Source organism: Crotalus tigris, unplaced genomic scaffold, assembly GCF_016545835.1.
Source record: "Crotalus tigris isolate CLP2741 ecotype Arizona unplaced genomic scaffold, ASM1654583v1 scf7180000018848.268983, whole genome shotgun sequence".
Classification (NCBI taxonomy): Eukaryota; Metazoa; Chordata; class Lepidosauria; order Squamata; family Viperidae; genus Crotalus; species Crotalus tigris.
In genome coordinates this window covers 124,606-196,694 of record NW_024097235.1, presented here as the reverse complement: position 1 = coordinate 196,694, position 72,089 = coordinate 124,606, and the positions used below count along the sequence as shown (strand labels likewise).

Here is a 72,089-nt window from a genome sequence, read left to right as displayed (position 1 = left end):
CAGATGTGGACAAAGAAGATCAGTGGGTAGACCATCCCAGTTTGGTGAGAAAGGAAGACATTCTTTATAGAATTCTCGAAGAGAGAGAGAAAATAGAGCAATCTGTGGTTCCACAGTGTTTCAGAGTTTCCTGGAAGTCTGCTCAAACCAAATCAATCTTTATTTGGTCACAGACCAGTAGATAAAACATAAAAGTCACAATTAATCAAGATAAAAAGGACAAGGACAATTGTTCTAAAATATCTGAAAAGGATTAAGTTAATGCTATGGCGTACTGTACAAACTATAGAAGAGTACGTAGCTGTGATCAAGGGAATAAAATCAGATTGATCTGATAATAACCATCCTGAGATAAAAGAAATCTGGACAGCCAGGATATTTAGTAAAAAGTAGAAATCATAATTACATAGAACTAGAATTACTAGAATTACACAGAATTGTAGGGCTGGAAGGGACCTTGGAGGTAGTCTAATCCAACTTCCTGACCTTATTTCTGGTGAATACTACATAGAGAGGGCAATAGGGAACATGTTCCATCAATTCAATTTTTCCTTCATTGCGTGGTCAGAATCTCTGTTTGAAGGGAATTGGGGGGGGTGTAATCTTCCTTTACTAATGGCTTTTAGGAGGACATTGAATCTGGATAAGGATGAATTTTGGAATCCTTATGCGACTGAGGATATCTAGTTGGTTGGAGAAGATGGGCTTGAGAGTCTCAAGAACAGGGGTGGGCAATTATGGCAACCAGCATGGCTGACTCAGTAATTCTGGGAATTGAAGTCCACAGGTCATAAAATTGCCAAAGTTGCTCAGCCCTGCTCAAGAAAGTGTTTTTGGGTAGATATGGAAAGTCTGCTTGCAGCTCTAAATCAATGGCCCACTTCTTTGAGCTCAGCTAGTGCACTTTCTTAGCCAACCAATATAAGATCTAATGTAGGAACTGGGTTTGTCTAGTCAAGTGAAAAGAAGGACTAGGGGGCGACATGATAGCAGTGTTCCAATATTTGAGGGGCTGCCACAAAGAAGAGAAGCTCAACCTATTCTCCAAAACACCAGAAGGCAAGTCAAGAAACAATGGATGGAAAATAATTAAGGAGAAATGTCCCAAAAATGCTTTTTCAAGAGGCAACTGGATTTTCAAGGAATCAAGGATCAAAGCAACCTAGAACTAAGGAGAAATTTCCTAACAGTGAGAACTATCAACCAGTGAAACCTCTTGCCTTCAGAAGTTGTGAGACAGTTACTTGTCTGGAATGGTAGAGGTCTCCTGCCTGAGCAGGGGGTTGGACTAGAAGACCTCCAAGATCCCTTCAATTCTGTTATTCCGTTATTCTGGCTGGCCATGAAAACCATAAAGCTGCAATTTCACTTATATTGGGAGGCTTGCCCCTGGAAATCCATTTTCAGGTCAGCAAGAGCAAGAAAAAAATTCGAATGAGCTTTAGAAGTAGGTTCTTGTGATCAGACCTGACAATGATGCGCAGACTTATTCTTAGCTTTAGTCAGTTAGCAAAATCTATAGGGAAACAAGACGAGAAAGAATTCCTTGGATCTCTAATGCACTTTTTAGCATAGAGTTGGCATTTGGTTATTTATTCTTTCTATCCAGGAATCAACCTCCCTTGCTAGCTACGCCAAACACAAGATGTAACTCTGCAGGTTTTATCTCCGAGACATCATCTTACGTCCTTCAAAGATGGCTGCTGGACCATAGAAAGCCGCTTTGACTCCTCAGTGTATTTATATGTTAGGGTGCAGGTATATACATAGGTTGTATATAGCATGTTTATATGTGTGTTATGTATGTGTACACTTTTGAGAGCAAACCACAGGATTTCATTTTTAATGTGTGCCAGTGTGCCCACAGTAAAAAAATGACAATAAATGTTATCTTATCAGACTTTCAAAATACTTCGTCATCTTGACCACCTCCATCCCATCACCACTGCAAAATGTGGCAACTGTCTAATAATTTGCCCATCTTTCTTCCTGCTGTTTGGCTAGATAGATATGAGCAGAAGAAAAGCCAACATTTTGCCCTTAAGCAAAAACAGAAGATAGCCATAAATACAGAAATGTGTAGTGGGAGGCTGGAATGTGTCTTACATAAAATAGAGATGATCAAAACCAGGCTAGGTTTAGAGGGATGTAAATCACAAGGTGCAGAAATCTACACCAACTATTTCAATGGGGTAGTGTTCTAGTCTAGCAGTTTACCTTTTTTTCATTCATTAAAAAAAAAGCACTTGTCAACACATATCTGTTGCCTCTCCTGGCATATGGAGCCTCTTTTGATACAATTTGTAAAAGAAATGGTCCAAGAACCGTATTATGATTCTGCTGCAACTGTTCTTCAACCCACTTCAGCTCCAAACTGAATGCATTTGTCCTCCCTAAGAATATCTTTGATCTACATTTCTGTTTTAAAGGAAGAAAGAAAAACAGCGTCACAGCTGATACACAATTTCCAGCAATTTGCTTTCTTCTGATAGACTGTGTTATATGTGATTTTTTTTTTTTTTTGAAAAAAGAAAGACTGTGAACCATTGATGTGAGCAGTCATATTGCAGTGAAATGCAATGGAAATGTAACTTATTTATATCACTGGACCAGAGGGCTATTAAACTAGAGAGAGGTTTTTGACAGATTTTATACAGGTAGTAGTCTTCAATTTACGACCACAATTTCCATTGCTAAGCAAGGTGGCTGTTAAGTGAACCACGCCCAATTTTAGGACCTTTTTGCCCCTGTTAAGTGAATCACCACAGTTATTAAGTGAATCATGTGGTTGTTAAGCAAATTCAGCTTCCCCCGTTGACTTCGCTTGTCAGAAACTGGCTGGGAAAGTCACAAATGGGATTCTGCAATCATCACAAATATGAACCAGTTGCCAAGCATCCAAAATTTGATCATGTTACCCTGGGGATGATGCAACCATCATATGTCATTTTTTTTTAAATAGTTGTAAGTAAAAAGATGTTGAGAGTTTGGAAAACGTTCAGAGAAGAGCAACTAAGATGATCAAAGGCCTGGAGACCAAAATGCATGAAGAACGGCTGCAGGACTTGGGTTTGGCTAGTCTAAAGAAAAGAAGAAATAGGGGAGACATGATAGCAGTGTTCCAGTATCTGAGGAGCTGCCACAAGGCAGAGGGGGCCAGGTTGTTCACCAGAGGGCAGGAGAAGAAATAATGGTTGGAAGCTAATCAAAGAGAGAAGCAACCTGGAATTAAGGAGAAACTTCCTGACAGTGAGGACAATAAACCAAGGGAACAGCTTGCCTCCAGAAATCGTGGGCGCTCCATCACTGGAGGTTTTTAAGAAGAGACTGGACATTCACCTGTCTGATATGGTATAGGTTCTCCTCGTTGAGCAGGGGGCTGGACTAGAAGACCTCCAAGGTCCCTTCCAGCTCTACTCTACTCTACTCTACTCTGCTCTACTCTACTCTATCCTATTCTATTCTGGACTACCTATATTACAACACTGCACTCTGTGGCTCCATTCCCCTTCATGGCTGGCTGAGAAACTCTGGAAGCTGAAGTCCGCACATCTTCAAAGGGCTGAGTTTGAAAACCACTGGGCTAAAGTGCCTTTGTCAATTATCTGCCTAATTACCAAGCAATTATCACACTGAACCCCTAGTTCAAGATGTATCTGCAGCAGCCTGCTTGGGATTCAGTTCACTTGTCTTTTTTCACCTTCGTGCCAGGCAAAGCCTTCAGCTCTCCTTTTTTTTTTCTTTTTTTTCCACATTAATGTCAGTGGGATTAAATACATCTGTGGCATGCCAAAAGCCTCTCCTAAGGGACAGCTCCAAAGCTTTAGGCTGGACAACACAGGAGTAGAGTCCACAAAACACTCCCTGAGACCAGCTGCAGGCTAAAAATGGATGCTCGGTCACTATGAAGGAGCAGTCCGATGTCAACATGATCTGTGCGAGCAAAACAGCTGCCCCTTGTGCAAGGGTCAAACTAGGCAGAATGGTGCACAGGTAATTTTTGGGTTTTAGCCCTCTGGTGTTATGATTAAACTGGGACCTTAAAAGAAGCCCATTATCTGATGGTTTGTCTAAATTGACTCCACTGGTTTTAATGGAGTCTCTGTCTGTCTATCATCTATCTATATCTATCATCTATCTACTATATATCTATCTATCATCTATCATCTATCTATATCTATCATCTATTTATATCTATCTAGCATCCATCTATCTAGCATCCATCTATCTAGCATCTATCTATCTATTTATCTAGCATCTATCTATTTATCTAGCATCTATCTATCTATCTATCTATCTATCTATCTTTTATCTATCTATCTATCTATCTTTTATCTATCTATCTATCTATCTATCTTTTATCTATCTATCTATCTATCTATCTATCTATCTATCTATCTTTTATCTATCTATCTATCTATCTATCTATCTATCATCTATCTTTTATCTAGCATCTATCTATCTATCATCTATATCTATTTATCTATCTTTTATCTATCTATCTATTTATCTATCTTCTATCTATCTATCTATCTTTTATCTATCTATCTATCTATCATCTATATCTATCTATTTATCTATCTTTTATGTATCTATCTATCTATCTATCTATCTATCTGTCTGTCTATCTATTTATCTATCTTTTATCTAGCATTTATCTATCTATCTATCTATCTTTTATCTATCTATCTATCTATCTTTTATCTATCTATCTATCTATCTATCTATCTATCTATCTATCTATCTATCTATCTATCTATCTATCTATGCGGCTGGCTGGGGAACTCTGGGAGTTCACCCATGTTCAAGCTGCCATCTGAGAAACCTTAGTCTAGTAGCTTCGTGGTCCCCACGCAGAGGAGAGAATTACAGGGCCACATTAAAAACAGCAAGCAAGAAACAGAAACTAAGATGGGGAGAGATTTGCCCTCTAAACTTGAAATGCTCAGTCAGCACCCCCAAGAGGAGTGAAAAATAAATGGACTCTAAAGTTGGGGCAGAACGCTCTTCCATCCTTGACCTTCCGCTTCTCTAAAACTGGGAAATAGAGGGGGTAAAAGATCCTGCTATTGCATCCCTGGAGAAAAGCGCCATCTGCAAGCTTTCCTTTATGGAAGTTTGCTTCATCAGCTCTTCCCCCAGAAAAGCAGAGGACTAATGGCCTGACTCCCAGGAGGGGGATCTTTCCCCCTTCAGCCGTCAGAAATAGGCTTAGAGAGATCTGGGCACCCTTAGTGAATGTTAAATAACTTTGCTCTGCAGCAGACCTGCCTTCTTTTGATTGCTATTAGCACAGAGGGCTTTTTAGAAAGCTGGCCTTTTGCAGCTCCAGAATTTGTAGTGTGCATGTCGAATGCACAGAGAAAAAGACAAGGTGAATTTTGGCTGTCCTGCAGCAATGCGCATATTCCTGGCTCTTTGTGCAATCTTTAGGATTTGGGAAGGGGGGCATGAGAGGTGGAAGGAAGTGATTCCGATGAAACAAATAACAAATTGCGCACAAGGCAGGCAGGGAAAGAGATCAATGTCAGGCTGGAGATGAGGTTTCCCATGGGGCCACCTTGCTTGTCCCAGACCTCTTTAATGAAACTGCCCTGCAAAAGTAAAAAGATTTTTTTTAAAAAACTGTCCTCGTTTCCTCTTCCTCCACCTTTGGCCCTTCTTCAAAAGAGGAAAGGGAATTTGCTTTCAGAATTTCTTTGACAGAAGTAAAGTAAAGCTCTCACTTGGAATTCCTGTACTTAGTCACGTGATTACAAGGTACACGCGTGCATCTTTTCTCCAGCCATCTGATCTGGGAATATAATAAATTATCCCTGTTTCAGAAGTATCTATGGGCTGAAAAAGGTAAGATGCATGCAATTGAGTGACCACAAGTATGTAATTTATCCAACAAATGAGTGGATCAGGGAAATGTTGTAGACCTAGTATATGTGGACTTCAGTAAGGCAGGGGTCCCCAATCCCTGGGCTGTGGCCCGTTTGGAAGCAGGATGCGCAAGCAGCAGGCAAGTGAGGAGGATACACAACTTCACTTGAGTGAGCCGGGGGCTCACACACTTGCACACTCACCTGCTGCACACATGGAACCATCCTCTCTTTCCCTCCTACCCTTGCCACTGGCCAGCAAAGCCAGAAAAGTCGGGGACCCTGCAGTAAGGCATTTGAGCACAATCTACTTTTGACAAGATAGAACAGTGGTGGCAAACCTATGGCACGGGTGCCAGAGGTGGCACTCAGAGCCCTCTCTGTGGGCACGTGCGCCGTCACCCCAGTCCTAGGCCTTCAGCTGGGTTTTATAAAACCTTTTCGCTTTAGGCCTCCGCCGCTGTGCAAAAATAAAAAAAAGGTTCAATCAATCAGTCAATTTCAACTTTTTGCGGGGGAAAAAAAAGATCTTGCAAAGTTGGAACTGATTGATTGAACTTTTTAGTCCCACCCAGTCTGCCGTTACCACCGCAGCCACACCCACCCAATAGGCCACGCCCACCCAATGAGCCACGCTCACCCGGCACTCAACGATGCATAAGTGGGTTTTGGGTTGCAGTTTGGGCACTCAGTCTCTAAAAGGTTCACCATCACTGAGATAGAACAATGTGGGATAGACAGCAGCAGCATCTCCATCAGATGGATTTACAATTGACTGACCAGCTGCACTCCACGTGCAGCCCTCAATGGAACTACAGCTACATGGAGGGAAGCATAAAGTGGGGTGCCCCAAAGTTCTGATTTGGACCCAGTACTCTTCAACATCTTCGTAAGTGATCTAAATGAGGGTGGAGAAGGAGAACTCATCGAACTTTCAGATGATGCTAAGCTGGGGGGAATAACTGATACTACAGATCATAGACTCAGGATTCAGAAGAACCTTGACAGATTTGAGCACTGGGGCCTGTCAAAAAGAGGTGATTCAGGGGTGAGAAAAGTACAGTCTTGTACTTGGGCAGGAAAAATCAGATGCACAGGTATAGAACAGGGGATATCTGGCTCCACAGGAGCAACTGTCAGAGGGATCTGGGTCTCCTACTGGAAAACCACTTAGGTATGAGCCGGCAGAGTGGCGCAGCTGCCAACCTGAGTGAGTCCTTTGGGATTGGGCGGCATATAAATATTTGAAAATAAATAAATAAATAAATAAATAAACCAACCAACCTAGAAGTCAGGAGAAATTTTCTGACAGTGAGAACTGTTTACCAACGGAAGAGCTGGCCTCTTAGAGTTTTGGGTGCTCCAACACTGGAGGTTTTCAAGAACAGATTGGGCAAACATTTAACCAGGATGATGTAAGTTCTCCTGCTTTGATCAGAACTGGAAGACCTCTAAAGTCCCTCCCTGCCCTAGGATTATGTGTCCTGTGTTTGAACTGACGCTTTTCTTTGCACGTGTGACATATAGGCAGGCACAGCTCCCATCCCAGCCTTGTGGAGAACATCTTGACATTTTTGACCCTACCCTGCAGACACTCTGGACATCCAGCGGGGTTGGAGAGGGAGTGGGGAGGGGAAGCGGGAGAGGAATTGGAGGGAGACAGGGAGAGCGAGAGGGGAGGGGGAGAGGAAGTGGAGGAGGAAGTGGAGAAAAAGAGGAGAGAGGGAGAGGGGGAAAGGGAGAGGGGAGAGGGGAGAGGGAGAGGAAGAAGAGGGCGAGAGGGTGTGGAGGGGGAAACGGAGCAGGAGAGGGAGAGGTAGGGGGAGAGGAAGTGGAGGAGGAAGTGGAGAAAAAGAGGAGAGAGGGAGAGGGGGAAAGGGAGAGGGGAGAGGGGAGAGGGAGAGGAAGAAGAGGGCGAGAGGGTGTGGAGGGGGAAACGGAGCAGGAGATGGGAGAGGTAGGGGAGAGGAAGGGGAGGAGGAAGTGGAGGAAAAAGAGGGAGAGAGGGAGAGGGGGAAAGGGAGAGGGGAGAGGGGAGAGGGCGAGGAAGAAGAGGTCGAGAGGGTGTGGAGGGGAACGGAGCAGGAGAGGGAGAGGTTAGGGGAGAGGAAGGGGAGGGAGGAAGTGGAAGGAAAACGAAGGAGAGAGGGAGAGGGGAAAGGGAGAGGGAGAGGGGAGAGGGAGAGGAAGAAGAGTGCGAGGAGAGGGCGGGTGTGGAGGGGAAACGGAGCACGAGAGGGAGAGGTAGGGGAGAGGGAAGTGGAGAGGAAGTGGAGAAAAAGAGGAGAGGAGGAGAGGGGAAAGGTGAAAGGGAGAGGGGGACGAGGGAGAGGGAGAGGAAGAGAGGGCTGAGAGGGGTGGCTGGGGCAACGGAGCAAGAGAGGGCGAGGTAGGGAAGGGAAAGGGGAGGAGGAATTAGAGAAAAGAGGAGAGAGAGGGAGAGGGGGAAAGGGAGAGGGAGAAGGAGAGGGAGAGGAGAGGAAGAAAGAGGGTGCGAGGGGTGTGGAGGGGGAACGGAGCAGGAGAGGGCGAGGTAGGGGGAGAGGAAGTGGAGGAGGAAGTAGAGAGAAGAAGGAAGAGAGGAGAGGGGGAAAGGGAGAGGGGAGAGGGGAGAGGGAGAGGAAGAAGAGGGCGAGAGGGTGTGGAGGGGGAAACGGAGCAGGAGAGGGAGAGGTAGGGGGAGAGGAAGTGGAGGAGGAAGTGGAGAAAAAGAGGAGAGAGGGAGAGGGGGAAAGGGAGAGGGGAGAGGGGAGAGGGAGAGGAAGAAGAGGGCGAGAGGGTGTGGAGGGGGAAACGGAGCAAGAGAGGGAGAGGTAGGGGAGAGGAAGGGGAGGAGGAAGTAGAGAAAAAGAGGAGAGAGGGAGAGGGGGAAAGGGAGAGGGGAGAAGGAGAGGGTAGAGGGAGAGGAAGAAGAGGGCGAGAGGGTGTGGAGGGGGAAACGGAGCAGGAGAGGGAGAGGTAGGGGGAGAGGAAGGGGAGGAGGAAGTGGAGAAGAAGAGGAGAGAGGGAGAGGGAGCAGGAGAGGAACAGGGAGAGGGAGAGAAGGGAGAGGGAGAGGGAAAAGAACTGAAATAAATTCTCAAGTTCCTGTGGAAGGAGAAAGAAAAACCGAAGCTTCCTTTTCAAAGGAAGAAGAAATGGCCAACTCAGATGTTGGCAACTGGCAGCAACCGGCCTCATCTCTCTGACGAATGTAAGCCTCCTGCAGCAAAAGGAGATTTACTTAGAACAAAATACACACTGCCAGTTAGCGGCTCCCTTTATAGCACAACATTAAAACAGTGCAATGCAGTTCTCATCAGCCCAAGACACGCACGCACGCACGCACGGGTGTATATTTAGGAGCGTTTGTCGGAGACAAAGTGCCACTTTAAATACTTTCAAGCAGGGGCACGTTTGGGAAGCGTCTTCTGGTGGGAACTGAAGCTTCTTCTTTCCACTCTGCTAGCCATGCAGAAAGACAAAGGCCTGCCCTGCAGGGGAGGAAACCTTTCCAGCTTCATTTTGGCTTCGTTCCCAACAAGGCAGGTATGAGTTCACCCACCTCAATTTGAAGTCCTAATTATCCGTTTCTCCTCCCTTTTCCATTTATAGGACTTGTTTCCTTTTGTTCTTGCATGTCTGTTCTTAAAAAAAACAGGTCAAACGGGGGATGTTTTAAACAACCCAAACTCTGTGGATGATACACCGTCATCAGATCCCGAACGCCCAATAAAGCTCAGGACTTGATTATCCTGCTAAAATCTAGCAGCCCCAGTCTTGGCTAAACAGATCCGAGTTCAGATCTGGCTTACGCTGCCGCGAGTCCTCCACTCGCCACCACAGCTGAGCCCTTGCTAAGCAAGACAGGTGTTAAATGAGTTTTGCCCCGTTTTATGACCTTTCTTGCCAAGGTTGTTCAGTGAATCTCTGCAGTTGTTAAGCGAATTGGACTTTGCTTGTCAGAAGATCCTAAAAGGGGATCACACGGCCCTGCAGCCGTCGTAAGTACATGCCAGTGGCCAAGCATCTGAATTTGGGTCCTCTGACCATGGGGATGCTGCAACGGTCATAAGTGTGAAAAACGTAGTCCAGACCAGGAAACCAAATTTATGAATACAAAAAACTACTTTTATTATAAGGTCACAGTAACACAATCTTGTATGCCCTCCCTCCTACACCAGCCTTTCTCCTAAAGAGAACTAGAGAAGATCAAATCTGAGACCAGCTGCCAACTTAGCAGCCCTTAAATTTTGATAGGGCGAGTTCTTTATCTACCCCACTAAAATTTTGCTCTTCATTCCCACTCCTGAACACCCCGGGACGCTGCAACCGTCATGAATTGTCACTCAGTTGCTGAGTGTCCAAATTCTGATCATGTGATCATGGGGATGTTGCACTGGACAAACAAACTCTTATAAGTTGAGGACTTTCTGTACGGGGGAGTTGAGAAAATCATTGGTGAGCAGTTAGTGGCAAACCACTGTTTTTTGTCTTTTAAACCTGTTAAAACTTTTTTCCTGGTTTTAATCCCCTCTGAACGGGGCCTGAGCAGTTGAAAGGGAAGGCTAGAAATCTTTACATAAATCCTTTATCAACCATATCCCAAACCACAAAGGATTGCTCAGCCTTGGACTGTTTTCACGGGGGAAAAACCCAATCAAGTTAATTGTGGTTTTCTCTTTTGTTTTCATTCTGCAAAATCTCAAAAAGAAAAGAAAAACACCCGCTCCATTTCATCCATCCCAACGTGGTTGGAAAGACCGAAAGAGTAATGAGCCTCAAGAGAAGACGCGAGAGCTGCAGAAGTGTGTTTCATCTGACCACAAAGCCAATAAGCCACAGAGTAAATTGGTTAATTTATAGTAGGTTTGGCTGTACGTGACTGGAGAGGAAAAGGTTTTGATTTATTAAATCTGGCTAATCAGAGACAGACTGCACTGCTACAGTTTCCCCCAAAATGGTAACATTATCTTACAGTATAATGAAGTTGACAGCGTCCCCGGATAATGGCTTATAGACGCTACATCAGTGGCGGCGAACCTACGGCACGGGTGCCAGAGGCAGCACTCAGAGCCCTCTCTGTGGGCACGCGTGCCATCGCCCCAGTCCTAGGTCTTCAGCTGGGTTTTATAAAATCTTTTTGCTTTAGGCCTCCGCTACAGTGCACCAAAAAAAAAGGTTCAATCAATCAGTCAATTTCAACTTCTTGCAGGAAAAAAAAAGATCTTGCAAAGTTGAAATTGATTGATTGAACTTTTTAATCCCACCCAGTCTGCTGTTACCACCACAGCCATGCCCACCCAATGGGCCACACCCACTCAATGGGCCACACCCACCCAATGGGCCACACCTAGCCAATGTGCGATACCCACCTGGCACCCGACGATGCATAAGTGGGTTTTGGGTTGCAGTTTGGGCACTCGGTCTCTAAAAGGTTCACCATCACTGCCCTACATGAAGATAAGCTGTTTAGCATCATTTCTTCTCTGAGTGAGCAAAAATGCTATTTTTCTTGTTTAGATTTTTGCTCTTCCCTGCATGTAGAACTGTTTCCCTAGCTGGGAATCTCTCATGTCAGCTGGAAGGCAGCAGGTAAAGGAACACCATAAAGGCCAATCAGGTTGAATGAGAATGATGAGCACCTTACAGGTAATCCTTGACTTGCAACCCCAATGGAGCCTGGAATTTTCCGTCTTTAAGTTGCGACGGTCATAAGTCGAGATACCACATGATCAGATTTGATTTGACGACCATTTTTATGATGGTCATAAAGCAGGTCACCATGATTGTAAAGATCTCTGGAGCAAAGAAAATAGCCCGGGAGGAGAGAGGAAGCTGGTCTAGATAAAACAAAAATATAGACATGGTCCAACCTGGCCAAACCCACACACAATGAATCTTAGTTTCAGGCCTATAAGGTTGACCAGATCAAGAAACCAAGGCCATATAAATCTGAAACTATTTCTGTTGGAACAAATATAGCAACAGAATTCTCCGTGTCTTAATGTGCATCCTTCTCCCTCACTTTATCTTTGTGTGAACTAGGAAAAGCATGTCTGAGACATTTATTCCCATTACTTTCTTGCCCTGGGCTCCATGCTCTTTTATCTGACCGTTGCCTTGGTAATAGGTTTTCCTCCTTTGCTTCAAGGCCATTGTGTGTTGCTCTGCTCCCCTCACACACACACACAAGAATTCTACTTGAGTTTATTCACACACAAACACACACACACCCAAAACAGGCCCTCGGAAAGCAACCCCATTGTGCAAGTTCGGATTCTGAGTTCAGCACGGCAAGAGTCACTGGGTAAACCGAGCCCAACGGGCACACACAAGGTCCAGGAAAACAATCCACAAGTCCAAAGGGCCAGGATACACGGCACAAACACACAAGGCACCGAACTGGACACGTTGCTCCAGCAATGCTCAAGTTCTCGGGCAGGATTAAGTACGTGGACCTTCACGAGGGGTGAGGTTGTCTCCTCGCAAGTAGTTAGCCAACCGACATTGTGCCTATCTCCTCTCTGCCCTACATGTGCTTGGATCGGGAGGAAGTGTGAAGTCCACCACCTCCTCCTGGTCACTAACAGGCGGAAGCTGCTCCCAGCCCTCGCCTGGAGCCTCCTGGCCAACTCGCTGCAGCTGCGGCTCGCCTGGCTCAGCCTGTCGTGTGTCTGATTGACCCGGCTGAGGCTGCACCGTCAGGCTAGCATTCTCCAACCCCCGATCCGGGCCATTGTTCAGGCCCTGCGCTTTCCTCTGCCGACTTGGCTAAGCCCTCTACATCTAGCTCAGTGGTTCTCAACCTTTTTAATGCCGCGACCCCCCCAACCAGTCGTAAGTCGAGGACTAAACCGGTCGTAAGTCGAGGACTAAACCGGTCGTAAGTCAAGGATTACCCAACCGGTTGTAAGTCGAGGAATTTCCCTGCCCGGGAGCACCGTGCATGCATGGTGCCGCCCCCTGTGCCTGCCGAGGCGTAGCTGGCAAGCGGCAGAGACAGAGCAGGCCGACCACCAGCTGGGCCACCAGCTGGCCCAGCCCAAGGGAGGTAAAGCACCCGCCGGAAAAGGGGAAAAAAATGGCGGACAGCCTTGCTTGGCGACCCCCGTGAAATGGTTGATCGACCCCAAATGGGGTTACGACCCATAGGTTGAGAACCGCTGATCTAGCTTGTCATTAGCATACACATGTGTCTGTCTGCATGTGTGTGTGTGTGTGTGTGTGTGTGTGTGCGTATATCTGCTATAAATAAATTTTTATTTTATTATTTCATTATATTTTTTTTATTTTTAGCTCTTTCGTTGTTTTAATTTTGGACTGCCAATTTTTATACACCTTGATCAGATCTTTCGTTTGGACCTTGTCTGAACGCTCTTGGCAAATGGTCTTGTTTTTCCTAACGTGGGTCTCTGACCGCAGGAGAGCTATCCCAAGGGTCTGTCCTGAGCCATGGTGGTGCAGTGGTCAGAATGCAGTACTGCAAACTAATTCTGCTGACTGCCGACTGCCAGCAATTCAGCAGTTTGATTCTCACCCGCTCAAGATCAACTCAGCCTTCCATCCTTCCGAGGTTGGTAAAATGAGGACCCGGATTGTTGGAGTTTGCTGACTCTGTAAACCGCTTAGAGAGGGCTGTGGAGCCCCGTGAAGCGGTATAAAAGTCTAAGTGCTATTGCTATTGCTACACTGTTGTGGCCATTCCAAATTCACTGAGAGGGAAGCAATTATGCTGCAAATTGGAAGCCCTTTTGGAAAGCATAAATGGCACCAGCACATTGCTCAGGTTATTTCAGCAGCATCTCTGCAAAGACCAATAAAATATGGGGAATCCAAGGGGCAGCCAACTATAAAAATTGCCCCCAAGTTTTTTTTTTTCCCCTCTATGGAAGGAAAGGTGATTTTAAGTCCCTGGTCAATCTCCAGCCCAAATGGCTTTTTTTTTTTTTTTTTTTTGCTTTGCCGTGACATATCTTAATCTAATGGCTAAAACTGTAATACAAAAGCTGACGAACCTCCAATAGAGATAGATCTTACACAGCTCTTATGTCGGAGCAGAGGCAGTTAGAAAAACAAAGGAAGGATGACTTACTTTGCTGAGTAGCCGTTGCTCTGCTCCGGGCTGTAAAGGTCTCCATCTACTTCGGCCGTTCTTAGTGTCTCGACGCATCTCCAATGTTTGCGACCCCAGGTCACGTTCAGCTGCCAGGAGGAGATTCAACAAAGTCATTGTCACAACCAGTTTTGAAAATGTCCCCAAAACTGGCAGTTAAAATTACAGGAAGAGTTAGCACAAGAAAATATTATTTATTCTTGGTTCCAATATAGGCAATTATTAGATAGATGGAAGATGGACTGTAAGGTGGGTTTTTACAGAGAAGATGAAAATCTTATTAAGCAAGTGAAGGATCAAAGACAAACCCACATTAAGAGGATCTATGGGGTTTTAGTTGAATTGGATTCAGAAACGGAACTAATTAAAGATTGTATGATTAGATGGGCGCAGAATTTTGGTGAGCCAGTTCCATTGGACACCTGGGAAATTATTTGGGTGAGAAATGTCAAATTTACACAAGCACAGAACTTAAGGGAGAATTTTTATAAAATGTTTTATAGATGGCACCTTGATCCACAAAAAATGTCTTTTATGTACCCTGACTTACAACCTAAATGTTGGAGATGTGGTTGTATGGATGCTACTTATTATCATATTTGGTGGTCGTGCAGAGAGATAAAAGCATTCTGGATTAAGATATGGTGGAATATCCAGAGAATTTTTAAAAGGAGGGTAAAATTTACTCCACAATTATTTTTGTTAGGTATAGTTACTGATTGTGACACAAAGGAGGTTATATTGATGTTAAACTTGATAACAGCTGCGAGGCTGTTAGTAGGACAATATTGGAAGAAGGAATCTTTGCCTACATTGCAGGAATGGTTTCTTAAAGTGTCTCATTTGGCGGAAATGGCAAAGATTTCGGCTTTCTTAAAGGGACAAACGCAAGAGAAATTTTTTGCTGTTTGGGATAAATGGATAAAATTCATACAATTTAAATTTGATATAAAAAATATTATATAGTTTTTTCATAATTTTTAACTTTATATATATATATATATATATATATATATATATATATTCTATTTTATATTCTTTTTTTATAATTTTTTTTAACTTTTTCTTTAATTAAGCCTATATTCTGCTCTGGGAGGTCCTGGGGGGGGAAGGGGGGGTTTGGGTAGGGGTGGGGGAAGGGGGGTTTTGTTGGGTAATGTTTGTTTTTTATTTGTATATGTTGTTTTTTGTTTTTGTATTGTTTCTTATTTTTTGTAAAATTTATAAAACTCTTTAATAAAAAAAAAAAAAAAGAAAGAAAATGTCCCCTCGGTGGCCGGGAAGAAACAGACCAAGCTAGTGTTTGGGAGTTGAGGTTATTGCTAAAACAAGGCTGAATTCACAACAATGTACTACATGCCAATCTCAGGTTCATAAAGCACAAGTGCTGTGTTTGTAGGAAATATGTTCTACCCAATTAAACCATGGCATAATTTATTTATAAATTAAATTTGTTTGCCGTCCATCTCGCCTCGGGGGGACTTTGGGCAGCTTACAATATTAATCGGACAGCTTAGTCGACAGAACTTACCCAAAGCAGGGCTGGGCTCTTGCTATTTGGAATTATAAACCTCTCAATCCCTTTCTAGCCTAATCCACCCTGATACACAATCTTAGCCTTCATCCCTCCTTACTGTCATAAAATAATGATTCAGAAAGCTGCTGATGCTCAGATTGAACTCACGTAACGCCCTCCAATGAAACTCAAATATTTAATTTTAATTTCAATTAAATGTCTCCTGGATGGAAACTTTGGCTGAAATCTCTCAGGTTCTGAAGGAGAATACAGGTAGTCCCTTAGCTTACAATGGTGTGTTTAGTGACTGTTCAGTTACAATGGCACTGAAAAAAGTAACTTATGACCGTTTTTCATAGTTACGACCTTTGATCATATGATCGAAATTCAGACGCTTGGCAACTGGTTCGTATTTATGGTCTTTACTATGTGCCAGGATCATGTAATCCCCTTTTGAACGATGGGGGACATGATAGCAGTATTCCAGTATCTCAGGGGCTGCCCCAGAGAAGAGGGGGTCAAGCTATTCTCCAAAGTGCCTGAAGGCAGGACAAGAAGCAACGGATGGAAACTAATCAAGGAGAGACGCAACCTAGAACTAAGGAGAAACTTCCTGACAATTAGAACAATTAATCAGTGGAACAACCTGCTTCCAGAAGCTGTGAATGCTCCAATACTGGAAGGTTTTAAGAAGAAATTGGACAGCCATTTGTCTGAAATGGTATAGGGTTTCCTTCCTGAGCAGGGGGTTGGACTAGATGATCTCCAAGGTCCCTTCCAACTTTATTATTATTGTTGTTGTTGTTGTTGTTTGACAAGCAAAGTCAATGGGGAAGCCAGATTGACAACAACCAGGTTACTAACTTATCATTCTGCAGTGATTCACTTAACAGCCGTGGCAAGGAAAGTCATAAAACAGGGCAACACTCACAACAAATGTCTTACTTAAAAACAGAAAAATTGAGCTCAATTTTGGCTGTAAGTCGAGGACTATTTGTAGTGTAGCCCACCAGGAAGGCTAATAGAGGCAAGAAAGCTATTATGTTCATCGGCGGATTCCAGAGCCCATCATCGCCTAGAGCCCAACAGGACTGACTCTGCTCATCCATCTGGAGGAAAAGCAGCTGGCTCCAGACTGCAGGAATTCCGTTCTCAGGCTCACATGGATCACCCAAGACAGGAGTCCTGGTTTTATTTACTAATTTAATGTATAAGTCAAATGGCAGTTAATGGGCAGCAAATTCAGTGGAACACATAAAACGGATTAATACGTTCAGCTGGAGAGAACTGATGGCCTTGTTATCTCAAGCAGAAATCAGCTGGATGGAAGAGAAATGGATTCCCACCCAGGCTTTGCTTCCTTTTGTGCCCCAAAACCAGAAAATGACAAACGAACTAGCACGACTATTATTATTAGACTCAGTTGCACAGTCAGCCAGATGTTTAGAATGGATCGGACATTTGTGTCCACCTATTGAATCCTTCCCAAGGATTTGGGATAGGCAGATGATGTTGTTTAATAGCATTAAAGGTATTGTCAAAATTATCGCAATTGTCTTATTATTACTTAACCAATCTTGTTTGTATCTATCTATCCATCCATTCATTCTTCTATATCTGTCTCTCTATATCCATCATCTCATCTCCATCATCTCCATTTCTATCCATCTCTCCATCTCTCCATCTATTCATATCTCCATCTATTCATCTCTCTCTCTCTCTCTCTCTCTCTCTCTCTCTCTCTTACACACATACACACACACACAGAGAGAGAGGGAGAGAGAGGGGGGGGAGAGAGAGAGAGAGAGGGAGAGAGAGAGAGAGAGAGAGAGAGAGGGAGAGAGAGAGTGTGTGTCAGTCCAGTTTTCTAAGCCAGTACTACACCAAGTTGGTTTTCTACTAACTGGAGTCTACGTTCTGATCATCCTTGAGAAACTGTCCCCATTTTGTCATACTTTAAATTTCCATTTCAGAACAAGACGGCTCCAGCAAGGATGAATAATTGAGTAAGAAGGTATTTTTAAAAAAAAAATGGAAAAAGATATTCTGCATGGCTACTGTTATGGGGAACAGATTCTCTGAAGAATGTCCTACTGAGATTTTATAAATCATTTTAGACAACCAGGGCTCTGGCTCAGTGCAAATTCACCACAAATTGGGGCAGCAAACTTTCTCCCCAGCAGTTAAAGCAGGACTGCACGCACAAAAGAAAAGTACAAATCATCCTCCAGTTACAACCACAATAGAGCCCAAAGTTTACGTTGCTAAGTGAAACATCCATTAAGTAAGATTTGTCCCATTTTACAATCATTATGCCACAGTTTGTTAAGTGAATCACTGCAGTTGTGATGTTAGTAACACAATTGTTAACTGAATCCGGCTTCCTCCGTTGCCTTTGCTTGTCAGAAGGTCTCAAAAGTGGATCACACGATTCCCTGGGACACACTGTAACCGTCATAAATATGAATCATTTGAACTTTAATCACGTGATTGTGGGAATGCTGCTAAGGTCGTAAGTGTGAAAAACGGCCATCAGTCGCTTTTTTCAGTGCCCTTGTAACTCTGAACGATCACTAAATGAACTGTTGTAAATCGAGGACTACCTGTACCAGGTGAATTAGAATAGAACCACACAAAAATTAACCCCCAAATCCCCTGAACAGCCTAAGCCCGTGATGGCGAACCTACGGCACAGGTGCCAGAGGCGGCACTCAGAGCCCTCTCTATGGGCACGCGCGCCGTCGCCCCAGTCCTAGGCCTTCAGCTGGGTTTTATAAAAACCTTTTCGCTTTAGGCCTCCGCCGCCGTGTACAAAAAAAAAAAAGGTTCAATCAATCAATCAATTTCAACTTCTCGTGGGGAAAAAAACAGATCTTGCAAAGTTGGAATGGATTGATTGAACTTTTTAGTCCCGCCGTTATCACCACAGCCACGCCCACCCAATGGGCCACACCCACCCAATGGGCCACGCCCACCTGGCACCTGACGATACGCAAGTGGGTTTTGGGTTGCCGTTTGGGCGCTGGGTCTCTAAAAGGTTCGCCATCACTGCCCTAAGCGGACCAAGTTCACCCAATGAAGATTTGGCTCTTTCATTAGCCACAGAACAGGAAAAAGTGAAAGGAGGGGGGGGATGCTCTGCCTGAGCCCCCATCTTGAGAAGAACCATCTGACCACAGTATGTTTCTGGGAATTGAAATCCACAAGTCTTAAAGTGGCCAAGTTTGAGGACCCCTGTCTCAAGGCAAGGGCTGGCTTAGGAGGGTCCATTAAAATGGGACTTACCCCCAGAGCTGACCAAGAGCTTCTGTTTCCATTCCAGCTGATCCAGCCCCATCGGGGTACTCTTAGAGAGTGGGAGGGAATGACATCGGTCCAAAAAAAGTTTGAACGGAGGAGGAGACGCTGGAGACGGGCGGAGAGGGTGAGACCGTGCCTGCGGAAGGGAGAGAGACGGGAAGTGGTGTCAGGACAAAATGATTGCAAAGTTGTTGGTGTTTTTTTTTTTAACAAAAAGTGAAGGAAGTGCTCCAAAGGCCAAGATATCGTCATTTCACTCATGTACAACAAGAAAGCACACAATATTAAAATGCCATATGTAACATCTTCGTCAGTAGAGGTGGAATTTGCTCACGTTCAAAGATAGCACGATCTGTTATGCAGTTCAAGTGCTTTTAATTAAGAAAGGATTGGCCCAAACAAGAAAGTAATGACAATGACCAGGAACAAACATACACTCGTCTTTTTTTCTTTTTTCTTTCTTCCTTTCTTCCCTTCTTTCCTCCCTCCCTTTCTTTGCCCTTCCTTCCTTCCTCTTTCCCTTCCTTCCTCTTTCCTTTCCCTCCCTCCCTCCCTCCCTCCCTTCCTCTTTCCTTTCCTTTCCTTTCCTTTCCTTTCCTTCCCTCCCTTCCTTCCTTCCTTCCTTCCTTCCTTCCTTCCTTCCTTCCTTCCTTCCTTCCTTCCTTCCTTCCTCCATTTTACATTGTTAGGTTCCAGTCTTTAAGTCAATTGTAGGAGAAGAGTCTTTGGCAGCCTCAAATCAGAAGATTTTAAGACCAATACATTTTTTTAAAAAGACATATGATTTTGTAGGCTGCAGCATGCTTCAGCAAATGCATCGAACCCTACACCAAACTGGCCCGTCTATGCCAGGGCTTTTCAACCAGTGGTATGGGTACCACCTGTGGTACATTGGCACCTGGCAGGTGGTACACGACCATCCTAGAAAAGTGGTAGCGGAGGGAGGAGGGGAATGAGCTGAACCGGTGGCAGCATCACACAAGCCTGAGCAAGAGACGGCTGGAGCTGCAGGGCTGTCAGGGCTCAGTGGAAACGCCAGAATCCGTGCCAGGTTCCAGCTGGAGCTCGGCGCTACTCCTGGCGCTTCCGCTGAGCCCAGAAGAAGCGCCAATCAGCTGGAATGTTGCAGCATCTCCAGGGTCTTGTGATTTACATTCAGATGCTTGGCAACTGATTCATATTTATGATGGTCACAGTGTCCCAGGGTCATGTGAAGTGACCAAAACCTGCTGCAACCACCCAGCAAATGGGGGGAATAAAAACCAAACAGCCCCCCACCCCACCTCCACTGCCAATCCTCAACAGAAAGGCTCACAACAATGAAAACCTCGGACAGGAGGAAGAGCGCGTCAGGTGGGCAGGCAGGTGTCTTGCTCGGCTGTGCCTTGGGGGGCACTTTTTTCAGTGCCATTGTAACTTCGAACAGTCACTAAGCGAACTGTTGTAAGTTGAAACTACCTGTACTTTATCACATTTTTCCTTTTTTTTTTTTGGTCATCAAGTTTTTGACCCCTTGCTAGGCGACGGGTGGTACTCGGATGTTGCCATATCCTAAAAGTGATACAATGGGTGAAAAGGTTGAAAAGCCCTGGTCTATGCAACAGATGAAGTGAAATATAGCTCACAAAAGCTAATGCCTTTTAATGCAACGTGTTAGTTTGAAAAAATGCTGCCAGTCCCCTCTTGATTTTTGACCACCTTTTCAGGTAGCCTCAGCATGATGGCACAAGAAACACAAACATGAATCAAAAATGTCAGTTGCTTCACAAGAGTTCACCATTCTAGGCTCAAAATTTCATGGGATTTGAGTGACGGCACCAAGGTCTTCTTAAGCTTTTGTGCTTCCCTCTTTTCTTCCACTTATTGAATTTGGAGCTTCTGTAGATGCAACATTGTTGTGTTCATCTCCAAGGAAGCCAATGAATGGCAATATGGAGATGGTTCTGCTATGTTTGAATCTTCTCTCTCCACAATTTCCAAGACATAACCATGTCTTTAAAACTAGGGTCTTCAAACTTGGCCCTTTGATGACTTGTGGACTTCAACTCCCAGAATTCCTCAGCCAGGCACATGTGCCTGGCTAAGGAATTCTGGGAGTTGAAGTCCACAAGTCATCAAAGGGTCAAGTTTGAAGACCCCTGCTTTAAAACTTCTCCATCTCTCAGAAACACAATAGGAAATACTGCAAGCTTGATGGTTTTCTAGCAGATGATTCATCACCCAACTAGGTAACATCACCAGTGCTATTTTGCTAATAATCAGTGCTAGCACATCTCTAGGACCAAAAAAGCAAAAAGGCAACCCAATTTCTACCAAACGTCAGTGAGGAGCAGTTTCACTAATCTTTCATTTTCTTTTGAATGGCTTGATTTCCTAATTCTGCTGAGCTATTTGAGCCCAGGCAGTAGAAGAGAGCTTTTAGATGGAAATTTCGCTGATGGCTTCAGTTGCAACTATACTGTCTTGGGCTACCACCTCCAGGTTCCACTGCTTCGCATTCTGCATCCAAGCTTTCTTCTGTCTCTCTCTTTTCTTTCTTTTTTTTAATTACAAAGTTTTATTGAATATACAGTTAAAAACAAAAAAGACACTTTGGACATAATACAATTAAAGATTAAAAAGACACATTGGACATGATAAACTTCCCTGATTCGAACGATACTATTAATATTGCCTTACATTATATTATTACATTGTAACAAAGTGAGCATTCTTTCAATGATGTGCATTATAATTAAATCACTTTTAATTCTATCTGATATAAAAAGTACTAGTAAAAAAATTTCTAAATTATCAACTTCTTCATTGACATTCATCCCAGCATGTCTCTTTAAATCTAACCATTTATACACTTCATTCCAAATTTCAAAATAGTCTGATTCAGTTTTATTTTTGAGCTCTAATGTTAACCTATCCATTTCGGCACAGGATAGGATTTTGTTTAGTACTTCTTCTTCGGAGGGGGTTTCTTTTCCTTTCTGAGGATAAGTTAGTCTCACTACAGTTAGAATGTGCAGTACTAAATATAAAGATCCTTTGCTGAATTTATCCTTAGTGATCCCTAATAAAAAAGTTTCTGGTTTTAATTTAATTTTTAATGATAATATCTGTTCCAACCAATTTTTTATCAAATGCCCAAATTTTTGAGCTTTTGGACATTCCCACCACATGTGATAGTAAGTTCCTGGTGATTTTCTACATTGCCAACATAATGGTGAGGATTGTTTTGTCCATTTCTTCTGTCTCTCTCATCAACCCCTCGTCTCTAGGCTGCAAAAGTCACGTGGCAACTGGACAGTTGCTCCTCTTCAACAACATTTCCCCAAATGGAACATTGTCAGATTTATCTGCAGCCAATGGCCCTGGGCAACATCATCAGTGTCAGCAGAAGCAAATGTGATCAGAAGACTTAAGGAGCAATCTTAGGTCACCTCCGAATTCAAGGTCCGGGCTCTAGTGGGTTGACCTTCACTGGGATTACAAAACCCAGCTCAAATTACTCACTTTGAGAAACCCAGAACTGGAATGAGTGGAGAACAGTACTTCTTTTAATTTTCCATCCCTCCTGCTGTATTGAGATCATGTCACAATCCTTACCCTCAAGCAGATGCCGCATTTTTTGACGGGTGAGGAACACAGCATACAGAACATGAAAGAAAGGCTATCGCCTATGGCAACAAAATTGGAAATTCTTTATTTAGCTATTTCTTTCCTGGGAGGCAAACATTTTTTTTTTTACAGAAAATGTGAGATTGTGGTAGTAAGTGTAGTAGTATGTAGTAAATCACAAAGCCAAGGGGATTGGGCAGGAGGTTCACTTGTTCCTTGATTCAGAAGAGACTGGGGTGAGGGTCAAACAAGTCAAAATGTAAACCACAAAACCAGGGTCAAAGTCTTTTACACATTTCTGCCATTTTGAAAAAGGAAATACTCAAAACATATTCTTTTACCCTAAAAGAAGCTTAATGGGTTGTTGTTGTTGTTTAGAAAATGATAAAGGTCTAACAACAAAATGAACTTGCTAGAGGAAATAAAGAGATAACAGCAACCAAGCTTTATGAAGAAACTCAATTAAGAGATTTGTCCCTCCACACTATTTCCCAACAGGGGGGAGAAATCAATCAATCAATCAATCAATCAGCTGTTTTCAATTATTGCCAAGAAAGACACCATTCACTATTAGATTATAAAGGAAGCAACTCACAATGGATACAGAGAGACAGCAAACATCTTACTTTGAGTTTAGTGCAAAAAATACAAAAGATTTTGTCATCTGTTTTGTTCTCTCTCATGGAGAGAAATGATGGTTAGGTAGAAATTCATAAACAGTGATCCAACAACTGTTCTATGGACCACAACTGGATGGAACCAAGGGAAGAGCTGGCACCTGGATCTGACAAAAGCTGGGAAGTATGGAAATTGTTGAATAGACTGTGCAGGGATACAACAAGATTGAGATACACTCTGAACAAATGGGGCTATCCAGTGGTTTTTGCCCTTTGCGATTGTGGTGACATGCAGACAACAACACATATATATACCTGACCTTTGTGTCCTGATCAATGTACACTTGAAGACCTCATGTCAGCGTGACAGAACACAATTAACGTTGCTCCTTTCTGAGCAAGATTTGTTTAACTTGTACACATTTCAATCTTGGTTTTTATATTTTAAATGTTATGTCATATAGCATGCCTTATTTTAATTGTGATGCTTCTGACACGAATAACCAAGCAATTAGAGTCGTATAATGAGGGCCACTTGTATGTTGGACCAATAGGGTTACTTGGGATCTTGTCTGTGGAATTGGCTCCAAGGTAAAACACAGATTCAGTTTGGAACTGAACTGCCCTTTAGCGATATTGGCAAGTAGCAAGAAATGACATGGGCAAGGAAATGAGTAAGATGGGCCAGTGGTGGGATTCAAATATGTGAACAACCAGTTCTCTGTGTAGATGTTGCTTCTGGAAGTCCATTCTGGGCCTGGGCAACAAAAACTAGCTACTGGTTCTGCCGAAGTGGTGCGAACCGACTGAATCCCACCACCTTAATGTTGTGTGGAGGGTTCCTACAAAGTGGGCTTCCAGCCTGTCGTCCAGACATCCCAAAAGAGCAATGCTACTGTGTAGAAGAGAGTGATACGCTAGAGATAGACCCTAGCACAGAATTCCTTTCAACATAACATCAGGTTGGAAAGAACTGTGAGTGGGAGTTTGGAGTCCTAGTGAACAATGACTTAAATATGAGCTAATAGTGTGTGGCGGCAGCCAAAAAAGCCAATGCAATCCTAAGCTGCATTAATAATCAGATCACGTGAAGTTCTAATAGTTCTAATACCACTTTAAAAAGCCTTAGTCAGACCACACCTGGAATACTGCATCCAGTTTTGGTCACCACTGTATAAAAAAGATATTCAGAGTCTGGAAAGAGTGCAGAGAAGAGCAACAAAGATGATCAGGGGGCTGGAGGATAAAACATATGAAGAACAGTGAAAGGAATTGGGTATGTCTACTCTAGTGAAAAGAAGGACTAGGGGAGACATGATAGCAATGTTCCAATATCCAAGGGGCTCCTATAAAGACAAGGGGGTCAAATTATTTCCCAAAGCACCAAAAGGCAAGACAAGAAATAATGAATGGAAACTAACCAAGAAGACAAGTAACCTAGAACGAAGGAGAAATTTCCTAACGGTGAGAGTAATCCACCAATGGAACAGGTTACCTTCAGAAGTTGTGGGTGCTCCATCACTGGAGGCTTTTAAGAAGAGACTGGACAGCCATTTGTCTGATATGGTACCTGCTCAAGGAGGGGTTGGACTAGAAGACCGCCAAGGTCCCTTCCAAGTCTATTATTCTATGTTCTATAATGAATAACAAGGGGACAAGTCTCCTTTGAAACATTCCTTTCTTCTCCCAAAAGTCTAGTGCATCACTCAGAGGAATTAGTCAGGTTTTATTTATTTATCTGCCATAGAGCCTATTTATGAAATATTACAGCAGCCTTGAGAATGTATTAACTTTTCACCAGTGAAAGAGTGTGCATAAAACACACAAACCAGGCAAATTGTTTCCTCACTGCCAGAAATCCTAGATTGAACTTAAAGACTTTTGATTCTTTGTGTGGCGAGCCAGATCCCCATTCACCTCTTCAGAGAAATATTTTCCACCGTACTACAGAGAATTGAATAATGCAATCAACTGTTCGGCTGACTAATGGAAGGCAGCACTACATAAAATTGCTTTGTATCCAGCTCTCTTACATAATCGTACAGACACAGGCCAGACATGGCCTCAAGCTATTAACAAGGCTGACTGAAGTGTAGTGGTTGGATGAATTCAATCCCTGAGATAAATCATGGCTTAACAAAAATAATCCAAATGTGGGATTCATCGGCCACGGCTAAAGCAATCATAATGGAGCACCTTGTGTGGGCTTTTCCCCGGTTTGAACCTAACCATGGAAAAACATGTTTCTTTTGTCATGTTCCCATAACATTGCCTTCATCTCATCTCCAGACCAACAATGGGACAGACTTCGCTCTCCTCAATCGTTCCAGTATTAAAGTCACTTTTTGCCTCATATCTGATGCTGTCAAAGACAATTTCAAAGTGGAGAAAATTTGTTAGGTTTGGCTGTTGGGGGAAGTCACGGACTGCAAGAACCAAGGAAGGATAATGAGCAACAATGAAATTTTATGACACCCAGAAAAATACGGCATACTCCATTTCATCCTCCAGGGAAAGATTGAAGGCAAACGAGATCCAGGCAGAAGAAGAACATCGTGGCTTCAAAATCTAAGGCAGGGATTTTCAACCTTTTCACCCATTGTACCACTTTTAGAATATGGCAATATCCGAGTACCACCAGTCGCCTAGCAAGGTGTCAAAAACTTGATGACCAAAAAAAAGGGAAAAAAATGATAAACTACAGGTAGTCCTCGACTTACAACAGTTCGCTTAGTAACTGTTTGAACTTACAATGGCACTGAAAAAAGTGCCCCCCAAGCCACAGCTGAGCAAGACACCTGCTTGCCCGCCCGGCGGCGCTCTTCCTCCTGTCCGAGGTTTTCATTGTTGTGAGCATTTCTGTTGAGGATTGGCAGTGGAGGTGGGATGGGGGGGGTATTTGGTTTTTATTCCCCCCGTCTGCTGGGTGGTTGCAGCAGGTTTTGGTCACTTCACATGACCCTGGGACACTGTGACCGTCATAAATATGAATCAGTTGCCAAGCATCTGAATGTAAATCACAAGACCCTGGAGAGGCTGCAACATTCTAGCTGATCGGCGCTTCTTCTGGGCTCAGCAGAAGCACCAGGATCAGTGCTGCTTTCCAGCTGATCAGTGCTTCTTCAGGGCTCAGCAGAAGCACCAGGATCAGTGCCGAGCTCCAGCTGGAGCCTGTCGCTGATCCTGGCACTTCCACTGAGCCCTGACAGCCCTGCAGCTCCAGCCATCTCTCGCTCAGGCTTGTGCGGTGCTGCCACCGGTTCAGCTCATTCCCCTCCCCCGCTATCACTTTTCTAGGATGGTCGTATACCACCTGCCAGATGCCAATGTACCACAGGTGGTACCCGTACTACTGGTTGAAAAGCCCTGATCTAAGGGACTGGTTTGGACAAAACTCAGCAGCACTTTTTCATGCAGCTGCTGATAAAAACAGGATCGCCAACATGATCGCCAATGTCCGATAACGGATATGGCAGGAGGAGGAGGAGGAGGAGGAGAAGGAGGAGGAGGAAGAGGAGAAGAAGAAGAAGAAGAAGAAGAAGAAGAAGAAGAAGAAGAAGAAGAAGAAGAAGAAGAAGAAGAAGAAGAAGAAGAAGAAGAAGAAGAAGAAGAAGAAGAAGAAGAAGAAGAAGAAGAGGAAGAAGAAGAAGCAGCTTCCTTCTAACTCATTGTTTCCCAGCTTTAGCAACTTGAAGATGAGTGGATGGGGAATTCTGGGAGTTGAAGTCCACATATCTTCCAGTTGGGCAAACTCAGTTCTAACTTAAGGATGAGTGAAGAACACTTAGCCAAGGGGTGAGACAAGGATGACCAATTTCAAAAATAAATTCCACATATTATGGACCAGGACTTCATTGACAGACCAGGACCATCATCATCGCCACCAAAATAGGGAAGTTCAAATATCAGTGTATGGAAATTCTCAATCATCCAGGTCATGGTTGTCCCAAAGGTGATTTTCCAAAAAGGCAACTGGATTTTCTTGGCTTTTTTCTTGAAAACATTCTGAAAAAGCTTCTTGGATGAGAAGCAAAATGTTTTCAAGGAAAAAAGTAAGAGTCCTGTTGCCTTTTGAAGAAGCCCCTTTGGGAGAACTGTGACCTGGATGATTGAGAATCACCATAGACAGTTGTTAAGTAAAGTCATTAAGCTGAGTTCTATGGAGAGCCTCAGTCATCCAAGTCACGGGTGTCCCAAATGTTCTTTTCCAGAAAGCGTGGACTTTCTTGGTTTTTCCCTTGAAAACATTTCACTTCTCATCCAAGAAGCTTCTTCAGTTCTGAAGAAGTTTCTTGAATGGGAAGCAAAATGTTTTCAAGAAAAAAAAACCAAGAAAGTCCACTTGCCTTTTGGAATGGAATGGAATGGAATGGAATGGAATGGAATGGAATAGAATAGAATAGAATAGAATAGAATAGAATAGAATAGAATAGAATAGAATAGAATAGAATAGAATAGAACCTTGGAGGTCTTCTAGTCCAACTCCCTGCTCAGATGAGAAACCCTATACCATTTCAGACAAATGGCTATCTAATCTCTTCTTTAAAACTTCTAGTGTTGGAGCATTAACAACTCCTGGAGGCAGGTTGTTCCACTGATTAATTGTTCTAACTGTCAGGAAATTTCTCCTTAGTTCTAGGCTGCTTCTCTTCTTGATTAGTTTCCATCCGTTGCTTCTTGTCCTGCCCTCAGGCGCTTTGGAGAATAGCTTGACTCCCTCTTCTTTGTAGCAACCCCTGAGATACTGGAACACTGCTATCATGTCCCCCCTCGTCCTTCTCTTTGTTAAACTAGACACACCCAATTCCAGCAACCATTCCTTGTATGTTTTAGCCTCCAGTCTCCTAATCATCTTTGTTGCTCTTCTCTGTACTCTTTCTAGAGTCTCAACATCTTTTTTACATCGCGGTGACCAAAACTGGATGCCGGATTCAAAGGGTGGCCTTTCCAAGGCCTTGTAAAGTGGTATTAATACTTCACGTGATCCTGATTCTATCCCTCTGTTAATGCAGCCTAGCACTATGTTGGCCTCTTTGGCAGCTGCAACACACGGCCGACCCCTATTGTCCACTAGGACTCCGAGGTCCCTCTCACAGTTACTACTATTGAGCAAGGTATCACCTATATACTATACCTTGCCTAAATATAGAACCTTACATTTTAGAAAAGCACCTTTGGGTCAAATATCAACAGCAGAGACTAAAATGAAGAAGAGACAGTCCCTGAAGGACCTCTTTGCCATTAAAACTTTTCTCTCAGTTAGGTCAGCAAGGGTTACATTTCTTGGGCTGAAAATTAGGGGCAGCATCCTAATACACCAAAAAGAAGGGAGGGGAATCTGCTTCTTCAATTCCTTAAAAAAAATCCACATTTAACAGTCCACCTGCAGAGGGCACTTCAAGACCATGGTGAAAGAAAGAAGTCCAGCAACCGGTGGACCACTTGTTGCTATTATGGGATGCAGGAAAAAGCAAAGCCAGAAAAATCTCCGCATTGCTGAACATAAACAACGGCGCTAGGCTTTCATTTTTTTTAAAGTCTGTATTAACAATAGGAGGACTAAAACGCCGTCTGCTAGTGCAGACAAGAATTTTAGCACTTCACTTATGCTGGCTGGTGGCTGTGCCTGAAGATGGTTCCTTGAGTTATTTTTTCCAAGCCTTCTTGAAAAAGAAAAATGGAAAATATATTTACTTTTAAGAGTTTCAGACCACACTATAAAGTCAAATTAACTACAGGGAGCCTTCGACTTAACAACTGTTCATTGAGTGACCGTTCAGAGTTAAAACGGCACTGAAAAGAAGTGGCTTATGACCGTTTTTCACAACCGTTACAGCATCCCCCATAATCAAAATTCAGACGCTTGGCAACTGACTCACATTTACGACGGTTGCCATGTCCCCCAGGCTCATTTGATTCCCTTTTGCGATCTTCTGACAAGCAAAGTCAAGGGGGAGTCCGATTCACTTAATAACTGCTGTGAGTTGCTTAACAACTGCGCCAAGGTTGGTCATAAAATGAGGCAAAATTCACTTCACAATTGTCTCGCTTAGCAACAGCAGAAATTTTGGTCATTAAGTTGAGGACTACCTGCATTAGAAAACCTATGGAGTGCAGAAAGAAACCTGCCATAAATACTGGAACCAGGACGCAAAGGGAAAAACATCATTAAAAGATATAAATCTGTGAGTTTGAAGAAACCAATTCAAGAAATACACCGGTGTGAATCCCTCTCCATTATCACTGCTTTATATCAAAGAGCACCAGAACAGCTGCAGCTGGGGAATTCTGGGAATTGAAGTCCAGATGCCCTGCAGTTGCCACAGTTGTGAAACTGCACTGCAAGTAGTCCTTGACTTACGACAACAGTTGGGACCAGAATGTCCCCTGCTAAGCAAAGCGGTTGTTAAGTCAGACATGCCCGATGTTACGACCATTTTTGCAATGGCTGTTAAAGGAATTGCTCAATTTGGTAAATCATGTGGCCGTTAGGCAACTCTGACTTCCTCCATTGACTTTGCCTGTCAGAACGTGGTTGGGAAGATCGTCAACGGCGATCGCGTGACCCTGGGACACGACAACCCTTGTAAATACATGCCAGTTGCCAGTCACCTGGAGTTTGATCACGTGACTGTGGGGGATGCTGTGACAGTTGCTAGCTCCAAAGCACCAGAGGGCAAGACAAGCAACAATGGTTGGAAACTGATCAAAGAGAGAAGCAACCTGGAATTAAGGAGAAACTTCCTGACGGTGAGGACAATTAACCAGTGGAACAGCTTGCCACCAGAAGTTCTGGTTGCTCCATCCCTGGAGGTTTGTAAGAAGAGGCTAGACAGTCACTTTTCTGAGATGGTACAGGTTCTCCTGCTTGAGCAGGGGGCTGGACTAGAAGACCTCCAAGGTCCCTTCCAGTTCTATTCTATTCTATTCTATTCTATTCTATTCTATTCTATTCTATTCTATTCTAATCAAAGAAAGACCCAATCTAGAACTAAGAAGACATGTCCTAACAGAACAATTAATCCGTGGAATGGCTTCCCTTCAGACGTTGTGGGTGCTCCATCACTGGAGATTTTTAAGAAGAGTTTAGACAGTCACTTGTCTGAGTTGGTATAGGTTCTCCTGCTTGAGCAGGGGGGCTGGACTAGAAGACCTCCAAGGTCCCTTCCAGCTCTATTCTATTCATTTCCAGTGCCGTTGTAATTTTCACTCACTAAACAAATGGTTGTAAACTGAAGGCTGCCTCTAGAGCAGTGGTTCTCAACCTGTGGGTCGGGACCCCATTTGGGGTCAAACGACCATTTCACGGGGGTCACCAAACCACACAGTCCGCCATTTTTCCCCCTTTTCCCTAGCTGTCCTACTCCCTCTTATTGGTGGCCACACCCACTTGGGGGTCACCACAACATGGGGAACTGTATTATGGGGTCACGGCATTAGAAAGGTTGAGAACCACTGCTCTAGAGCTTCATTGAACAGTTAGTAGTTAGAAGTGATCATCAGACCGAACAGGATCTTACCTTTCCATTGTTTAACTCATTGAAGGAGACAATTGTACATAAGCTCATCTGGATAGGGTAATAAACATTCCCACACTTAAAAGGTTCGGATTCTCGGGATTTCCACGGCTGCCGTAGCAGAAAGGTGCTCCCATTCGCTCTAAGAGAGGAACGTTCTGGATCTAGGACCTGCTGACTATGGCATGAGCAGGCTAGGGGGGTGCAGGGGTTGCGAACATCCTCCAAAATACTTCCTAAACTCCGAGTTTCTGCAGAGGGACCTGCTGAAACACCAACACTTGGCAGAGTCCTTGAACACCCCGGATTATCTCCTTGCACATTGGCAAAGTGATGGTCTTCTCCTAGAGCCCTCTTGGGCATCTGGTTATCTATTAATCCCTCCCCCAAATCTGGAGTGTCTGCTACACTTGTGAAGGCATTAAAATCCTCGGCAGAAGTGCACACAACTTTGATGTCCATTTCACTGTCACACCATTCCTCACAGTTCAAAGAAGAATCCTTTTCCAGGCCTGCAATGTCCATCTCGGCCTTTGTCAGATCTTGAGACTTTAACTCCTCTGTATCCAAGCTCTGGGAATCTGCTGAAACCGCAACGGAGTACCGGGTAGCCTCCTGCTCCCAAGGAGGCAAAATCCAGGGATCTCCTGGAGCAGAACCTGGGCCCTCCTCACTTAATTTGTTAGGAGGGATCTTCTGGGTCTGTAGCAGTTCCGTATCTAAGCCATGTCCATTGAGAACCAGGCAATTACTTGGACATTCTGAGTGGGGAATACTTTTCCAAGGAGGTGGACAAGGTTTTTCATTGCTAGGATCCTTCAAGACTTCATGAGACATCTCAGCATTGGTATCTCCTTGGGCTGGAGCTTGACCAGCTGAGGTTTTGGAACTAGGGCGATCCCACATCTCAGAATCGGGTGACAGTCCAGTTAATGAGAAACTATTAACATTATCATTGACAATGATCAAAGGCTGCCTTCGATGAGATCGTTCCAGCCTTTGCCGTGCACAGTTGGAGATTTGCTGTGGTTCTTCCTGAGAAAATGTCTTGGAAGATCCCCGCCATTTCCTAGCCACCCCAGCCACGCTGTTAAAAAACCTAAGGACACCACCAAAATGACTTCCCTTTCCTCCATGGCCAGGCTTTTTAGGCTGGCCAACGCTGCCTTTGCATCCTGCCGCAAAAGCAAGATAAGAAGGAGGACTTTCCATTGCATTTTTCCAACTCTGAAGATCAGGTTCTGCAGTAGGGTTCTCCAACTTGGAACAGTCCTTGCCTGTCAATGAAACCCCTTTTAGATATCCCCAGACCTCAGAACTTCTTCCTTTCTTAGTCTCAGGAGCTACCGGAGCATCTCTTGTTTGAAAATGTCCTTCAGCATCCCTAGACTCTGGAGTTTTTTCAGACTCGAGGGCCACATTTTTCTGAGCCAACATGTTATAACAATAATCATCAGCATTGCTACTACTGACTCCCAGTTCCACCCCCCTGTGCCATTTGCTCTCACTGGGTTCAATATCCAGCATGCAGCTATTTAGTTCAATATCCTCAAATGAAGAATCCAAGTCCTCAATGAAGCCAGCATAGGAGTGACGGTAAGGCCGTTGGCCGTCACTGAGCTTCCTAATCCTATGGAGCGCTTTTTGTTCAAGATCTTCTTGAGTTTCCACTGAGATGATGATGGCCTTTGCTTTGGATGTATTTCTGGATAGACCAGAAGATCGTAGCTTCTTATAGGATCTTACCCTTTCCATGAAAGACATCTTACGATTCTGCTCCGTGACCTCCACGTGATCTCCAAGGAATATCATGGATTGGGGCCGTTTGGGATTCATGGAGGGTCCTTTCTTGCGGCCAACAAAATTCCAAATCCAACTGGCCCTGGCCTTCTTCTTATTCTTGCCCATATCCTCTTGGCCAGGATCACCGGGGGCACTTGGATTGGGACACTTCTGTGCGGTGCATGTTTCCTTTCGGTTGGCTTGAAAAGTCTTGGTTCCATATCCATTTGGAACTGGGGTAGAGCAATCATGTTGGCAATGATCAATAAGTTCCATACTTCTGATGGTAACACCCAGGTCCAAATGTCAGGCCTCCATGGTCACAAAATGTGCCTCGTTTGCAGAATCTGAGAAGGAAACAGAAAAAAATCCAGTTAAGATTTTTAACCTCGAAATATAATATATATAATATATATAACATAATATATATAAAAAAAACAAAAGTTCCATGTCCGAAAATAAAGTCTAATGGCTGTGAAAGTTGGACCATAAGAAAAGCTGAGCGCCAAAGAATGGAGGCCTTTGAACTATGGTGCTGGAGAAGACTCCTGCGAGTCCCTTGGACTGCAAGGCAATCAAACCGGTCAGTCCTGCAGATCAACCCTGACTGCTCTCTAGAAGGCCAGATCCTGAAGTTGAAACTCAAGTACTTTGGCCACTTAATGAGAAGGAAGGACTCCCTGAAGAAGAGCCTCATGCTGGGAAAGATGGAGGGCAATAGAAGAAGGGGACGACAGAGAAGGAGGGGGCTGGACGGAGTCACTGAAGCAGCAGGCGTGAGCTTCAATGGACTCCAGAAGATGGTAGAGGACAGGAAGACCTGGAGGAACGTTGTCCATGGGGTCACGATGGGTCGGACACGACTTTGCAACTAACAACAACAACAAAGCTGACTCCTTACTTCACCAACAGCCAATTGGATTCGTGAACCAAAATTCATGCGATCCTGAGCAAACACATCACCCCCATTACTTCCTTCCTGAATTAATATTTCCAGATACTGGCTTAAGGAATCAGGACATTCTTCCATCCATCTAAACAAGCAGAATTCGATGGAAAGAAAAAAGAACCAGTCTGATGCATCTTATATCAGGCAGAGAAAGTCATGATTTTTGATATCACTATATTACACTAAGGGCTACACTTTTCCTTAGCAGATAGCAGCTGCTAAATCTAAAGCTCAGAGTTCTCATTTCCGGCACAAATGATCTGGCTCAAATTACCATAATTTTTGATACATTATGCAAAGACTACGCTCTCTGGAGAAGGCTCTAAGGCTAGGAGAGTTGGAATGAAAAAAGGACAACCAACAGCAAGTTGGAAGGACTCATTACAGCTGGACTAGAAGCACCACTGGAAGATCTGAAGAACCAGACTGATTGGTTAAAAGGGACAGTTGTTATGGAGAAAGTCCATCTATAGCAGGGGTAGGCAACCTTGGCTCTTTTATGACTTGTGGACTTCAACTCCCAGAACTCCTGAGCCAGCCATGCTGAGGGGAAAGGGAGAGGTTTCCAAGCTGAGCCATGCTGGCTCAGGAATTCTGGGAGTTGAAATCCACAAGTCATAAAAGAGCCAAGGTTGCCTACCCCTGATCTATACAGAATTACTGAAAACTGGCACCGATTTAATGGTACTCATAATCAATCAATCAATCATATGGAGGAAGAAGAAATAAATATCTTCTGCTACTTCCAAGCTCTGAAATAGTCAGCTGACTAACAGCTCTATTTCCTTCATTTTGGGGGGCACTGTCTTGTCCCTTCAACCTTAAACTACTCAATGTGTGCCAGACTAGCTGAGTTGGTCTTGGAGGTTTCATTCCCTAATTTGTCCAAAGCTAATGTGCGCCTATATATTATTTTAAATCAGGGCATCTACTGGGCAAAAGCTGAGAATAATATACTTTTACCTCAAGGTTAATCACTGATCCAAATCAAAACATAATAGAACAAAACAGAATATGGATAAAAATGTCACCGAGATGCATAAAAAATTTAAAAAATAATAATAATCAAGAATGCAATATTTCATGGCCTGTTTTCACACAGCCACAGTACCCCTAATACAGGTAGTCCTCGACTCACAACCCCAACTGAGCCCAAAATTTCTGTTATTAAGTGAAATATTTGTTAAGTGAATTCTGCCCCCTTTTACGACCTTTCTTGCCACAGTTGTTAAGTGAATCACTCCAGTTAATAAGTTAGTAGCACGGTTGTTAAGTGAATCTGGCTTCCCCCATTGCCTTTGTTTGTCAGAAGGTCTCAAAAAAGTGCTCACATGACTTTGGAAGTGAAGCTTCTATCCCTCATTATTTATCTGGCCCCCTTGAACTGATAAAGCTCTACTGTGAAAAAGATCTTCCTGAAGCCGCATGGCCCAGACATCTGCTTCCTCCTTTTTTATTTTTCTACTTTTGGGTGACAATGTAGAGCAGTGGAAATGAGGCTTGGAGAGGGGGGGGGATGCTTTCTTTTCTTTTCTCTCAAGGGGATGTTTGAGGCTCTCCGTTTAAAGAATGTCTGGGTTTCTCTCAAAGGTTGCCAGTTGTTTGTTCCTCCTTCCTCCCCTCCCTCTCGCCTTCCTGGAGGGGGAACGGATATGAAGGCATTGAAACTCAGGCAGAATTTCCTTGACTGACTGGGGGGGGGGGGCCTTTGGGAAAACAAGCTTTCCCCTAGTTCGGTCTTGAGCTTTTACTCCCTCGGCAAAACAATGGTCCAGATGGCCAGCCTGTCCTTTTCCTGCTCCGCAGCAGAAGAGACAGATGGGAGCAGTTGTTTCAGGAATGCCATTTCATGTTCTCTGAGTCCTGGAAGACAATGAGTGTGTCCTGCAGCACGGCCAGCTAAATCTGGGGTTAACTCTGGGCAAGATCACCAGCGCTGTGGCAGATGATATGGGAAGCTGCAGCCAACAAGGTTGACGCGTCAACCCTTCCTATGGGTTGATGCTTCAACCATCTTTGCAGTGGCTGATGGCTCCTATTTTCTTTGGGGGGGAGTTCCCCCCGTTCGTTCAAAAGAGCCAGTGGTCAAGGCACCAGCCTAAAACCCAAGAGACTGTGAGTTTAGTCCCACCTTAGACATCCAGAGCCTTTTAGGATTCTCCAAAATTGGCGTTGAGAATCGCCTCAATCTCCTGATTTACACAATTTCACAATGGGCAAAGTCAATCACACCAGGCATCTCGGCCATTAAGGCAGCTTGAAATAGTTACTACAGGCAACAGCAGAGGCTGGGAGGTAGACATTCTACATGATGCATCCCACCCAAGACCTCTTCATAAGCCCACCAAATGGAAGTGAAGAATGACAGCTAAGCCTGTCAACCGAAGAAGAGAAGGCAACTCAACTCAATTCGTAGTGACTCTAATGCAGTGGTGGCGAACCTATGGCACAGGTGCCAGAGGCGGCACGCAGAGCCCTCTCTGTGAGCACTCACGCCGTCGCCCCAGTCCTAGGCCTTCAGCTGGGACTTATAAAACCTTTTCGCTTTAGGCCTCCGCTGCCATGTGCAAAAAAAAAAAAAAAAAGGTTCAATCAATCAGCCAATTTCAACTTCTCGTGGGAAAAAAAAAGATTTTGCAAAGTTGGAATTGATTGATTGAACTTTTTAGTCCCACCCAGTCTGCCGGTACCACTGGAGCCACGCCCACCCAATGGGCCACACCCACCCGGCACCCAACAATGCATAAATGGGTTTTGGGCTGCAGTTTGGGCACTCGGTCTCTAAAAAGTTCACCATCACTGCTCTAATACAACCTTCTTTATTTATGTGCACCTTTGAGTTGTAAGTAACAATTCCCAGACTTCTCCAATCAGTAGGGTCATCACTGAGGATTTTGGAAGTTGAGGCCCTCACTTCTCAAAAAAGGTGTTTCAAGAAATACTAGCAGGATGAAGAAAAAGTTAGCAAAACACTAGCCAGCTTCAGTAAATAATGCAACGGAGGTCGGTTGTTTTCTTGCCGACATTTCATTATGCAAACTAGAGTAGCATCATCAGTGCTAGAAAGAAAAGAACTGGCAACTCTCCTGATGTGGAAGGAAACTATTTATATTCTTTAATAAATGTGGCAACCTGCAGGTATAAGCAAAATAAATATAATGATCAGCTCAGAACAAAAGAGGTCTTGAAAACTACCACATCAGGCTGACTGGGATTTGGGGACAGGTTAAATATACAGCAGGCTTAACATCTGCTAAAGAGATTCTCTAGGATCCCAGCAGGCTCAATTAGATGTTCCAACATCAAATCCGGGAAGGAAACAAACTATTGCTTTAGGGAAAGGCTCAGGAACCGATGCCAAATGTTTTACACCAAGGTTGGAAAAAAAATATTCAGGAGGGCACGTTTCTTCATCGGCAAAATAAGACGAGGTGGGCGAGGCGATCAAACAGCTGGATACAGACCCCACTTAGCTCAAAGGTGGTCAGAAGTGAGACCTTTTTGATAATCTTGGTGGGACCCAGAAGTGGCTATTTTAATAGTCCTGAACCACCAGACAGTGATTTTGAGAACAAGAAGAAAGTTCTCACAAAGCAGGAGACTGAGCTTGGTAGCCCTTGGTTTGCAGAAGAGAAGAGGGATAACACTGATCTTTAAAGTTAAGAGATGCTAATCTTGCAGCCGTGTCTTTGAACATTCCCAGTATCCAAAGCTTTGGAAGGTGTCTTCTCCTTTTAAAACAAAGGTGGAACAACACACTGGTACAACCTGATCCAAGACAAAAGGTGAATGACTAATGAATCCCTTCAAATGTAAGCTTTGATATGATTCATGCCTGGTTTTTCTTTACTGCATTTATACCCTGGCTCTCTCCTCTCCTCCTCTTTTTTTTTCTTTCTTTCTCTTTTTTTCTTTTCTTTTTTTTTTTTTTTAGAAATCAAGACAGCCCAAAGGGAGGATCTTTCTTTAATTCCCCCCCCCCCCCATAATCATCTTGTGACAGAGGCTAAGCAAAAGATGGGCTGGGGCAACAGCACTCCGTGAGTCCCACGAATCTGGACCTGCCTGAAAAAAGTCCAACACAATTCCAAAGTATTATTTTTCTGCACATTAACCAAGCTGGAAGGAATAAATGTTGGCTTTCTATTGGGGGTCTTAGCGTTAAATTTCCGAGAAAGATTTTGCTTGACATCAACTTTCACAGCAGGTTTGGAATTCCTTGCTGGCACGAAAGAACTTGAAGGAAGGGATTTCCAGTGGGGAAATTTAAGTGAGGAAATAAGACCGGGGTGCATTTGGATGTTGGAGGCTGAGCTCACAGTCAGCTCAATCGTAAAGTAATTATCTTTCTTCGGGCTTTTGATGACTTCGGATGTAGTTTAGATTTGGCTTGTCAGACAAAAACATCAAACCTGTTTTTTGCTTTGACTGCACGGTGATGTAACCGTATGTTGGAAGAGTTTGCACAATCTTAATAAGTACAGTAGTGAAAAATCAGATATCTACACCACTACACAAGCCACAAATGCCTTATTGTCATGAATTCTTTTAAAGATTATTCCGTTACCAGTCCCAAATGTGTCCAGGGTCAGAATTGGACTTGTGGACACTGAGGACAAGAAAAAGGCATTTTCATTCAACTTTCACTTTCCACACCCCAAGCCCCAAGGCTCCCAGACAGAATTACCAGCTTAAAATTAACCCAGTTTCTGTCTCCAGGCTTAGAAAAAGAAACAGGATTGGGATGGAGAAAAAAGAAAGCAAAGTGAAGCCGTAGTACAAGATATGAATATATTTTTATACTTCAGAGGGAGCAATCACTCTTTTAAAGCCACCATATACTGTAGACCTTTACATGCATCAAAGAGAAACAGGAAAATAATCTATAGAAGAACTTCTGCCTTTCTCATTCACCCGGTTTAATTATATCCACCACCAGTTAATGCAAATCAATAGGCTGCTGGAACTCATCAGACCTAATGCATCTTCTAGTTAATTTCACTCCAGGTATTTCATTAAACTCCACGGTGCAGCAAGGAAGGCCCATGAATCCGCAGCCTTAGCAGAAACAGAAGCAGAAGACGTTGGAGGTCTTCTAGTCCAGCCCTCTGCTCAAGCAGGAGACCCTATACCACAAATGGCTGTCCAGTCGCTTCTTAAAAACTTCCAGTGTTGGAGCACCCACAACTTCTGAAGGGAAGCCATTCCACTGGTTGATCATTCTCGTTGTTAGGAAGTTTCTCCTTAATTCCAGGTTGCTTCTCTCCTTGATTAGTTTCCATCCATTGTTTCTTGTCTTGCCTTCTGGTGCTTTTGAAAATAGGTTGGCCTAACATAGAACAGAGAATAAGGGACCTTATCCAAACTCCTGCTCCTTATCCTTTTAGCTACACTTCAGGTTCAGTAAGTCCTTTTCTGTATATAGTTCAACATTACATCAGCCTCTTTAAGTATCAGTAGAACCAAGTTGGAAGGGACCCTGGAAGCATGAAATTCTATACCAGGGGTGGGGGACCTTGGCTCTTTTATGACTTGTGGACTTCAACTCCCAGAATTCCTGAGCCAGCCATGCCATCGGTTCTCTTGCTTGAGCAGGGGGTTGGACTAGAAGATCTCCAAGGTCCCTTCCAGATTTCTATGCTATGCTATGCTATGCTATGCTATGTTATGCTATGCTATGCTATTCTCCAACTCTGCTATTCTGTTATTCTGAATAAATTTAAGTGCTTCTGAACTCAATCAATCAGATGGAGTTCAAAAGCACTGTGAATTTATTCAGACTAGAAGTTTATTTATTCAGACTAGAAGAAGGGGGTTAGACTAAAAGACCTCCAAGTTCCCTTCCAACTCTGTTATTCTGCTCTTCTGAATAAATTCACAGTGCTTTTGAAATCGGACTTATTATATCTTGTAAAGCTACATAAAATTCTGCAGGAAGTCCATCAGGCCCCGGCTGATTCCTGTTTCTTGTACTTGGTCACAAATGGCAATCAATCAACCCAGGATCCTCCAACCACCTTAAATGCCTACCAAATTTCAAGTGCCCAAATTTTGATCATGTGACTCTAGGGATGCTGCAAAGATCATAATTATGAGGACCAGCCCCAAGTCGCTTTTTTCAGTCCTGGTATAACTTTGAACCATTACTAAATGAAAGGTTGCATAATGAAGACCAGCAGTAATCTCTTTTTTAAAAAAACGCAGTTTACCAAAGATGTGTTATTTTAAACTCCGATACATCTAAAGAGATAGCTAAGATTAATTCAGTCTCAAACCTGTCTCACTCACGGGCTGGAGATGAGACGTAGGCAATATCGTGGCCCACGATAAAAACAGGGCTGGGGGATGATGTCTGGCCTGGTTAGGAGAAAGCCAGACGTTGCAAAAACTGGATTGATGTTTCCCAAATGGTTGAGTCTTGTCAACCAAGCCGGCTCATTTGTGAAATCTGATGAGGTAGTCCGGATACCGTGACTTCTAATTGAAACATTTTCAATTAAGAAACCCATTAAAGGAGCAAACATCTATTAAAGAGAGGAAGATAGCTACTGATGGGTAGGGCCAAGAATCAGCAGGGAAATGGGTATTGAATAGGCTCATCCATCTTGCGCGATGATAAAGTAACAATTTAACAATTCTATTTCATTATTTCAAACAAATAAAAAAAATAGTTTAATTCTTGCCATTCACACTTCATTCTGTCCCTCTTTTGGCATCCTTTCTTTAATGATTCTATTCCAACCATATCTTTGAGATGAGTGTAACTTTTGTCCTTCAACTAGTTGCTCTGTGGTGAGTTAGCCGTGGCAAATTGTCATAGACCAGTGATGGTGAACCTTTTAGAGACGGAGTGTCCAAAACCCGCCCCCCTTGCCCTTGCTCCGCCTCCCACCTTGCCTGCTCCACCCCCACCCATCCTCTACCCTGCCCACCTGCAGGGACACGCACTGCCTCCATGGCCCGCAGTAGATCACCTAGGCAGCCCTGCAGCACCGTGGCAGCCACGCCCTCCACCCACAACCCGCAGCAGCATCTGCACGCTATGGGGTGAGAGGGCGGAGTCGTGTCCCTGCTACCCGGTTATGTCCTTGGCTGCGCTGCTCTGTGTGGGCCACACCCAGGGGCAATTCTCCTCCAGGGAGGGGGCCTCAGGGGGAGGCAGGGCTGGGGCGACAGCACGCATGCCCACGGAGAGGACTCCGAGTGCCGCCTCTGGCACGCATGCCATAGGTTTGCCACCACTGTCATAGACCCTATTCAATAGTGGCCAGACCTTGAGTGCATTTCCACAACAAATTAAGCCATGCACAGGAATGCAAAAACTGGATTTGTAAACCACAGGGTATGGTCTCATAACTGACTACTATGGCTTGTTCAGCAATCTGTGACCAAAACAAACCGATATTTAAGACAGTATATAAACTCAACTAACGGTTGAGTTCACAGACCATGTTAAGCCAAAGCCAAAGCTTATACTTTGCCCTGGTTGAATATGGGTGAACTCTTTTAATTATGAGTACGGCTGCAGGGACAGTTCAAACCCAGATTGGCCAGGAAAGCTGGTTCTACCTAGCCAGTTAGGGATCAGATGCTGAGATAGCAGGCAAACACTGCAGGAAATATTCAAGTGCTAAGTCTGCCTTTTGCTTCCTTCTTAACAAGACTTACTCTTACGAGGAAAGTTTGGGCAATCTATAAAGAGGGCAGAGAAGAGCAACACAGATGATTAGGGGCTTAGACACCCTTGTTCCTACAAATGCTTTCACGTTGTCTTTGCAAGCTACTAACTGGGCTTGGATGCTGAAGCTGCCATCTGAGCCTGCCAGAGGAGTCACACCAAGCCCCACCCATAGCCATTCTGCCCGAGGTAGATGGAGGTTGCAGCCCGACGCACCACAAGAACACCAATTTCCACAATGGCACCTTCACTTATTTTTCCCCATAAGGGCCAAACTGCCCCTAAAATAATTCTATACATCATCTACAAACATATTGTGGATGGTCACACAGGTTTAGACTAGATTTAGCATTTTTATCTACCTACCGAGTCCTTCCCAAGGAGCTGGGAGAAACAGATGTTGTAGCTTAAAAGTAAAGATTCAGTCACAGGATGGAAGCTGTTCCGAGTAAAGCTGCCTTTTGCAATTGACCGATGGTGATTTTGTCAATTCCGATGGTGTTCAAGTGGTGCTCCGGATGTTTTGGAACTGCACCCAATTCAACTATCCCTGTTAGTAGTAACTTTACTTTCTTTTTCCGCTTTTGTTCTACTCTATTACTATTAGTAGTAATAATACAGGTAGTCCCTGACTTACACTTTATTTGATGACCGTTCAAAGTTACAACAGCACTGAAACACTGATTTATGACTGTTTTTCACACTTATGACCGCTGCAGCATCCTCATGGTCACATGACCAAAATTCAGATGCTTGGCAACTGGTTCATATTTATGATGGTGGCAGTGTCCCTGGGGTCATGTGACCCCCTTTTGCGACCGTCTGATGAGCGAAGTCAATGGGGAAGCCATATTCACTTAACAACCGGGTTACTAACTTAACAACTGCAGTGATTCACTTACAAATAGGGCAAAACTCCTCTAACAACTGTCTTGCTTAACAACAGAAATTTGAGGCTCAGTTGTGATCATAAGTCAAGGACTTATTTTCCAAAGCACCAATAGGCAAAACAAGAAACAAGGATGGAAACTAACCAAGGGGGAAAGCAACCTAGGACAGTGATGGCGAATCTTTTAAAGACTAAGTGTCAAAAACTGGCCCCACCCCCACTCCACCCCCTGCCCCGCCCCTGCCCTGCCCCCCACCCGGCCTGCCTGCAGGGCCACTCACCGCTTCCAGGGTCTGCCACAGATCGCCCAGGCAGCCCAGCCGTGCTATGGTGGCCACACCCTCTGCCCACGCTCCGTAGCATCAACTATGCGTGATGGGGTGTGAGGACAGAGTCTTGTCTACGCTGCCTGGCTGCCATGTCTTTGGCTGCGCTGCTCCGCGTGGGCCACACTCAAGGGCGACTCTCCTTCAGGGGGGCTGCTGGAGAGGATGGAGTCTTGGGGGGAGGCGAAGCTGGGCCAACGGCATGTGCGCCCACAGAGAGGGCTCCGAGTGCCGCCTCTGGCACGCGTGCCATAGATTCGCCACCACTGACCTAGAACTAAGGAGAAATTTCCTAACGGTGGGAGCAATCAACCAATGGACCAACTTGCCTCCAGAAGCTGTGGGTGCTCCATCACTGGAGGTTTTCAAAAAAAAGGACTGGACAACCATTTATCTGAAATGGTGCAGGATCTCCTGCTTGAGCAGGGGGCTGGACTACAACAGTGGCCCCCAACCTTTTGGCCAGCAGGGACCAATTCCTTAGAGAGAGGGGTTTTTGTGGACTGGTGGGTGCCTGGTTTCGTGGGCTACCTGCATCCTGCAGATGGGGCTTTGCTTGTTTGCGTGGACCGGTTTCTGGCACGTGGCTGACCGGTGCCAGTCCATGGACCAGGGCTTGGGGACCCCTGGACAAGAAGACCTCCAAGGTCCCTTCCAACTATTATTCTACAATACGTTCTCCGTTCTATGACTGTGGTGGGGAACCTATGGCACGCGTGCCAGAGGCAGCACTCACAGCCCTCTCTGTGGGCACACGTGCCATACCCCGGAGATGGCAACCGTCCCTCTTCAACCAGCTACCTGCTAACTCGCCGAGGTCCCACATGGCCGGATGCATCCCAGCACGGCTGGTTTCCCTCCTACCCTCCCATCTCTCCTGGCCTCACATGCTCTCCTTTTCCCGGGCATGACTCACTGCATCACCTCCTCAGCTGTCGGCCAGCCGTCCAGCTCAGAGGTGGCTTCTCTGAACTGCTGGCGGTGGGCTGCGGAGCCCCAGAGTGCACCAGTCAAGGGCCGGCAGGCTGTGGCTGCTGATGGACACCGTTGGCCCCCATGCGCTCACTGGCCTCTGTGTGTGGGGGCCGATGGTTTCAAGCAGCAGCCGCCCTGGCCCCTGCCTTGCCTTGCCCTGTGACAATGGCACCCCCGCCCTGCCTCACCTTGCCTTGCCTCACCTCACCCCACAGGACGAGCCTCCTGCCCACCACCCCATCTGCCAGAGACCCCCTGGATCTCCCCCAACCCTGCCCGGCCCCCAAAGGCATCCCCACGAGCAACATCGAGGTGACCATGCCCACCTTGGCCCCACCCACCCAGTCTGCCATGACCACAGCCACGCCCACCCAGTGGGCCACGCCCACCTGGCACCCGTTGATAAATAAGTGGGTTTTGGGTTGCAGTTTGGACACTCGGTCTCTAAAAGGTTCGCCATCCCTGTTCTATGACTACCTGTAATAATGCTGCCTGTCCCTTCTTGTCGGCATCCACAAGGTTAAGACAGGACGCCATAAAAAATTCCCTCCTTTCCTCTCCTGCACCATTATCAAGAAAATCCACATTATTCCGGTCACTAAGAACAGAAAATGTAAGCCTGCTCCCCTTCAGAGGGAACTGGATGCTAAGCTGGTCTATTAACCTGCCTTCTGGTTTTCCTTCTGCCTCTCTCCCCCCTGTCCCCAATAACTCCTCTTAAAGATTTTTTTTAATATTTTCCAAGGCCGTTTGCTGAGGCATCTTCCTGCTCCGGATCCCAGCCAAGAGTTCAGCCGGCGCTTCCTCCGAGCGGCGCCTGCAGAGAGGGGGCGTCTGGCTCCGGCCCAGCGCTCGGCTGAAGGATGGATGCTCCGCTGCGCTTCCCCAGCCAAGCCACGGAACGCAGTCCGGTGTCTCAACCCATAAAAGGAAAGCCACGTGTCACCCTTGACCTACTTCGCAGGGTCAGCGCCTAACGTGTATTCAGTGACAAGGGACACGTCCCTGAAATGCTGTTGTTCCTGGAGAACTTTCACACACTGGTCTTGCAAAGAGTCAACAAGGACAAAAGGAATGCAACTCAAAAGTAATCCACACGCTTCAGTCTCTGATCTGGAGCCCAGTCCAAGCGATGCCTTGCCTTGCCAGATACGCTGTCCCCTTCTTGCCTTCAGTGTTTCTTTGGAAGCAAAGCACTGAAACTCAACCCGAATCGAAAAACAACATGAAACCACCCATTCACCTCCAGTTGTTCTTACCCCAAAAGTACTGGATCCCAAAAATCCCACTTGGGAAGATCAGGCCAGAGTAGGATTATCAATAAGAAATCTATCAAAACAGATGTTCAGACTTTAGAAAAAGTGCAGAGAAGAGCAACTAAGACGATTAAAGGCTTGGAGACTAAAACATATGAAGAAAGGCTGCAGGATTTGGATATGGCTAGTCTAGTGAAAAGAAGGATGAAGCGGTGACGTGATAGCAGCATTCCGGTATTCCAATATTTGAGGGGCTGCCACAAAGAAAAGGGGATCAAATTATTCTCCAAAGCACCAGAGGGCAGGACAAGAAAAAATGATTGGAAACTGAGGACAATTAACCAGTGGAACACCTTGCCACCAGAAATTGTGTGTGCTCCATTACTCCATTACTCTTTAAGAAGAGACCGGACAGTCACTTGTCTGAAATGGTATATAGGTTCTCCTGCTTGAGCAGGGGGCTGGACTAGAAGACCTCCGAGGTCCCCTTCCAGTTCTATTCTATTCTTCTCATTCTAGGTTGCCAGCTTTTTTCCAAAAGGCAAGTGGACTTTCTTGTTGTTTTTTTTCTTTGAAAACGTTTCCTTCTATCCAAGTTTCAGAACTGAACTGAAGAAGCTTCTTGGATGAGAAGTGAAATGTTTTCAGGGGAAAAGCTTTTTTGGGAAAAAAAGCACCTTTGGGATTTAACTGTAAGTTCAAGCCCCTTGTCCACAAAGTTATTTTTCAAGCTGGACACTCGTTCACCAAGGGCAAAATAGCTCCTATTGTTCCCAGCCAGGCTTCTGATAGCAAATTTGTCCCCTCCCTCCAGACCAAATTCTCCCCAGGGGCACGTAGTCTATTGTTCCCGCTAAGTCATTTGAAAGGGTTATTTTTTCCTTATTTCTTTTGTGTGTGCAGACACGAGGGGGAGAGAGTGATGTATTCTTCCCGTGCGTGAAATTAGTACAGAACGGAAGTAGAGTTAAAATAAAAAACATTTGCTCATTTCAGGGGTCCAGCTGGCCACGCCCAGCGTGGAAACAAAGGGCAAAAAAAAAAAAAATGATTTTAGTCTGTACTTGAATCCAAAGCAATTCTAAAATATTGAAGTACAGTGGGAATTCCAGATTGCAGCTAAGAGTCCTGTTCCCGGTGACTTTGGATGAGTCTAGCGTGCAGGACTGTTGTAATAAAAAAAAAGGGGGGGGATCCTTCAAGCAACATGAAAGAGAAATCCCACACAGAAAATAAATGAACATGCAACACAACAGGCTCAAAATTAAAACAATTAATTAAATAACTTTAATTAATTAAAGTTAACAATTAAGACAACCATTTATCTGAAATGGTACAGGGCCTCCTGTTCGAGAAGAGGGTCAGACTAGAAGACCTCCAAGGTCCCTCCCAAATCTCTTATTCTATGTTCTGTGTTAAATAAAGTATTCCGAAGAACAAACAGGAAAATACTTAGATTTTCCCTCTGTGTGTGTCTCTCTAGAGCAGTGATGGTGAACCTTTTAGAGACCGAGTGCCCAAACTTCAACCCAAAACCCACTTATGTATCACTGGGTGTTGGGTGGAGTGTGGCTACATGGCAGATGGGTGGGCATGGCAGATGGGTGGGCATGGCCAGCCGAATGTTGCTAGTGAGGAGGGACACCTGTGGGGGCCGGGCAGGGTTGGGGGAGATGCAGGGGTCTCTGGCGGGTGGGGCGGTGGGCAGGAGGGGCGAGGCGAGGCGAGGCAGGGTGGAGGTGCCATTGTCGCAGGGCAAGGCGAGGCAGGGGCCGGGGTGTCTGCTGCCTGACACCATCGGCCCCCGCACACAGAGGCCAGCGAGCGCATGGGTGCTGGGATGCGTCTGGCTACGTGGGACGTCGGCGAATTAGCGGGCGGCTGGTTGAAGAGGACGGTTGCCATCTTCGGGGCATGGCATGCATGCCCACAGAGAGGGCTCCGATGCCGCCTCTGGCACACATGCCATAGGTTCCCCACCACTGCTCTAGAGTCTAGTGTCTTCTTTTCCTGGTAAATCTTTGGATCAAAATGTTTTTATTCTCTCCTTTTTCTTTAGTATAATTAACTCATTAATAAACGCTGCAGTGTTTTCGCCTGGACCACGGGTGTCCAATCTCGGTAGCTTTTAAGACCAGTGGACTTCAACTCCCAGAATTCCCCAGCCAGCTAGCATGGCTGGCTGGAGAATTCTGGGAGTTGAAGTCCACAGGTCTTAAAATTGCCAAGGTTGGATACCCCTGGCCTAGAAGGTGATCTAACCCTGGCCAGCTTAGGAAGTCAGCTTCCTACAAAGTTGCCCAAAATAGATGTTTATCATAAACCTTCAAAGGAAAAAGGCATAATCCGGAAAATCCCCCTGCAGGAAGCTGTGTCCTCTGGAAGTTTCCGCCTCTATTTTCACCTGCTGCTTTTGAAAACCTAAGTCAGCATTTAAAGACGTTCTTTTCTAAAGAATCCCATTTACCCACGTGCCTTTCCATTTTCCTCTATCAAAATCTGCGGCGTCCATAGCAGATGGATAATTTCTGACCCTTCCCTACATCAAATGGAAATTCTCCACTGTAGAGCAAAACTGAAAGCCAGTGCTTGTAGGGCTGAGCCCTTCAGACAGAAATGCCAAACTCTGATGCTTTGCTTGTATATATGATAATTTCTGTTGAATTGCGACCGAGCTATTTTCAGAGCTCTCGCGTTATACGACGTTACATCACACGCTGACACAGTAGGATTGTTGTTCTTCATGTGTAAATGAAAAGTCATAATTTAAATTAGCACCTACCCAGCATTCTTAGCCCAAACTGACAAGGCACGTTGGCTTAGTTGAAGTGTGAAAAAAACTAGGCGTCGCGTCCTTTCCTTGTGCAATTTATGATTTTGACAAAGTACTTACACAATAGTAAATAACAGAGATGGAAGGTACCTTAAAGGTCAACTAGTCCAACCCACCACCCAAGCAGGTGACCCTATACAATTCTGGACAGATGAGTATCCAAACTCTTCTCAAAAGCCTCCAGTGATGGAGCAACCACAACTTCTGAAGGCAAAGCTGTTCCACTGGTTGATTGTTCTGACTGTCAAGAGATTTCCCCTTAGTTGTAGGTGGGATCTTTCTTTGACATTTCTCCAAAGGTTGGGGGGGGGGGATTTCTTGGAGGAAATTAAAACCAAAAAGTCATATTCAGAAAAAAAAACTGTCCCCATGTTGGTGAAATATAGTATTAATTTAGTTAAAATAGAATTCCCTTGAAATATAGCATTTTTGAGATGTGTTTTCCCAACAGTGGAAACAATTGACCAGTGGAACGACTTGCCTCCAGAAGTTGTGGGTGCTCCAACACTGGAAGTTTTTAAGAAGAAACTGGACAGCCATTTGTCTGGAATGGTATAGGGCAGGGCTTTTCAATCTTTTCACCCATTGTACCACTTTTAGGATATGGCAACATCCGAGTACTACCAGTCGCCTAGCAAGGTGTCAAAAACTTGATGACCAAAAAAAAAAAAAGGAAAAAAGTGATAAAGTACAGGTCCTTACAACAGTTCGCTTAGTGACTGTTTGAAGTTACAATGGCACTGAAAAAAGTGTCCCTCAAGCCACAGCCAAGCAAGACACCTGCCTGCCTGCCCGGTGGCGCTCTTCCTCCCGTCTGAGGTTTTCATTGTTGTGAGCATTTCTGTTGAGGATTGGCAGCGGGGGTGGGGTGAGGGGGTGTTTGGTTTCTATTCCCCCCATCTGCTGGGTGGTTGCAGCAGGTTTTGGTCACTTCATATGACCCTGGGACACTGTGACCATCATAAATATGAAACTGGAGATGCTGCAACATTCCAGCTGATCGGCACTTCTTCTGGGCTCAGCAAAAGCGTCAAGATCAGCGCCAAGCTCGGACTTCCGGTGGTCAAAGCGGTGGAGATGGCGGCTACTTTGTAGCCGTCCTCCTGAGAAGGTGTCAGATCCGCGGAGCACAGCGTTTATCAGCTGGCCCGCGGCTCGCAATCCCCTTCCCGGGCGAAGGGAAGGGGTAGAGATCGCATGAATAGAGGTAGAACCTCTTAACTCTCCCTGGATTTTTATTTTTAGGGGGGTAGAAAGAGGGTTCCCTCGGAGTTCATTGCCTTCTCCGCCTCTCAGCTGTCTTTGTTTCTTCGGAAACAAAGCGAGACGCCGCTACCATCTCCGTACTTAAAGAAACCGTGAGTAATCTTAAACCGGACAGAACTGTTTAAAGGATTTTATTTATAGTTTAGCTTTATTTTATTTTTTTTAGTTTATTTAGTTTATTTAGTATCTGCTGATTTTTTTTTATTTTTTTGAGCTTTCTCTTTTTTTTTTGGGCGGAAAAGTGAGAGTGAAAGTAAAATGGCGTTTTGAAAGTTTTTTTTTCCTTTAAAAGACGGATCGGCTGAATTGTTGTTTAATATTGCTTTTTTTTTACTTTTTTTACTTTTTTATTCTTGGGGACTTTTAGATTGATCTTATCTTATTCTATTTTATCTTATTTTTAATTTTTTTTTGGATTACTTATTTTTATTGGTATTTTTAAGAAGAAAGGAAGATAAATTAAAATGGCTTCAAAACGACAACCAGCTACTGCAGCTTCTAAAGTAACTTCTTCTCCTGCTACTTCTACTGTGCAACAACAACTTAAAATAATACCCTCAGTGCAGCAACCTAAATCTACTCCACCTTCACCTCCCCCATCTGGCACATCAGCACAAGACATTAAAGAAATAATGGTAAGTGCTGTCTCACAGTTTAGGGAGGAAATGAAACAACTTTTGGATCAGAATAAATCTGAAACTAAGGAGGAAATGAAGAAAGAGTTGAAGGAGCTTTTAGAACAGAATAATGCTATTTTGAGGGATGATATACTTCTAGCTCTATCTGGAATGGCCTCAGTGGTTGTGAAGCTGGACTCCAGAGTAGAGGAAATTGAAGAAACAGTTGAACTTTTGGATTATAAATTTCAAGATATGGAGAAAAAAGTGGAGACTTCACAAGATGATATTCTTATGTTCCAGTATAGACAGATGGAATATGCTTTGAGAATAAGGGGTCTGAAAGAAGATAAAACTCAAGATTTGATGGAAATGGTGATTAATGACTTGGCTGTTATTTTGAATATTGATAAAGAAGAGTTACGTGGGGATGTGGAAAGAATTTATAGAGTTAATTCTTGGATTGCAAAACAGAGGAATTTGCCTAGAGATGTGGTGATATATTTTGCTAAGAAGTCTTTGCGAAATCAGATTCTACAAACTTTTTATAATAAAAGATTTCAGATTGCTGCCCAAGATATTATTATTTTAAAGGAAATTCCACCTAAAATTTTAAGAAGCAGAAAAGATTTTGCTTTTTTAGTAAATGAACTTAAAGCAAGACAAATGCCATTTAGATGGGAGATTCCGATGGGCATTGTTTTGAGCCATGCGGGGACACGTTATAGACTTAATACAGTTGCTAAAGCTAAGGAATTTTATAAAACGGTCCTGGGAGCAGGCTCTCCTTTGCCCATGATGCATAAAGTCTTGAGTGACAAAGAGATGGAACAGAAATCTGAAGGTACAGGGATGATGACTGCTGGACAGGTGGTATGGATGTCTCAACCAGAGGTTAAAGAACAGAGAATGACCCGTGCAGCACATAAACGTAAAGAAAAAGAACAACAGAAAAAAGAAAAAGAAAAAGAAATTGAAGAATCTACTCAGCAAATTGCTTCAGTGCCGGTGGGAGGAGCAAGACCCAAAAGCTCTGCTACATATTCATCAGCAGCAGAATTTGAGCGGATCTTCTCCAGGCTGAAGGCCAAGGGAGATGGCAAAGCTCCTGTCCTGGAATGTTAATGGATTAAACATTCCTCAAAAGAGAAAAAAAATTTACCACTATTTGAAACAACACAACAATGATATTATTTGCTTGCAAGAAACTCATATTACAGCTAAAGATCAAAAATATTTAAATAATCCTCGCTTGGGATCTCATTTTGTATCTCCCGCCCCTGGGAAGAAAGGGGGTGTGGTAATCTATGTTAAACAGAATTTATCTGCTACCTTGTTAGAATCAGATCCTTATGGAAGATATGTTATGCTTGAACTTGGTTTATATGGCAAGAAAATTCTTATTGTGGGGTTGTATGCACCAAACCAGCAACAGGAGCAATTTTATAGGTTACTACATCAGAAAATAACTTTGTTGGACTATAGATCCGTGATTTTAATGGGAGACTGGAATGGTGTCTTAGATATACAAATGGACAAAAAAGGCTCTTCTACCTTTTTTAAACAGGCTAAATTACCTAAAGCCTTTTTTGACATGAAAGAAGATTGGGAATTGAGAGACTATTGGCGTGAACGTAATCAAGAAGAAAAGGATTTTACGTTTTTCTCAGATAGACACCAATCTTTCTCAAGAATTGATTTCTTTTTGATCACAACAGATTTATACAACAGGGTGAAGAATGTAAAAATTTTTTCTAGGACATTGTCCGATCATAGTCCAGTTTGGATGGAACTGTTTGTAGAGAAGGAAGATAGGAGATCCTGGAGGGTGAATGAGAATTTATTTAAACAAGAAAAAAATGTTCATAAATTAAAGGAATGTTTAAAGGAATATTTTACTTTAAATATGAACAAGGGAACATCATTGTCAATGGTCTGGGATGCAAGTAAAGCTTTTATGCGTGGTATTTTGATAAAAATGAATAATTTGCATAGACAGAAACAGATTCAGAAACGGAAAGACTTGGAAGAGGAGATTAAATTAAAAGAGAAACTTTTAATTTCAAATCCCTTAGATGAAAAGATTAAAGGAGCTTTAAAATTGTTAAAAACACAATTTAACATGCTGATGGCTGATCAAGCTGCAACTAATTTGCTATTTATGAAACAAAATACATTTTGTAATGCTAATAAACCAGGGAGATGGTTGGCTTATCAGTTAAGAAAAAAACAGAAACAGAGGAATATAGATAAAATAAATTATAATGGTAAATTGGTTTATCAGAAAGAATTGATTAAGAAATCTTTTTTAGAATACTATCAAAAATTATATAAGGGTACCAATATTCAAATTACAGATATAAATAATTATTTAGGCAAAGTCAACTTTCCTAAATTAACAGAAGATCAGGAAAAAAAGATTAACGGTTTAATTACTAAGGAAGAAATTGTTACAGCTATTAAACAATTGAAATTGGGCAAAGCGCCGGGTACGGATGGGTTGACATCTATTTATTATAAAGCTTTAGTAGAAGAGATGATCCAACCGTTGTGTGAACTGTTTAATAATTTATTACAGGGGTTAGAGATCCCTCCATCCTGGCGTAATGCATTTATATCATTGATTCCAAAAGATAGTCAAGATCTTACTTTGCCTAAAAATTATAGGCCTATATCTCTTTTAAATGTGGATTATAAAATTTTTGCAAAAATTTTAGCTAACAGGCTTATGGGGATCTTGCAGCAGTTTATACATAGGGATCAATCGGGTTTTATAACTGGAAGGTATATGAAGAATAACGTTAGACAAATTATTAATTTATTAGAGTATTTAGAAAAGAATAACCAAGTCTCTGCAGGCTTGATATTTTTGGATGCTGAAAAAGCCTTTGATCAAGTGAATTGGCAGTTTATGCTGTGTTTAATCAAGGAGATGAATTTTGGACAAAATATATTACAAGTATTATCCAATATATATCAAAAACAGACTGCTCAAATTATTGTAAATGGGGGTTTGTCAGAGGCTTTTGTAATAGAAAAAGGAACAAGACAGGGATGCCCGTTGTCTCCGTTATTGTTTGTCTTAACACTGGAAATTTTGTTGATTAAAATTCGGGAGTCTCAAGAAATAAAAGGAATAGAAATTAATAAAAAAGAATATAAATTAAGAGCCTTTGCAGATGACTTGGTTGTTACTTTGTCTCAACCTGTTTCTTCGGTGGTGAAATTATTACAATTGATTCAACAATATGGACGTGTTTCTGGCTTTAAAATTAATAATAATAAGACCAAAATATTAGCTAAAAACATGACTAATGGTGATAAACAGGCTCTAGTTAACTTAACAGACTTTGAAATTGTTGATAAGGTAAAATATTTGGGGGTTACATTATCTGCTTCTAATGTAAAATTGTATAAAAATAATTATGAAAAGCTGTGGATGGAGGTACAGAAGGATTTAAAAAACTGGAATAATTTACAGTTATCCCTTATGGGCAGAATTGCAGTTATTAAAATGAATGTCCTGCCAAAGTTTATTTTTTTGTTCCAAATGTTACCTATCTTAAAGAACGAACGTAATTTAGATGAATGGCAAAAAGGTATTAATAAATTTGTTTGGGCAGGGAAAAAACCAAGGGTGAAACTTAAAATAATGCAAGATTTTCGTGAGAGAGGTGGACTCAAGGTACCAAATATGAAATTGTATTATGATGCTGTAGTATTGACATTGATTAGCGATTGGGTGAATTTAACAAATACAGAAATACTTCATTTGGAAGGCTGGGACCTATTTTTTGGATGGCATGCCTATTTAATATTTAATAAAAAAGTGGATTGGGTTTTTAAGTCTCATATTATAAGAAACTCTTTGCTAAGAGTGTGGAGAAAGTATTATAAAAGTGACTTCAAAATACCATTATGGGCTATACCTCGGCATGCCATAGAAGGTATAAGGAAAGGGGTAAATATGGACAAGGTCTCTTACGTACAGTTATTAAGATGGGATGGCCAAGACTGGCAGTTAAAATCTTTGGAAGAATTAACACATGAAAACTTAACTTATTCATGGTTCCAATATAGACAAATAGTGGATAGATGGAAGATGGATTGTAAAATGGGCTGGCTTAGAGAAGATGGAATTTTTTTAAAACAAGTAAGAGATCAAAGGCCAACCCATATTAAGAGAGTTTATGGGGTTTTAGTGGAATTAGATTCAGAACTTGAACTAGTTAAAGATTGTATGATTAAATGGGCACAGAATATTGGTGAAACGATTTCAATGGATACTTGGGAACTTATTTGGATAAGAAATGTTAAATTCACACAAGCGCAAAATTTAAGAGAGAATTTTTATAAGATGTTTTATAGATGGCACCTTGACCCAAAGAAAATGTCCATTATGTACCCTAATCTACAGCCGAAATGCTGGAGATGTGGATATTTGGATGCTACCTATTACCATATTTGGTGGACGTGTAAGCATATAAAAGCTTTTTGGATTAAGATATGGTGGAATATTCAAAGAATTTTTAAAAGAAGGGTAAAATTTACTCCGCAATTATTTTTACTAGGTATTGTTATTGACTGTGATGCTAAGGAGGTTATATTGATGTTAAATTTGATTACAGCCGCTAGGTTGTTAATAGGACAATATTGGAAGAAGGAATCTTTGCCTACTTTACAAGAATGGTTTCATAAAGTTTCGTATTTGGCAGAAATGGCAAAGATTTCGGCTTTCTTAAAGGAGCAATCTCAAGAAAAATTTTTTGCGGTATGGGAAAAATGGATAAATTTTATACAACATAATTTGGATATGGAAAAATATTATTTAGCCTTTTTATAATTTGTAATGATTGTTTTTTCTTTCTTTCTTTCTTCTTTTTCTTTTTTATATATATACATTTTTAATGTATTATTATTCATATATTTTTTTTTTTATATATATATATGCTTTATTTTTCGTCTACTTTCTTCTTTCTTCTTTCTCTCTCTCTCTCTTCTCTTTTTATTTTTTATTTTTTTTTCTTTTTTAGTATATATTATTCATTTTAAAGTTTATGTTATGTATATTATTTCTATATATATTATTACTGTGATTTTTATTATTATTATTAATTATTTTATAAATTGCAAATGTTATTTTTAAAATATTTGTTAAATAATCCTATATTCAGTTCTGGGAAGTCGGGGGGGGAGTGGGGTGGTTGGGGAGGGGGGGGTGGATTTTTATTTGTAAAACTTTTGAAAAATTTCAATAAAAAAAAAAAAAAAAAGATCAGCGCCAAGCTCCAGCTGGAGCCTGTCGCTGATCCTGGTGCTTCCGCTGAGCCCTGACAGCCCTGCAGCTCCAGCCATCTCTCGCTCAGTCTTGTGTGGTGCTGCCACTAGTTCAGCTCATTCCCCTCCCCCGCTACCACTTTTCTAGGATGGTCATGTACCACCTGCCAGGTGCCAATGTACCACAGGTGGTACCCGTACCACTGGTTGAAAAGGCCTGGACTAGAAGACTTCCAACGTCCCTTCCAACTCTATTCTTCCAATCCTGGGAGCATCCATTCCACATTCTATCTATAGCAGAGGTCCCAAACCTTTTGGGCCCCAAAGACTGGTTCCATGGAAAGAGGTTTTTCCGTGGACCGGAGAGCACGTGGTTTTGTGTGCTGCCTGCATCCTGGGGCTTTGCTTGTTTGTGTGGACCAGTTGCTGGCATGCCGCGGCCCAGTACTGGTCCACAGACTGGGGGTTTGGGACCCCTGATCTAGAGGATCTCAGATGGTAAGATTCTCTTAGGTCAACCATGCTAGTGTCCTTATATAAAATAGGGACGACAACATTTTATCCCATAGATACAAGAGTCCTCACACGTTTTCCAATTGCACATGCAATTTTCCCAATCTGGATCTCAGATACTCACCTTCATTCTTCACCCTCTCTTCCATTTGCTCTCCGTTTAGGACACCAGTTGGTCCAACAGCTAAAAACCAATCACCCAGTATCTGTTTTCCTTTCTCCTTGAATCCTAACTATAGACAGGTGGCTTCCTTCCATTGTTTTCACAACAACACAGAACAAAACCATCCAGAGATCCAGACAAAACGAGCCATTTGCTGCAAGACCAAACAAGCAAGGAGCTGGGGGGAATTCACACATGCTATCCAGGGTGGGGGAGGACTGCACAGGAGGCAGCCTGGTGCCAGCGGCCATTGACATGCCCCAAATTCCTCACTGGGTATCCGAGAGATTTCCTGCTTTGTCTGGCATTTCTCCCAAAATTCTACTAGGAAAGGAAAGAACCAGCATCTAACACTGTGTTTCTCAATCTTGGATATGCTGGCTGAGGAATTCTGGGAGTTGAAGTCCACAAGTCATAAAAGGGCCAAGTTTGGAGATCCCTGCTTTAAGATGTCTGAACTTCAGTTCTCAGAATTCAGAGAGTTGAAGTCCACACATCTTAAAATTTGCCAAGATTGGGGAACACTAATCCAACATCACATTAATGTCTAAAGAGAAATCCAGCCCAGCACAAACAGACTTTCTGTTGCAACCCCCTTTAAGTGCAATTGCTAAGAATGGATGGCACTCACCCAAATATGGCATTATAAGTTCTAAAATAAATATGCCTCCATTGTAAAAAAAAAAAATCTTTCCAAAGACACTTCAAGTCAGAGACATAATGCATTGCATCAATGCTGTTCCCCAACTCTTTGCAAAAGGGTTCTTTGAAGATGCCCGCCCTTGATTAAGAGTGATGCCCACAGACCCCAGAAGGTTCCACTGAGTTAAAAGATGAAGGATAGGGATTAATGGACAAAGACTTGGGGGGGGGGGAATTGGAAATGTGATGTTATATATTTTGACGGCAGCAAGAGTACTCTACGCACAGAAATGGAAGGTCACCTGGATTCCCACAATGCATGAATGGCTGCAAAAACTGATGGAACTAGAGATGGCTAAATTGACTGTTTTGGTTAAAGAAAAAAACACACACAAATACTTTTACTTCTAGGTGGAAACCACTTCCGGACTTCGTGCTTGAGGTGGAAAAAAATGAAACCTTGATTTTGGGTTTTACCAATTGGACAGATCTGTTGTTATTGAAATGGCTAGTTTTTTAGACCAGTGGTTCTCAACCTGTGGGTCGGGACCCCATTTGGGGTCAAATGACCATTTCACGGGGGTCGCCAAACAAGGCTGTCCGCCATTTTTCCCCCCTTTTCTTTGGCCATGCCCCTGGCACCCAGTGATGTATAAGTGGTTGGGGGTCACCACAACATGGGGAACTGTATTATGGGGTCGCGGCATTAGAAAGGTTGAGAACCACTGTTTTAGACTATTATGTAAAAGTAAACAGTGGGGTTTGATGTTAATATTCTACTGCCCCAAAGGGAGTTGGAACTCAATGTCTTTTTTTTTTCCTTTTCCCTCTTGCTTTCCCCCACTTTCCTTTTCACTTCTCCCTTTCCTAAGTTCCCTACTAGTTCCTTTTGTATTTTCTTTGTACGCTGCATTATAAACTAATAAAAAAATTGTACCAAGAAAAGATGAAGTGTAGGATCTGAAATAAAAACAGAATATTGATAAGATAGTGTTTGGCCATGATCATCCCGGCTGCCATTTTGTGATGCAACAAGGCTCCCATGCAGGTAGTCCTTGACCCACAATCCTTCGTTTAGCAACCATTTGTGGTCACAACAGCACTGAAAAAAGTGCTGACTCATGACCAGTTCTCGCATTTACGTCGATTGTAGCATCTCCATGATTACGAGATAGGAATTCAGGGACTTGGCAACCAGTGTGGATTTATCACGGTTGCATCGTCCCGCAGTCATGTGATCCCCATTTACGGCCTTCCAAGATGGCTTCCCAGAAAGGGGGAACCTGGGTTTATTTAAGGACGGCATGACTCACATACCATCATCTTTGGTGGACATGCCCTAAAGCAGTGGTTCTCAACCTTTTTAATGCCGCGACCCCCAACCAGTCATAAGTCGAGGACTACTCAACCGGTCGTAAGTCGAGGACTACTCAACTGGTGCAGCACCATTTGCAGAATGGGACTTTTGGCGGGCTCAGCAGGGCAGAGACAGCCTGGACAATTCCTATTGGCTTTTGAAAGCCAATAGAATTAGACTCTATTCAAGAGTCCACAGGTTGAGAACCACTGCCCTAAAGCCAAAAGATTTTGGTTCAAGAATACATGTATGGTTAGAGAAAATGACTTAAAAACACACAGATTGTAAGCCAGAATTATTTCTGTTAGGGATAATTGTAGGAAATTATGGGAAGGAATGGGTATATTTAATGTTACATGTATTAACTGCAGCGAGAATTGTATTTGCTCAACATTGGAAGGATGAAAGAATTACCAGTGGAAGAAGAGATAACTAAGAAAATTTTAGACTTTGCAGAAATGGACAGACTGACACTAACAATGAAAGAGAAAGAAGATTCAGATTACTTTAGAACTTGGGATACATTTTATCAATGTCTAGAAAAACAAGGTAGAGAGAAAGGAGTTTAACATATATTAGTAAACTAAACATTGGAACATAGACAATATGTTGCTGATAAAATATTAAGGATTTGTCACTATAAAAAATTAATAAAGTATTGGGGGGAAAAAAGAATTGCATGATTCATTTAGCAACTGTGATTCTATTAACAATCATAGCAAAAAAAGTAATAAAATCAGTCCTAGAGGAGATCAACCCTGACCGCTCTTTAGAAGGCCAGATCCTGAAGTTGAAACTCAAGTACTTTGGCCACCGAATGAGAAGGAAGGACTCACTGGAGAAGAGCCTGATGCTGGGAAAGATGGAGGGCAAGAGAAGAAGGGGATGACAGAGAATGAGGGGGCTGGATGGAGTCCCTGAAGCAGGAGGCGTGAGCTTAAATGGACTCCAGAAGATGGTAGAGGACAGGAAGGCCTGGAGGAACGTTGTCCATGGGGTCACGATGGGTCGGACATGACTTCGCAACTAACAACAAAGTAAAATTGGCAGGTCTCACTTAGCAACCGCCTCACTTTGCAGCGGGAATTCTGTTCCCAACGGTGGTCTTAAGCTGAGGGATACTGTGGTATCCATTCTGGGAGTGGAAACCCCCTACCCCTTGCATTCAGGATTCTTCCTGCATGCCCAAACCCAAATTATTTAAGTACAGATAGTCCTCAACTTACAACAGTTTGTCTGCTGACCGTTCAAAGTTGCAACAGCACTGAAAAAAGCGACTTATGACCGTTCTCCACAGTTAAAAGACCGTTGCAGCATCCCTGAGGTCATGTGATCAAAATTCAAATGCTTGGCAACTGACTCGTATTCATGACGGTGGCTGGGTCCCAAAGTTGTGCAATCCCCTTTTGCAACCTTCTGACAATCAAAGTCAAGGGGGAAGCCAGATTCACTTAACAACTGCAGTTTTACTTCACAGCTGTGGCAAGAAAGGTGATAAAATGGGGCAAAATTCACTTAACGACTGCCTCACATAGCGACGGAAACTTTGGGCTCATCTGTGGGTTATAAGTCAAGGACTACCTACCTGTAGGTTGGAGCTGTCCCCAGCTGCACAGCTCAGCCATCTGGACCGTCTGGAGGAGGGTCTGAGAAGGTTAGGATGGGGACCACAATCTCTCTCTCACACTCCCTCAAGGGGCATGTCAAATAATACACGAACAACAGTCAAGGCTAAGAACAATTAAGGCACTCCAAAGGAGAAGACAAATGCAAACGTCTCCAAATTTTGTTTTCTTTTTGAACCTATACCCGGAATGTGTTATCTTTTGAAACCATCTCAGCATACTTGAGTGGTTGCTGTACATCAAAGCAAATTCTTTAAGGACAGGAATATTATTATTGTATTATTTTAATGTCTGCATTCTTGCTCTATGATGCAACTCTGTCTGTTTTTTTTTTTAGTAGCATTATTATTATTTTTGCAAACAAAGCTTTTGTGCAGTTGAGTGATATGTGCCTAATTCAGATCCAGGTCAGTAAAGTTATCTTTTCTAAAAAATAATAATAATAATAGTAATACAATTGACTGCGTTAAAATAGCTGTTGCAATATACAGGAAGTCCTCAACTTACGATCACAATTGAGCCCAACATTTCTGTTGCTAAGTGAGACATTTATTGAGTTTTGCCCCATTTTATGACCTGTCTTGCCACAGTTGTTAAGTGAATCACTGCAATTGTTAAGCTAGTAATCTGATTAGTAAGTGAATCAGGGTTCCCCATTGATCTTGCTAGCTTGCAAAAGGGAATCGCGTGATTCCCCAGGACACTGCAGCCATCATGAATATGGACAGGTTGCCAAGGGTCTGGATTTTGATCGCCTGATCATGGGGATGCTGCAAACGTCGTAACTATGAAAAATGGTCGTAAGTCACATTTTTCAGTGCCGTGGTAACTTTGAACAGTCACTAAGTCTAGGACTTCTTGTAATGAGTCAGACGTGGATCTTGGACTGAGATCCTCTGTCATAATTTTGCAGTTCCACCTCCCTGAAAAAGATCTGGAATTTTTTGATGAACAAAACGAAGGGAGAATGTTATGTATAAAGTCTTTAGCCCTTAGGTAAAACAGAAGTTACAGGTATCGTAAATAAACAGTAGTTGTCACTTCTAAAAATCCAGACCTTGACATTGCGAAATTCAGTTCTAGTCAAAACACCCCTATCTATCATGAAAACAAAATTAGTGTTCTAAACCAAATGTAAAATTAAATACAAATAGTCTGGCCTTTCCCAGGCTCTCTATGGGACAAAGCTAAATTTCAGTCCCATTTTATTTAACCACTGATTTTAGCCCATCAGGACTTTTCTGTGCCATGGTACAGAAAGCCCTCCAGATCTATGACACAACTAGACAAAAAAAAAAAAAATGAACGGAGTCATCTTCAGTCTCTCCAACGTTTACCACATATTATCCCTCCTTCCTTTCAGCTTTTTCCAACCGTAACCATTCCTGGCCAATAACATTACTCTTTGGGATCAAAAAAGTCCATTCCAGAGGTTCATATTTACGAAGCCCCATTGTGATGCTGTTGCTGTCATTGTTGTTGCCTTACTCAACTTGCTGGCTAGAACGTTTCAGTCTGATGCCCTTCCATGCAGAGATGAATGAAACGTAGGGTGGATCTCTGAAGAAGACAATAGAGCAGCGCTGAAGTGGAAGCTGGCTTCTCATTGAACAGAAAGCACAGTTAAGCCACCGAAAGCTTTCTGTCCTACAACGGACAGCTCAGCCAACCGAGTTGGCTTTGGATGTTGCTCTTGTAGAAGGCTTTCAAAACGGGTGGGTGGGGGGGAAGAACTTAACCCTCTGCCTGGGGGATACAAGTACAGTTTAGGGGAAACCTGGTTTAATAGCAGTAAGTGTGGAAGGGATCTTGGAGTCCTAGTGGACAATCACTTAAGTATGAGCCAGCAGTGTGCAGCAGCAGCAAAAAAGCCAACACAATCCTACGTTGCATTAACAGAGGGGTAGAATCAAGTCATGTGAAGTATTAGTGCTGGTTTAGAAAGCCTTGGTAAGACCACAATTAGAATATTGCATCCAGTTTTGGTTGCCACAGTTGAGACTCTGGAAAGAGTGCAGAAAAGAGCAACAAAAATTATTTGGGGCTGGAGGCGAAAACATATGAGGAACAGTTGCAGGAATTGGGTATGTCTAGTCAAGTGAAAAGGTCTATGGGTGATATAACAGCAGTCTTCCAATATTTGAGGGGCTGCCACAAAGAAGAAGGGGTCAACCTATTTCCCAGAAGGCAAGACAAGAAGCAATGGATGAAAACTAATCAAGGAAAGAAGCAACCTAGAACTAAGGAGAAATTTCCTAACAGTTAGAAGAATTAATCAATGGAACAACTTGCCTCCAGAAATGGTGGGTGCTCATCACTGGGGGCTTTCAAGAAGAGACTGGACAGCCATTTGTCTGAGATGGTATAGACTCTCCTGCTCAAGCAGGGGGTTGGACTATATGACCTCCAAGGACTCTGTTATTCTATGTTCTAAGCAAGGAGAACTAAGTAGAAATTTCCTGGCTGTGAGAACTAACCAGTGGAACAGCTTGCCTTCAGAAGTTCCATCACTGGAGGCTTTTAAGAAGAAACTGAACAGCCACTTGTCTGGAATGGTACAATAGGGGCTCTTGCTTAAGCAAGGGGTTGGACTAGATGACCTCCAAGCTTCCTTCCAACTCTGTTATTCTGATTCTGGAAGCATCCATTCCAAGTTGTATCTAGATGACATCAGATGGTAAGATTGTCTTAGGTCAATCATGCTAGTGTCCTTAAGTGCAAAATAGGGATGACAACATTTTATCCCACAGTTAGAAGAGTCCTCGAGAGAATGTGGTGTGATGGAATCTAGTGAGAAGGTGGATCCCCAGGAGGAAGGGGATTTAGTCCAGAGGAGTAAAAGGACAACTCAGCCCAGAGATCATGTGTTAGAGAAAGAGGGTGAAGATAGTTCCTTTCTAATAGTCCACAGAGTATATTGTAGATGCAAATTAAAGGAGAGTCTTTAGTTTGGCAAGATCTGGTCTATAGGTGTGAAAACAATAAAGAACTCAGCTTAGAAGATTCACCACATGTCATTCTTGGTTTGGGGCCTGATGTGTGGTGAGATCATTTCGGCATTTTTCTAAGGTGACTTTTCTTTTTAACAGCAGTAAGGTAAATATCTTCACCCAAACATTTCCTAAATGATTTGGATTCTATTTCCATCATATTCAGTAGAACTACAGGAAGATCTGATTCAGAGATTTAAAGACAAGAGGTTTCAAACTTTGAACTGAATCAGTTTTCCATATTGAACAGCCAGTTGATTCCAGGAGCCCAGTCAGGTACCCAGGAATCTCTTGGGATGGTTCAGAAACAAGAATAGGGTGGTTTATTATTATTTTTTCAGACCAGAAATAGGAATCAAATCCACTCAAGCTTATAATTCAGAAGGTGGATTGAACTGAGCTGATTTTTCCAAAGTGGAAGTCAGAAGCCAATCTCAAATCCAAAATGGCTAATTCTAATCCAATTTTGCAGGGAATATGGCGGTTGTTAACTCTATCCATGTCAATCGTGGCCACATGACCACAGAATGCTTCAATTGGCTGAAAAGTTGAGCCAGTTGCCAAGTGCCCAAAATGGGATGTTGTGTGTGTGTGCGTGCAGAAACTCCAGAATCAGGTCATGTTGTTTTGGGGGTCCATCTCAATTTTGAATAGATGCTGAGGGACCATTTGTTAAGGGAGGACTACCTGTTTCTCCATTGCCCCATCCGTTGTGCAACGTCTTCTGTTTCCTTCGTCGTGCCAAGCTAAATTTTCTTTTTACAGGAAAAACCCGTTTATCCCACGAAGCATCATTTCTGAGAAGCAGCAGCTAAGGAAGGATGGAATTATCCAATCCCACATGATGTGCTTCACCTCCAGATAGATCAGTACCTTCTATCATCACCAGGCAGGAGATGCAGATAAGGAAGGAAGAAAGGGGGAAGACATAACCCAGCTATTCTCAAACTTGGCAACTTGAAGAGGTATTGGATTTCAACTCTCAGAATTTATGCAGGCTGGGGAATTCTGTTCTAATCAACAGAAGAGACTATCTGGGAGTAAACTGCCAATAAAAGAGAATATTTGTAGCTCAGGGTTGAAATGAGGGGTCCTTGGTGGTCTCTGAGCTTGCCGGTTTTCTTGAAGATGTTTTATTATCCAAACTAGGTAAAAAAAATAGCACTGATGCTATCTAGCTGGGTGATGAAATGTCTTCAAGAAACTGATAAGTATTATCTTGCATATGTGTAGAAGTTAGATAATTATTAATAGTTTTAATTATATTATTATTTTTGTTTTAATTTGTTAATATTTGTTTTGAAAAGGAGTTAAAGTGTGTTATGGTTTTGTTTGATCGCATAGTTGGTTTATGTTAGATAGATTATGTTTGTTTATTTTTTACCCTGTAATCAGCTCTGGGAAGTGGGGGAGGGGGGGAAGGGGTGGGAGGGGTTTATATTGTAAATTTTTAAAAAACTTTTAATATAAAAAAAGGAAAAAAAGAAAAAAAAGAAAAAAACCAAGTTCAGAGACTGACCAAAGACCCCTCAGGAAGTAAATTACTGCACAGGCTAGGTATTTACAACTTCACAAAAGCCCAACAGGCTCAGGGTCATACAAACTCAGGGGAGAAAAAAGAACAACAATACAAACAAAACAGTATTTCAGATAAAATAAGTTCAGCACAAGTTCACTTGCCCGATCTGAAATCACGCCTGCATTAATCTGTGGTGTCTTTGACCCCAATCTGTGGCCCAAGTGGTTTCCAATTGCAAAAGCTACGATGCAGATAATGCTCAACTGATAACCATTCGTTTAGTGACCGTTTGAAGTTATAACATCACTGAAAAAAGTGACTTATGACCGTTTTTCCACACTTACAACTTTTGCAGCATCCCCCTGGTCACGTGATCCAAATTCAGACCCTTGGCATCTGACCCATATTTACGACGGTCGCAGCGTCCTGGAGTCATGTGATTCCATTTTGCAAACTTCTAGCAAGCGAAGTCAATGGGGAAGCCAGATTCACTCAACAATTGTGTTACTAACTTAACAAATGCAGTAATTCACTTAATAACTGGGGCAAGAGAGATCATAAAATGGGACATAATTTGCTTAACAACTGCCTTTTTTGGGTTCAATTATGTTTGTAGGTCAAGGAATACCTGTGCACCAAACAGGTTTTGGTATGCACAGCACTGTTTGTTGGCATAACCATGGTTTGCTGAGGAATCATCAGAACCTGGTTCAGAAACAACGCTAAGCCATAAACTGTCATTTACAACCCACGTGGCTTAGAACCCAAACCAGCCAAGCCACATTATGAAGTCAGCCTGGTATGCAAATCCAGCCACAGATTGCTTTGCATATCATTAGGACTGATGATTTACTGATGATAATCCTTGCTTTCCCTGGCTTCCTATCTCAATCCTGGCCACAATTCATCAGGGAGGGAATTCAGTGGTATTCGTATACAAAATGGCAAAACCTTCCTATAAAAACATCTTACCTGTTTTGCCTTTTGTACCTGCAACAACGTTTACAAGAGTATGGGAAGACTCTTTGATTCAGCGAGGCATATTGAACAGGAAAGATGTTTGGCAAAAAAAAAAAAAAAGAACAGGCTAAAATGAGAATTAAGAAATTAGACAGTGGGATTTACCTGAGGGAATATTTAAAAATTAAACATCTGTTTGAATATGGTTAAAGAAATAGAGAGATTTTAGACTGAAGGTTAGTTTAAGAGGGATGAACCCTTCAAGTAACATAGTATTTTTTTTCTTTCTGTTTTGTTTTTTGACATGAGAAATATAAAAATGTTGGGATGGTTTATATAAAAGAAATGCTTTCTCTGGGGTTTTTTTCTTTCTTTTAAAGTATGAGAAATGTAAAAGTTTTGGGATGGCTTGTATAAAAAAAGACTTAAATACTTAAGTGTAACTAATTTTGGGAAAGTTTTGAATATTGTGAGGAAAAGAAATTTAAGTAAGAATTTTGTAAACAGGATCTATGATGAGGCAATCAAGATGATCAATTAGAAAAGAAGCTTTATATTGATGTGGTTATCATTTGCAGAAACATTAGAAAAATGTCTATATTTAATTGTCATTTATTCAAATAATAAGAACTGTATTAATTTAAGGTTGGCAAAAAAGAATATTATTGGAAGAAGAGAAAAATCAAGCAAAGCCATTATGTGGACTATAGAATTATAGAAATTAATTGTTATTGATTGTTTTTTTAAATATAAACCCAGACAACACACTGTTTACCAAATATTAAGATGATTATGTTAAAAATCAATAAAACATATTTTAAAAAGAAAGAAAGGGATTTCAGAAGTTTCCCTTTTAAAAAAAAAAAAGAAAGAAAACTAATGATAGTTTCAGATCACCTCCAAAACTGGAAAACTAAAAGAGAAATTAATTTGCAGAGGAAATTTTTTTTTCCCCTCTGCCAATCAGCAGAGGAGGATAACTCAGAAATAACAGGATAGGACATATTTTTTAAACAGTTATTCTCTCTCTCCATAGTACAGATAGTCCCACAATTGGGACTAATACATTCATTGTTAAGTGAGTTGCTTAAGTGAGTTTTATGATTTTATGACCATTTTTGGCACGGTCGTTTAGTAAACCACTACGAAACTGTCCTAAATAACCTCGGCTGTCTACTCGTTGCTAATGAAAGACTTGAACGTAACACATGGAGGCTATTTATCTTTATTTTATTTTATTTGTTTCTCCCCTTTGTTCTTTTTACAAATAGCCCAAAGCAGGGAACTTACCCAACACAATTTCCTCCTCCTATTTTCCCCACCATAACAACCTTATGAGGTGGGTTGGGCTGAGGAAGAGTGACTGGCCAAAGGTCACCTAGATGGCTTTCATGTCTAAGGCAGGACTAGAACTCACCGCCTCTCACTTTCTGGCCTGTGCCTTAACCACTACGCCAGGGGTCCTCAACCCCTAGTCCGTGGACTGGTACCGGGCCATGGCAAGCCAGCAACCAGTCCGCACAGCCCCATCCGTGGGATGCAGGCAGCACACAAAACCACGCCCCTCCGGTCCACAGAAAAACCTCTCTCCATGGAACCGGTCCCCGGTGCCCAAAAGGTTGGGGACCTCTGCACTAGACTACACTGGCTGTAATATTGGCTTTAAATCATGCCAAGAATCTAATCCTATGCACCAATATCCAAAGATATGTCCATAAATTAACTTCTCCTGGGTCACCTATTACTTTCTAGGGCCTGGTAGGAGTGGAAGCACTGGGAGAGACTTGGCTTCATGTCATGATTAGGGGGCTGGAGGTCAAAACATATGAAGAAGGGTTTCAGGAATTGGGTGTGTCTAGTCTAGTGAAAAGAAGGACTAGGGGTCACGGGATAGCAGTCTTCCAATATCTGAAGAGCTGCTACAAAGACAACCTATTCTCCAAAGCCCCAGAAGGCAAGACAAGAAACAATGGATGGAAACTAATCAAGGAGAGAAGCAACTTAGAAACAAGGAGAAACTTCCTGACAGTCAGAACAATTAACAGGTGGAACAGCCTGCCTTCAGAAGTGGTGGGTGCTCCATCACTGGAGGCTTTTAAGAAGAGACTGGACAGACAGTTGTCTGAAAAGGTCTAGGGCAGGGGTCCTCAACCCCTGGTCTGTTGACCAGCACTGGTCCGCGGTATGCCACAAACTGGTCCACACAAACAAGCAAAGCCCCATCCGCGGGATGCAGGCAGCACACAAAACCACGCTCCCTTCAGTCCTTGGAAAAACCTTTGTCCACGGAACTGGTCCCTGATGCCCAAAGGGTTGGGGGCTCCTGGTCCAGTGTCTCCTGCTTGAGCAGGGGGGTAGACTAGACTCTAAGGTCTCTTGCTTGAGCAGGGGGCTGGACTAGAAGACCTCCAAGGTCCCTTCCAACTCTGTTATTCTGTTATGTTGCTTGTTCTGTATTAACTCAAAATAAGGTTCTCCTCTTTGTGACACCCTTGTAGGAATTTCACAGCGCATTTTCTGGTTTATTTTGTTGGACGTAGTATAGCATGCCATTGTGTTTTGTTAACCTAAAGTTAAGATTTCAGTATCTTGTGAATAGAATAGAGCTGGAAGGGACCTTGGAGGTCTTCTAGTCCAGCCCCTTGCTCAAGCAGGAGAACCTATACCATTGTGGGAACTTGATCGTTGTGGTTTATGAAATATGATTTAAAGATTGTGTTTGTCCATACCCAAAGCCAATCACCCTTCAAGAAACTAAGGCAACCTTGATGGTGTGATGGGAGCATTGGAGGTGCTTATGATCTGATTCATTTGACCCACTAAATCATAATTGTCCCTTTGGAGCAAAGAGGCAACATGCAGAGACATAACAGGCAACTCTTTCTTGGCTGAGCAGCAACTCATCTGAAATGTGTTTGAATGTTAGTAGCAACTCCTCTTCCAAAGCAACTTGCAAGAGGGAAGCATAATGTTTTATTTTGGCTTAGAACTCAACCAACTGTGGCTTATGCGTTAAAGATGAATTAAACAACCAACGTTTACTGGACATGCACTTCGTTTTCGGTATGATCCCTTTTCTAGAGGGATAAGACATTCTTTTTTATAAGCTAACAGAAAGCTAGAGAAAGGCTATTTTTAATTAAATGCACGCCTGCTGTCTGAAAATAATTGCTTTCGATAACATGGCAAAAGATGACCTACCAAGACCCTATCCTGCCCTTTCCAACAATGAGATTTCCTGGGAGGGAAGTATCTCCTTACTCATGTTAAGCATTTTATTTAGGCTGCAAGTTCTCCGCATTTACATGAGAGTAAGTCCCGCTGAATACAGCAGGAACTACTCTGCCTAAACATGCAAATATTTGGTGTGATTAAAAGATTTGCATTCTCGTTTTCAAGTCTCTACTAGAACAAACCCATGTCCCGAGATGATTTTGAACCTTTACATAAGCAAAAGCAATAACGTTTTATTACCGGCAATGATAAACAACCAAAATATTTTTTTAAAAAAAATAATTCAACATTGGCATAGATTAAATAATAAAGATTCCCCTAAACCGAGTCCAATTCCTATTGACTTAACATCAATCCCATTTTCTTGGCCAGGGGAGTGAAGTGATTTGCCATGCTCTTCCACATTCCCAGTCTAGCCCCGAAATTCCCAAGTGGCCCCCCACCCAAATTCTAATTCACGCTCATCCTGCTTACTGTACTCACAAATTAAAACTATTTTGAATTCGTATTTAAAAGCTAGTGGAGCTATTGGCCAGAAATTATGCACCCCATGTAAGATAATTGCTTGTAGTCACTGATCATCGGGACAGGGGATTGGGGGAGGGAACAGATCAAAACTTATCCAGAAAGGCCACGTTAGATAATGCACTAGACCAGGGTCCCCAACCATGGCCACTTTAAGACTTGTGGACTTCAACTCCCAGAATTCCTAAGTCAGCAGGTTGCTAAGGTTGCTGAAAAACTGCTCTGGACTGTAGAAAGCCACTTTTTGGGGGCTCACTGATGCCAAGTGGAAGAGAGACCTTCCCCAACACTCCTCACCATCATAATACAGGCAGTCCTCGACTTACGACCACAATTGAGCCCAAAATGTCTGTTGTTAACGTAGACATTTGTTGAGTGAGTTTTGCCCCATTTTACCACCTTTCTCGCCACAGATGTTAAGTGGATTTTACCCCATTTTATGACTTTCCTTGCCCCAGTTGCTAAGTGAATCACTGCAGTTGATAAGTTAGTGACCCAGTTGTTAAGTGGATCTGGCTTCCCCATTGACTTTGTTTGTCAGAAGGCTGCAAAACGGGATCTCACGATCCCAGGACACTGCAAACCATCATAAATAAGTGGCCAAGCATCTGAATTTTTTGATCACGTGACCAGGGGGATGCTGCAAAAGTCGTCGGTGTGAAAAAAAAACGGTCATAAGACACATTTTTTTCAGTGCCGTTGTTAACTAGGAACGGTCACTAAATGAACGGTCGTAAGTCGAGGACTACCTGTACTGCACAAGTAATACTCCACACAGGCACAACAGCAGCAACCATTCAACAACGCCACAGTTCTAACAAAGCACCGGGGTCTTTGGCTTGACTGGGTGCCCCTCGGAAGAAAAATAAATAAGGCGACGTCCAGATGGAGCACGGAGGCTCAGGGCCGGGGCCCTTCAGAGAGTCTCAACTCGCTCCTTCCAGCGGGGGCCTGAACGAAGAGGCGACGCGCGGAAACCCAACAGGCAAACGCCTTTCTTGGCCCAGCGGCGGCGACTCCTCTTCCGAAGCAACAAGCCAAAAGGGAAGCAGCCCGACGACGCCCGGGTTAGGAGCGAAAAAAAGCCAGCCCCGCGCGCTTTCCCACGCTTCCCAGGACCCAGAGTCGGGGGAAGGGAAGCCAACGGGCCGGGTTCCCACGGCCTCCTGCACCGCCGCGCTCAAGCAGCCCGAACTAGCCGAGGTTCAAGTTGACCCAACTTGGCCAACTGCGCGGACTCCCCCCCCCCGAGCCCACTTCCCCACTTGATTAAGCGACTGGAGCCCCCCCCACGGACCGCGAGGAGCCCCCTCCTTCCTCGCCTCCCCCCCCCGAACCACCACCCCCCTTCCCGGTCAGTCCCAGCCCGGCTCCCTCCGGTTACCTGCAGGGCGAAGCGGGCGCAGCTCCTCCACCGCGCGCCGTCCCGTCCGGCGCGGCTGCTTTCGGGCAAGCCCGGCGCCGGCTGGTCCCTCGCTCCGGGGCGGGCGGGCAGGCAGGCAGGCAGGCAGGCAGGCAGGCAGGCGGCTCCAGCTGCGCCCCAGCTGCAGCGACTTTCCGGCTGGCCGAGCTCCGGGCTCGGCACTTCTCCACGGGCGAAGAAAGTTGCGCGTGGGGTGGCTGGGTGGGAGCGGCCAGCGCCTCTCTTGCTCTACAGCCTGTGTCCGCCGCCACCGCCGCCACCGCCGCGTTCCCACTTTGTCCCCCGCGACGCGGCGCGCGCCCGCATCCCCACGACGCCCCGCGCTGGTTCCGGGCCGGAGTGACGCGCGTCGCGGGGTCTGGCTGGCAGTCGCGGGAGCCCCCGGGACAGCCGGGCAGGACGAGGAAGCGTGGCGCGATTGCTGGCGCGGCTTTGCTCGCCAGCTTCGGGCGGAGATGGGAGGCGGGCCGAGCGCACGTGTGAAGGGGAAGCACCTCGCAGGGAGACGAAAGGGGAGGGCGCGCCCTTGGAGAGCGCAGCCGGGCGAGGGGAGGGCGACGCCAGATGACCCTGTGAGCCTTCGCTCCCGCCCACCCACCCCCACCTCCTCCCCAGCTTCTCCTATCCTGAGCCTTTAGGATCGCAGGTTTGGAGAAAGCAGCTGGATCGCAGCTGCTTTCCAATGGCGGAAGCCTTCAGCGCCTAGCTTCAGAAAGTTCCCGACGGAGGTTGGCTGGAAGCGTTTTATGCGTTTATGCAACCGTTTCTGGCCTGCAAGCCACGAAGGGGAAGGAAAAAAAAGTGTTACAAGTAACCAGATTTAGCACAGGGTGCAAATATTACAACCTGGTACAGGTAGCCCTCGACTTATGACGGTGGAGCTCCAAATTTCCATTGCTAAGCGAGACAATTGTGAAGTGACTTTTGTCCCATTTTGCAATCTTTCTTGCCAAATCAATCGCCGCAGTTCTTAGTAACCCGGTTGCTAAGTGAATCTGTCCCCCCCCCCACTGACTTTGCTTGTCAGGTCGCAAAAAGGGATTGCGTGACTCTGGGAACGCTGCCACCGTCATAAATGTGAGTCGGCTGCCCAAGCGTCTGAATTCCGATCACGTGACCGTGGGTACGCTGCGACGGTGATAAGTGTGAAAATCATAAGTCACTTTTTTTCAGTGCAGCTGTAACTTTGAACAGTCGCCAAATGGACTGTTGTAAATCGAGGACCACCTGTGCCAGAAATTAACACACATCTTCCCCTACCGTACTTATTGTGTAAATCACAAAAGTTGGAGTTTACTCCTCTTAAAGTTGTCAACACTGACTTGGATGAACAGGGAAGTCCAATAAGAAAGATAACATTGCACCAAATTAATCCAGGACCTTGGGCACATCAAAACAGGAGCCCTTCTCACTTCCCACTCTCACGAGTTCTTATCTAGGTTTTCTCTGATGTCAGTTCTGCGTGCTGTGGTCTTTCTCCAAGGTCACCATTCAATGGAGTCCAACCAGGGGATTTTCTTTACTATTATTATTATTATTATTATTATTATTATTATTATTATTATTATTATTATTACTGTTGTTGTTGTTATTATTATTATTATTATTATTATTATTATTATTATTATTATTATTATTATAAATTTATTGATTTTCTAATCCTCCTAATCTATCAACAGTCATCCCTTAAAGTTAGGAAAAGTGTGTGATGCTTTCCTTGGGATGGGTGTTGCCAACTTTAGTTTCCATCGGTCACACCTCCGAAATCACCTGTTGGACCCATGTGCTAGTGCAGTGGTTCTCAACCTTTTTAATACCGCGACCCCCAACCGGTCGTAAGTCGAGGACTACTCAACTGGTGCAGCACCGTTTGCAGAATGGGACTTTTGGCGGGCTCAGCAGGGCAGAGACAGCCTGGACAATCCCTATTGGCTTTTGAAAGCCAATAGAATTAGACTCTATTCAAGAGCGTATATTCTATTGGCTTTCAAAAGCCCATAGAATAAAAGGGAGTAGCACAGCTAAGGAAAAGGGGGAAAAAATGGTGGACTGCATTGTTTGGCGACCCCCGTGAAATGGTCGTTCGACCCCAAATGGGGTCCCGACCCACAGGTTGAGAACCACTGTGCTAGTGGCTAAGAGAGACATTTTGAACACACAGAGAGGCGTTCGCCACCTCAGCTTGGAAAAGATTTCCAGAAGATAGGTGTGAGTCCTTGACACATCCTAGTATATCATTTAAGCCAGTGTGTTTCAAATGTGACAACTTTTAAGATGTGTTGGTTTCAACTCCCACAATTCCCCAGCTGGCACGAATTCTGGGAGCTGAACCTAAAAGTGTGCTGGCTGAAGAATTCTGGGAATTAAAGTCCACACATCTTAAAGTTGTCAAGTGTGAAGAGCACTGATTTAAACCTTTGAGGATCGTCTCTACTATGTAGGGCAGTGGTTCTCAACCTTTTTAATGCCGCGACCCCCAACCGGTCATAAGTTGAGGACTACTCAGCCGGTCGTAAGTCGAGGACTACTCAACTGGTGCAGCACCGTTTGCAGAATGGGACTTTTGGTGGGCTCAACAGGACAAAGACAGCCTGGACAATTCCTATTGGCTTTTGAAAGCCAATAGAATTAGACTTTATTCAAGAGAGTCTATTCTATTGGCTTTCAAAAGCCAATAGAATAAAAGGGAGTAGCACAGCTAAGGAAAAGGGGGAAAAATGGCGGACTGCATTGTTTGGCGACCCCCGTGAAATGGTCGTTCGACCCCAA

At 43.5% G+C, this 72,089-nt stretch overlaps 1 protein-coding gene across 1 annotated transcript; it reads right to left on the bottom strand.

The window, feature by feature from the left end:
* Positions 1 to 13,785: 13,785 nt before the first annotated feature.
* Positions 13,786 to 69,794, bottom strand: LOC120314165. The gene is made up of 4 exons (XM_039356975.1): positions 69,282 to 69,794; positions 30,525 to 32,650; positions 18,764 to 18,914; positions 13,786 to 14,051 (listed from the first exon to the last, which is right to left on the bottom strand). Exons 2-4 carry the CDS (start codon positions 32,577 to 32,579, stop codon positions 13,894 to 13,896), a joined length of 2,364 nt encoding a protein of 787 aa, XP_039212909.1. The 5' UTR covers positions 32,580 to 32,650; positions 69,282 to 69,794; the 3' UTR covers positions 13,786 to 13,893.
* Positions 69,795 to 72,089: the final 2,295 nt, after the last annotated feature.

Excerpts from the sequence above, each read along its gene's own strand:
- LOC120314165 (XM_039356975.1), bottom strand. The coding sequence starts at position 32,579 with ATGGAACTTATTGATCATTGCCAACATGATTGCTCTACCCCAGTTCCA. Across the intron at positions 18,915-30,524 it reads ATGAGTTAAACAATGGAAAG|GCACGGTCTCACCCTCTCCG; the intron begins GTAAGATCCTGT and ends TCCCTTCCGCAG. Across the intron at positions 14,052-18,763 it reads GCTCTTGGTCAGCTCTGGGG|CTGAACGTGACCTGGGGTCG; the intron begins GTAAGTCCCATT and ends TCCTCCTGGCAG.